The 72,089-nt window shown below is 35.3% G+C and overlaps 1 long non-coding RNA gene and 1 pseudogene across 1 annotated transcript; both read right to left on the bottom strand.

The window, feature by feature from the left end:
* Positions 1–18,418: 18,418 nt before the first annotated feature.
* LOC125364980 lies at positions 18,419–29,761 on the bottom strand. The gene is made up of 3 exons (XR_007213609.1): positions 29,446–29,761; positions 18,616–18,617; positions 18,419–18,429 (listed from the first exon to the last, which is right to left on the bottom strand). It is a non-coding gene; the product is annotated as an uncharacterized LOC125364980 (long non-coding RNA).
* A 25,582-nt stretch (positions 29,762–55,343) lies between these two features.
* Positions 55,344–55,441, bottom strand: LOC125365061 (annotated as a pseudogene).
* Positions 55,442–72,089: the final 16,648 nt, after the last annotated feature.

Genomic DNA, 72,089 nt, shown 5'->3' with positions numbered 1-72,089 from the left:
TATTGGTTACTATAAGAACAAATGTTGAAAAACAAAAATAATGAAGATAAGAAAATCAGACATTTATAATTATAGTAGTTATTTTATCCTATAGCCTAAAACTTTAATTTATCAAATTCTAAGAATATAGTTTAAACTCTTCTATTTTAATTATATTCAATTTGTCAGACTTACATTTCCAATAACTATAAGCAATTTGAAAGTTGACTACAATTTTAATGAATGCAGATTCAAAATGCCTAAAAAAAGTCAACATCATGTTTCTTATTAGATGTTTATAAAAAAAACATAAAATAGCCTAAATTAAAATTAGTATTTTATATCGACTGAAATAATTTAACATAAATATGAAAGTATTGAGAAGCATATATTTTCTATTAATATTATTGCAAAGACAAATTCCTAAACTTGATGTATGTATGTACATGTGTGTATATATATATACATACATATGTATATTTAATTCATGGAGTATATTTATTTTCACTTGAAACTTTCTGTATAATTTCTAGCTATTTAATCTTAAAATATTTTCTATGTATTAAGAGATATTGTTATCATATTGGTCATTTTAAAGCCTAATTAGGCAAAAATATCAGGTATAATAATCCTCTATTCTAGTATGATCAGATGTATTAATTTGAAGGATGATACTTTTACATTTTATTTCTTTCTGATACTAACAATATAACAATAAAGTATACATAATTTTACAAAAAAAAGGGTTGTTTTGCTGAGGTCCAAGTCAAGGGGTTGCAAGAAGCTGCTTAAAGAAAAGAGTGACTCATTTAGTGAGTCACTAATTAAATGCTCATGTAATGAACATTTATTCCACCTTTATTAAATCTTTTGTAGACAGTATTTCTAGATTATGTACTCTATATTTTTCTAGATTATGTTCCAAACATTTGTCTTTATATGTCTTAAATATTTGACTATAAAATCATGTATAGATGTAAATAAAGGTGAGTAGTGGAAAATAATTTTTCACATTGTAGAAACAGAAATCTGACTGTAAAACTGGTCAAAATTCAGTAAATGTGACTTTATTTTTTATTTTTATTAAATTTTATTGACAAGGTGATGTACAGAGGGGGTACAGTTACATAATATGGTAGTGAGTACATTTCTTGTCATATTTGTTATACCCTCCCTTATTTTTCTTTCCCTTCCATAGTTCAGGTAAGCATATATACAATGTCTAGTGTACCAAAATCATATACAATAACCACGTGGGATACGCCAAACAAAATTCACCTAGTACATTAAACATAATGAAAACAGTAAAATCGTCCATGTTTCCTTCTCTTGGAGTTCATTTTGCTTAGCCTTATCTTATATAATCATATGTACCTAGCTCTTGAGCTATTGTGATCCTCTGATAGGGCTGTCCTAGACCTTTTTATGTTTGTTTAGTAGTTGTTTGGTTTTAGATACATAATGTAAAGTCGCTGATGCAAACATGTGGAAATACCATTTGAAAAGAAGTTTGTTATTTTGCAGACCTGGTCTCTACTGTTCTCCCCTTGCCCCCACAACAATCATATATCAAGAAGACTATGTGCCTTTGTTCTCTGTGTTCTATGCTTGTCTCGCTCAACATTATTTGTTCAAGGTCTGACCATTTCCCTATGAAAACCATTATTTTACCATTTCTAATTGCTATGTAGTATTCCATTGTGTACAAGTACCACATTTTTTGGATCTATTCATCTGTAGAGGGGCATCTGGGTTGTTTCCACATTTTGGCTATTGTGAATTGTGCAGTGATAAACAAAGATGTGCAGATGTCTTTATGGTATCCTGGGACCTGTTGTTTAGGATAGATGCCTAGGAGTGGTATGGCTGGGTCATAGTGTATGTCTATGATGAGTTTTGTTTTGTTTTTTTCTCAAATTTTTATTATCAAACTGACGTACAGAGAGGTTACAGTATCATACGTTGGGCATTGGATACATTTCTTGTACTGTTTGTTGCCTTGTCCCTCATGCCCCCCTCCCTCCCCCCCTTTCCCTCCTCCCCCCTGGTGTTCAGTTCACTTACACCAAACAGTTTTGCAAGTATTGCTTTTGTAGTTATTTCTCTTTTTTTACCCTGTGTCTCTCGAATTTGGTATTCCCTTTGAATTTCCTACTTCCAATACCAGTAAACACGGTTTCCAATATACTCAGATAAGATTACAGAGATAGTGTAGGTACAAACATAGGAAGGTGATACAAAACATTTATGATGAGTTTTTTAAGAAACCTCCATACTGTTCTCCAAAGTGGTTTTACTAGTTTGCACTCCCACCAACAGTGGAGGGGGTTCCTCTTTCTCTGCATCCCCTCCAACATTTGTTGTTGCCTGAGTTCCAATAATAGGTCATTCTAACTGGAGTGACGTGGTATCTCAGGGTTGCTTTTATTTGCATTTCCTTTACTGCCAGGGATGTTGAACATTTCCTCATATGATTCTTTGCCATTTTTATTTCTTCCCCTGTGAAATGTCTCTTTAGCTAGTTTGCCCATTTAACAATTGGTTTACTGAGTTTGGAGGGGGTTATTTACTTGAATTCTCTGTAGATGATGAATATTAGGGCTTTGTCTGTAGCTGTGCTGGTGAAGATCCTTTCCCATATGGTTGGCTCTCTTTCTAGTTTAGTGGCTGTGTCTTTAGCTCTGCAGAACCTTTTTTATTTTGTAGTAGTCCCATTTGTCAAGTCTCTCCCTTATCTATTGTGCCCATGGGACTCTGTTCAGGAAGTTCCTGCCTATTCTTGTATGTGCTAGTATCTTTCCTACTCTATCCTTCAGTAGTTTTAAGGATTCAGGTCTGATTTTGAGGTCCTTAATCCATTTTGAGTTGATCTTGGTGCATGGTGATAGGCAAGGATCCACTTTGAGTTTTCTACATGTGGCTTCCCAGTTTTCCCAGCACCAGTACTTGAAGAGGCTATGTTTTTTTCCATTGTATGTCTTTAGGTCCTCTGTCAAATATCAGCGACTGTAAGAATGTGAATTTATTTCTGGGTCTCTATTCTATTCCATTGATCTTCAGGTCTTTTTTTTATGCCAGTACCAGGCTGTTTTTGTTATGATGGCTCTATAACAGTGCTTGAAGTCTGGTATTGTGATACCTCCTGCTCTGCTTCTTTTGCCTAGAATTGCTTGGGGTATTCTAGGTCTTATGTTGTTCCATAGGATTTTATGGGTTGCTTTCTCTATTTCAGTGAAGAATGTAGTTGGCATTCGATAGGTATTGCATTGAATTTGTATAACATTTTGGGCAATATGGCCATTTTCACTATATTGATTCTGTCTATCCATGAGCATTGGAGGTATTTCTATCTCCTGGTGCCCTCTTTGATTTCCCTTTTTACATTTTTATAGTTCTCATTAAATAGGTCATTCACGTCTTTAGTTAGGTTAATCCCTATGTAGTTTATTCTTTTTTTTAGCTATTTCAAATGGTATTGTTTCTATAATTTGCTTTTCTCTTTGTACATTGCTGATGTACAGAAACGCTGCTGATTTTTGTGGACTGATTTTGTAACCTGCTAATTTGCCAAAATGTTTAATAGTTCTAGAAGCTTGGGGACTGAGCTTTTTGGGTCCTTCAGGTAAAAGATCATGTCATCTGTGAGTAGGGATTGTTTGATTTCTTGTTTTCCAATGTGGATCACTTTAATGCCCTCTTCTTGCCTTGTTGCTATGGCTAGGGATTCAAGCACAATGTTGAATAGAAGTGGGAAGAGTGGGCATCTTTGTCTTGTTCCTGATTTTTAGGGGAAATGCTTTTTGTTTCTCTCCTTTTAACATGATATTATCAGTTGGTTTATTGTATACGGCTTCTATTGTTTTAAAAAATATTCCTTCTATTCTTATTCTCTACAGGACTCTTAACATGTATGAGTGTTGTATTTTTTCAAAGGCTTTTTGGGCATCGACTGAGAAGATGATGTGGTTCTTGGTCTTAGCTCTGTTAATGTGGTGAATTACATTTATTGATTTGCAAATGTTAAACCAGCCTTGCATCTGTGGGATGAAGCCTACTTGATTGTGACATATAAGTTTCTTGATCAGTTTCTGGGTCCTGTTAGCTAATATTTTGTTGAGGAGCTTTGTATCTGTGTTCATAAGTGATATTGGTCTGTAAGTCTCTTTTTTTGTTGGGTCTTTGCCTGGTTTGGGGATGAGTATGATATTAGTTTCATAGAATGAGTTTGGGATTTCTCGCTGTTTCTATTTCGTGGAAGATTTTGAGGAGTATTGATATTAGCTCCTCACCGAAGGTTTTTATAGAATTCATTGGTGAATCCATCTGGGCCTGGGCTTTTCTTTACTGGAAGGATCTTGATTACTTCCTGTATCTCGTTGTAGGTTACTGCTTTATTTAATTGTTTTATTTCTTCTTGATTCAGTTTGGGCAGTTTATACTTCTCTAAGAATTCTTCCATCTCTGTAAAATTTTTGTTCTTAAATGAGTAAAGGTTCTGGAAATCGTTCTTATAATTGATTGAATATCCTGTGTACTTGTTGTAATTTTTCCAGTGGAGTCCCTGACCTTACGGATATGAGTCTCTTTTCTTTTCTTTGTAAGTTTTGCAAGTTATTCACCTGATCTGACTCCATTTTCTTAATGTGTGAGTTGAGGGCAATGATCTTGCCCCTCGGCACTGCTTTTGCTGTATGCCATAAGTTTCTCCGTGATGTATTTTCATTGTCATTGTGGTTTATGAACTCATTAATTTTATCCTTTATGAACTCATTAATTTCATTGCTCTGTGACCCAAATACTAGACAGTAGTGAGGACCTTAGCCTCCAAGTATTTGTGTAGTTTCTGCAGTATATCTTGATATTGAGGGCTATCTTGATTCCACTGTGATCAGATAGAGTACATCATAATGTCAATACTCTTGTATTTGCTGAGATTCTTTGTGTGGACTATGATATGATTTATTTTGGAGTATGTTCCATGGGCTGCTGAGAAGAATGTGTATTGAATCTCTGTAGGGTGAAATACTCTGTACAGGTCTGTCAGATCCATGTGGTATGTGGTGTTAGTTAGGTCTTCTGCTCCCTTGCTAATCCTCTGTGTGTTGGATCTGTCTCTTTCAGAGAGTGGAGTATCTCTTTCAGAGAGTGGGAGTATCTCCCACTATGATTGTATTTTGGTCTATCTTGTTCTGTAGTTCTGAAAGAACTTGTTTGACATATTTAGGTGCTTCATCATTTGGTGCATAAATGTTGACTATTGTCATATTTTCTTCCTGATTTCTTCCCTGTATTAATATGTAGTGACCTTCTTTATCTTTTTGAACTGATTTTAAGGAGAATTCTAGCTTGTCTGAAATCAGAATGACTACCCCTGCCATTTGGGTAGGTGCATTTGCTTGGAAGATCTTACTCCATCCTTTCACGCAGACTTTTTGTCCTTTGCTGATGGGTCTCTTGAAGACAACAGATAGATGGGTCTTGTTTTTGGATTCACTCTGCCAATCTCTTTCTTTTTATCAGAGAGTTAAGTCTATTGATGTTTATGGTTACTATGAATAGGTGTGGATTTTTCTCTTCCCTTGTCCTATTAACCTGTGTTTTGCTTCTTTCCTTTCTTTCTTGTGTTTATTAAGATGTTTTCTTATTGGGTTCTGGCTATTGGGAATTCTTGGTATTGTCTCTTTTCTGTTGGGTAATGTTCTCCTCTTAGAATTCTCTGTAGGGCTGGCTTTTTGTTCATATATTCCTTTAATTTTTCTTTGCTGTGGAAGGTTTTGGTTCCTCGATCGAAAGTAAATTCTAATTTTGCTGGCTATAGAAGTCTGGGTTGGCAGTTGTTGGCCTTCAGGAATTGATGGCGCTCTTCCAGGCTCTTCGTGCATTTTAAGTTTGTGTGGAGAGGTCTGTCATGATCCTGATCTTTGTTTCCATTGTAGTATAGTTCTTTCTTTGTTTTGACTGCATTCATGATATGTTCCTTGTTGTTAAGAGTTGAGGCCTTGGGCTGGGGATATGGCCTAGTGGCAAGAGAGCTTGCCTCGTATACATGAGGCCCTGGGTTCAATTCCCCAGCACCACATATACAGAAAATGGCCAGAAGTGGCGCTGTGGCTCAAGTGGCAGAGTGCTAGCCTTGAGCAAAAAGAAGCCAGGGACAGTGCTCAGACCCTGAGTCCAAGCCCCAGGACTGGCAAAAAAAAAAAAAAAAAAAAAAAAAAAAAGAGTTGAGGCCTTGACTATGATGTATCTGGGGGTGTTTCTTCTAGGGTCTGGTCAGCTAGGTGTTCTATGTGCTTCTGTTATTTGGGCAGGGTTTTCCCATTTGCGATTGAGGAAATTCTCTGTAATAATTCTATTGAATATGTGTTCTATACTTCTGCTCTGATACTCCACACCTCCATCTATTCTGATTATATGCAGATTATATCTCTTCTCTTTATCCACTATCTCCTGGATTAGTCTGTCATGAATATTGACCATTTCTTGGAGTGTGATAATCTTCTGGTCTTTATCAGCTGAGTTGTCTTCCAGAATTGACACCTTAGATTCCACATGATCAATCCTTTGAGACATAGCTTCCAGAGTAGTTTGCATAGAGTCTAGTGAGCTGTTTATGGTTGCTAGATCAGCTCTCAGTGTGGTAATTTCTTCTTTTAATGAGTTGCATTTTGATTCTATTTTTTCACACATTTCTGTTCTCAGGATGTTAAGGTCTTCTTTAAATGAGGAGTGGACTGTAACTGTTTTTACTTCCATTTCTTTCTTGACTTCCTGAAGTTCCTTCAAGAATTCCTTTCTGAATTCCTGAAATTGCTTTTGGAATTTTTTCCTAATGCTTTTGGTCATTTCTGATATCATAGCCTGAAGTGTTTGTTTTTTATTCTACATTTCCTCTTCAGTGGCACTGGTTTTTGGAGCTGGCAAGTTGGCTTGACCTTTCATACAATTTGTAATATTACTTTATGATTTACCCATTGGTCCTGGAGTCTGCATGGGTAAGGTGGTGGTGGCTGGCCTCTACTCTCTGCTTCTGAGGTGCCCAGTTCCCTTCCTGCTGTCTGGTCCTGGATCTTTCAGTCTGTTCTGCATTCTGTGCCTCCTCGGTCTGGCTTGGTCCAGTCTGAGAGCTGTCTGCATCCTGTGGAGCTCTTGCTGTCTGGTCTCCGCACACTCAGTGGGACTTTTCTGCTGTAGAGTCTGCACTGGCTCTCCTGTCTGCTGTGGGGCTGCCACTTTTAATGCCTGCCTCTGGCTATGGTGGGCATCAGCAGGGTGAGCACCTCTGGCTTTGTTTACCTGGCTGAATGCCTCTTGCCCTGGGAAAGTTCATCCCACCTGAGTGGGTATACCTTCTCCTCGACAGAGCTGTCTGTGTGGTTCACTTTACTTTGCTGGCTGGAGTTGGGTACCCTCTGTAATAGCGACATTGATCACTACCAGGAACCGTTGCCTCGCCCATCTGTTTGTCCTGAGGTGCCAGTAGCTGCCGTTTGCAAGGAATTTTTCTCAATGTTCACCCTCCATAATGAATGCGCAACTACAGCCATTATGGTCATTCCCTCAGATTCACATTTGGCCTCCAGCATGCATCAGAGATGAGGAGAAAAATCTGCCAAATGGGCAGCAGAGAGTCCCAGTCCACCAGCAGATCATGAAACGTCCGAAGTACCAGAGAAAGAATGAGTACTCCACAAAAGACAGCCTCACTCGAGTTTGCACCCACAGAACACCACTTGGAAAGTAGCCCTTCCCTCATCCACCATCTAAATGTAACTTTAAGTATGGGAAATAAAATGTGATTTTTTTTTTTTTTGCCACATTACATTCATTTCCTTTGAGTAAAAACTAAGAAGTAAGATTGGTGGATCAGATGGTAATACTGATTTTTATTGTTTTGAGGAAGATATAGATTGCACATATAATTATGAATGCAGTTGCTTTTCCTTCAAAAGATATTACATTGTGAAATGACTAAATAAAACCTTAAGAGAAAATTACATTTCTATAACCCACTTTGAAATGAGGCAATCAAATTTAGCAAGCTGAGTTTATAAAAACTTTAAAAAAAATTATGAGATCTTTCTATTTATCCCCATTTTGAGGATCAATTTAAGGAGGACAAGGTTGGTGACACTTCATACAGGCCTAGACTCATCTTGAGCATAAAGAACTGTGTATTTATCTGACATTCCTGGTTAGATCTTCAAACAGAGAAAAAAAGCTGTATCACCTTGATAAACTAATAAAAAATATTAGAGTCAGAAAAGAAGTGACTATCATTATTTGTTATCATTTTTGAAAACTAAAATATATATTGTTTATTCGCTTGAGTGGTTAAGCTTTCTATATCTCTTTCTCTCTCTCTCTCTCTCTCTGTCACACACACACACACAAACACAAACACACACACACACACACCACAACTTTTTGCTCCAAGATCAATGCTTGTTTTAAGGTGCAACTAACCTGGAATTGATCCATTTAAAATTACCTTATATATAAAGCTGATTTCATAACTATATAAAGGAGAACTCGATTACATTTTAGAACATAGCAGAAGGCTGGCCATATACATGGACATATTTATGACGTATTTTATGTGGAGATGATTTTAATTTGTCAGAAAAATATGGCTTTGAGACATTATTTTCAATTTTTCTAAAATATATCATGTTTTACTGAAGAAAAAGATCTCCAAATACTAGAATAATGTAAGGGTTATGTAATGTAAAGGTGATGATGGTATAAAACAGATAAGAAACGTCTCTTCCTTTCAACAAAATGGCCTGTCATTTGGGCATATATATGCAGTCACATTAGCAAAAAATGCTTAAATATTATGGAACTTGTATTTTCAAGGGTTTTAGAGGTGATTTACTACATATATGGGGAGAAAGTGCCTTGCTTTTTAGTATCTATAAATCATTTGCCACAGTTTTCTTTCTGCTTTTGCTGCTATGTTACTTTTAAGAAAATAAATTGCATAGTTCCATATCAAACTGCCTTACTTATGAAATTGTAACCCCTCTGTACATCACTTTACAATAAGGAAATGAAAAATAATGCATTAAAAATTTTGAATCCCTGTACATAAGGAACATATCCCTGCTTTGTGCATGCACTGAATATGTATACATGTATGTGTAGATAGATAGATAGATACGTGTATAGATCTGTCTGTGAGTCTATCTATCTATCTGTCTGTTTGTCTGTCTGCTCACCTATCTATCATCTATCTATCTATCTATCTATCTATCTATCTATCTATCTATCTATCTAACATCAGCATCAAGTTGTTGAGAATTCAAACCATCCAAGAAAGAAATTAAGCTCTGCGATGTGAACCCATCATGAGGCATATCTACTTCTTTGAGTTATTCCCATTTCAAAAGCAGAAATGAAAAGGCATCAGTGGTACTCACTAGGCAATGGAACATGAACTGTATATACCACTTGTGAATGGGAACAGTTGGGAAAAGTAGAGAGAGGGAGAGAAGTGGTGAAGTTGTCCAAAAAGAAATGTATTCATTATTTATGTATCTGTAACTTCTCTGTACATCACCTTCCTTTTTTCTTCCTTCCTTCCTTTCTCCTTCCTTCCTTCCTTTCTTTCTTTTCTTTCTTTCTTTCTTTCTTTCTTTTCTTTCCTTCCTTCCTTTCTTTCTTTTGTTCTTTTCTTCCTTCCTTCCTTTCTTTCTTTTCTTTCTTTCTTTCTTTCTTTCTTTCTTTCTTTCTTTCTTTCTTTTCTTTCCTTCCTTCCTTTCTTTCTTTCTTTCTTTCTCCTTCCTTCCTTCCTTCCTTCCTTCCTTCCTTTCTTCTTCTTTCTTTCTTTCTTTCTTTCTTTCTTTCTTTCTTTTCTTTCTTTCTTTCTTTCTTTCTTTCTTTCTTTCTTTCTTTCTTTCTTTCTTTCTTTCTTCCTTCCTTCCTTCCTTGCTTTTCCTTTCCTTTTGTTGCCAGTACTGGGGGGCTTAGACTCAAGGCCTGAGCACTGTCCCTGGTTTCTTTTTGCTCAAGGCTTGCACTCTACTAGAGCAACACTTCAGCCTTTTTCTGTTTATGTGGTGGCTCAGGAATCGAACCCAGGGCTTCATGCATGCTAGGCAAGCACTCTACCCCTAAGCCACATTGTCAGCCCCTGTACATCACCTTTCTACTAACAATAAAAAAATACCAGAAAAGAAAAAAAAAGTATTTATTTATATTGTTGTTGGTGGTGGCTGTGAGGCTTGAACTCAAGGTATGGGAGCTGTCCCTGAGATTTTTTTGTTCAAGGCAAGTGCTTGACCACAGTTAGCCACAGCTGCACTTCTGGTTTTCTGGCAGCTAATGGAGATAAGAGTCTCGAAGACTTTCCTACCCAGGCTGGCTTTGAATTGCCATCCTCAGATTTCAGCCTTCTGAGTAGTTAGGTTACAGGCATGAGCCATGGGTACCCTGCAATAGCGCTTTTAAAAACCTAAAACTGATATGTTCCCCCTTCTGATAAGAAATAAGGAGCTACTAACTAGGATGAACAAGATTTCAAATTACTCAGTAGCAAATATTTAAACATTTGGATTTAGAAAAGTAGACAGGATACCTTCAATTGCAAGTTTATCCCTCTTCCTTACAGATTTGGAGCTCTGGCTCTTCCAATCTGGGCATCTCAGGAGAAAGTACTTGTCTCTTTCAAGTAAGTAGTTCAAAAGAAAGAAAGAAAGAAAGAAAGAAAGAAAGAAAGAAAGAAAGAAAGAAAGAAAGAAAGAAAGAAAGAAAGAAAGAAAGGAAGGAAGGAAGGAAGGAAGGAAGGAAGGAAGGAAGGAAGGAAGGAAGGAAGGAAGGAAGGAAGGAAGGAAGGAAAGAAAAGAAAGAGGAAAGAAAGGAAAGGAAAGTGGAGCAAGTGCTTTAGAGAAAGGATGCTGAAGACATCATTCAAATAGATGCTACTTCCTCTGGAGTGATTCATTGAATTGCTAATGATGCAGCCTCCTGTTTCTGACATAAATGTTTTGAACTTTGCTTCCTGTTTCTGCAGTACCCTCTGTTATCAGTGCAAGAGAAAAGTTGTGAAAAGTTGTGAAATTGTGGCCCTTGGGCTACCTGCTAGGCCTTTTTTTTTCAGAAAACAGATTACTGTTGAAAATGATAAGAAGGAAATGGGAAGAAACTAAATTGGGTAGTCTCTCCCTCCCTCCTGCCACCTTCTTATTTCTTTAGCAACTTTAAGTGATTACTTACAAGCCATTACAAATTTTCACATTTATTCATAGACCCCCAAGTGAAAATTCCATACTCTCTTAATATGACCTTTTCATCATTCTCATAGGTGTTTTATGAAAGTAGAAAATCCTATTCAGGAACTTAAGTAATTATTATTGAATATATGAGTGTTGTACTTCCAAAATTTGATCTCTTCTAGGCTTCTAAATTCAGTTTGTAAATCTTAGTAGACTTTGTATAGTGTATTTTAATAAATGTTGCTATTGCATAATTTTACTCTCATCTACAAAGCAACATTAGTATTCTGAATAGAATTTATACATTATTTATTTGTGAACATTCAATATTATATCCTACATACATAATATGAATAAATATACTTAAGTGAATACAAAATCTCCATCAATATTTCTGAGATTATTCTGCCATGTACATAATCTCAGAAAATTTAAAATTTGCAATTAAATATTATTTTGAACTACTTTCATGTGGGCACTGAAATTAAAACTTGGGCCTTGCATTCTTGCATGGCTTTTTTGCTGAAGACTGGTGCTGTTCTACTTGAGCCATGCCTTCAATTTCCAGCATTATAGTGGTTACTTAATTGGATATAAGAGTCTCATGGGCTTTTGTGTCCAGTCTGGCTTTGAACCAAGATTTACAGATTTAACCTTCCTGAGTAGTTAGGATTACAGGGATGAACCACCAGTGCCCAGATAAAATATTATTTTAATATTATCTTCTTCTTCATCATTCTCATAGAATAAAAAGCAAGCTTTTACTTCTTTGATTATAATTTAATGTCACTAGTCCATTCTTATCCATATAGTAAGTTATCCTGTTTTCCATGTACTATGAATATATCATATGGAAAAATCCAGAAATAAAAATTAACAACTACAAATTATATGCTCTTCGGAGTAACAAAATATACCATACTACTCTGACCTGCCTGGGAAATAGCTCAGTTTTTAGTGAATCAATTGTATCTGCATCTGTCTCTTAGGGAGTTACTTACTTCCATGTTTAGCAGATCCACTGTGGAAGTGGCAGAATGCTCATAATTTAAGAGCCCTTTTCTCATTGTAAAGACTAATAATATTTGTGATCTGAAGATATTCAAAGAGAATCTGGAACCTGTTTCTATTATGTATTATTTCTCATCGTCACAATAAAAATAAATATACATACAGGACATTTTGAGAGACTATAATCATATGATTTGTATCACTGTGATTATTTTAGTCATTGGTTTTATTATCTTGCTCTGTCTAAATTATTAAATACTACCAAATGCATGTATGTATATAGAAAAAAAGCAATATATATGCATATATATTATCTGCAATAAAGAAATCTGTATTTCAGGGTGAAGTAGAAATAGCTACCAACTTAGTGAAGACATTCTTTTGAGAATGGACATTTACAAGAAGTTCATAAATCAGGGGCTGGGAATATGGCCTAGTGGCAAGAATGCTTGCCTTGTATACTTGAAGCCCTGGGTTTGATTCCCCAGCACCACATATATAGAAAAGACCAGAGGTGGCGCTGTGGCTCAAGTGGCAGAGTGCTAGCCTTGAGCAAAATAAAAAATAAAAAAATAAAAAAAAAAGAAGAAGCCAGGGACAGTGCTCAGGCCCTGAGTTCAAGCCCCAGGACTAGCAAAAAAAAAAAAAAAAAGAAGAAGTTCATAAATCAGCATATGACATGACATGTTTTTGACATGTGACACTTATACTTCCACTATGCAAAGCATGTCACAGAGCCAAGTCTAAAAATCAATGAATGACATACCACAAACCATATGAAGTTAAGGGAAGGCATATTAACCAAGTAAATGTAAAAAAAAAATCAAATAAGATAAATTATACTCTTAAATTTCATAGAAATAAACCTCCATACTTAGCCATCTGTGCTTGAGCTTTTAACAAGTAAAATCCCACTTGAACTAAAAAATAATTTTAATGAAGTTTAATTTCATGGAAGTATATTTAGAGTATACTTAAAGTATATTTAAACTCAAAACTTCAAAATTAAGTAAAATACTCCAAATATGTAAGAAAAATTCACAAAAGCTAATAATTTGAATTACTGTATCCATAGTCAGAAACAAAGAATATTTTATTGTTTTCTTCTCTATTGGCATGTATAAATTTTGCAAATTAATTAATTCCATTGTAGTATTTTTATACATATATAATGTAATTAAATCACACTCAGTTACAGTTTTTGTCCCCCACCCCTTCTCTTCTATAACAACTTTTACATTCATATGTTTTCTGAAATTGTATATGCAACATATAAAATATACCTGTGATATTTTTCTTTATAACTCTAACATCTTTCATTCAATATGATGATTTTAAATTCCATTTTCTTACAGATGATATAATTTCATTCTTCTACATGTGTACATATGTATGATATGCACACATGATATCTCCTTTATTTGTTTGACTGTTAATGGGATGTTGTTTGTTTTCTTGAGGATAGTCATTCTGACTAGGGAAAGATAGAAAAGCTCTAAAACTAGTTTTTATTTACACCACCTTAATGTTGAAACTTTTCATACATTTGTTGCCCTTTGTAGTTCTTTTTCTAAGAACCTTGCATCAAATACATTTTCTTAATTATATTTTGGATTACTTGGGGTTTTTGGTAGTTTGTTATCTTGCTTATTTGTGTGTTTGTGTAAGTCTTTGAGTTTTTATATATTCTTGTTATTAATCTCCTGTTGAAAGAGTAACTGGAAACATTTCCCTTCCACTCCAAAATCTCTCTTTTCCTCAGGTAATTTTTCCCTTTGCTTTGCATAGGTTTTCATTTCAATACAGTACTGTTTGATGGTAATATTATTTTCTGAAATAGTTTTGTCTAAGTCAGAAAGTCATCACCTACATTTTGAAGTGTTTGCCATACTTTACCTGTAGAGGTCTCAGGGCTTTAAGTCTTGCATGAAAGTGTTTGATCCATTTTTTATTATTAATTTTGTAAATTTTATTGTCAAATTGATGTACAGAGAGGTTACAGTTTTATACATTAGGCCTTGGGTACATTTCTTGCTTTTTGTACATGAAGAGAGACGTGGATTCCATTTCAGACTACATGTGGATTTTCAGCTATCCTTCCCATAACTTGTTGAGGAGGTTCTCTTTTTGTCAGTGTTTTATAAATGAAGCATGTGTTTCTGAGTGCTCTAGTCCACTTTATAATGTGTATATTTCACACCAGCATCAGTTATCCACTTAGATATGGGATTGTGTTTTAATGCTTTTAGTGAGAGGCAATTTTATGTGTCTAATCTTCAGCATAATAATTTACCTCATTAACATGAAGAAAAATGTGTGTTAAGTATACTTAATATATGTATACATTATTGTACATATATGATTGTATATATATAATATTTATTTCATATTGTCGAATAATGAAATATATGATCTCCTTCTAGCCAGTAGTAAACCTATTGTAAGGATTAAACTGTGTTATGTAATCTACTTTGACAGTGTTGTACTTTAAGGTTCTTTAAATACAAAACTCAAAGCTAGAAATTCTATCAGAAAATGTTAAGAAGTTTCTGGATTCTGAACTACAAAATCAAACAATGTGACATCTAGTAGTCAGAGGTTCAAGTAGAAAGAAGTGGAGACAGTCAGGTATTGATTTCAGACCATTGTCATATCTCTCAACCAGTAAAATGGTTATCCCAAGTTGTTAAGAATTTCAGTCTACAGAAATTACAAAGAAACCATTCTTATACTGATGTGTAAGAAGAGTAAAGCTTGCTTTTTTTTTTCTTAAAAGCTGTAAGAAACATTACAAATCTAAAGGATTAATATCCCACCCAGATAAAAGGTTGCATTTTTATGTTTAAATATTCTGGTGTGTTTAAAATTAACATCTTATCAAGTTTTGTAAAACATGTTTAATGAATAGAATTAAAAGATAAAAAAATTGTTTGCAAGCATAAATCACAATGTTAGTCAAATTCCATTAAAAATGTGTGAAATTAAATGTACACAGTAATCAAATAAAATAGTTTCCAATAAGATCAATTCACATTTTGCCAAGTCATTGGCCAAGGATTGCCAGGCACTGTTCATAAACTTCTCAGCATTTTCTGTTTCTCAGCTGTTCCTTCTCTCATCCTAGTAGTCATTCAATTCTTTTACCCCAAAATAATAATATATGTTTTAAAGATAGTTAAAACAGGTAACTAACCTGAATCCTGAAGGTATCAGGAAGGTGACAATGCATTGTCATGCATAATGTTATTTTTTATCACCTATCATGATTTTATTGTGTGATATTCTTATGATCATATTCAAGAGAGATGGGTATGCAACCAAATTTGATACCTTACAAAAATGAGGGAAGGTATTATATTGATTGAATCTATAAATTTACTGGGGAAGAACTTACAGTTGCAAGCAACATTTAAAAGATAAATCAAGAAATTATCTCCCTGAAACAATCCTCTCTAATTCTTTTTATCTTTACGCCAGGGCAAAAAGGCAGTTCTCTCCTGGGGCTGTAATCATAGGTTTTATCTATCACTTAGTAATAAGGTAGTTTCTATAATTGGTTTCTTACAAATATGTATTTATGAGGGCAGAAATGGCTGTATTAAATTTCCTGTGCCTAGTAGACATCATTCAGTATCTTTTGAATGAGTTGTCAAAGACATTTTTGCTAATTATTCTTAGCCACAAAAGTATAGTACAATCACTTTCTTTGAAATATCTTTTTGTTTCAAATTTTTATTATCAAACTGATGTACAGAAAGTTTACAGTTTCATACGTTAGGCATTGGATACATTACTTGTACTGTTTGTTATCTCATCCCTCATACCCCCCCCTTCCTCCTCCCCTTTTCCCTTTCCCCCCATGAGGTGTTAAGTTCAGTTACACCAAACAGTTTTGCACGAATTGCTTTTGTGGTTGTTTTTCTTTTTTTATCCTGTGTCTCTAAATTTTGGTATTCCCTTTCAATTTCCTAGTTCTAATACCAGTATACATGGTTTCCAATATACTCAGATAAGATTACAGAGATAGTGTATGTACAATCACAGGAAGGTGACACAAGAGCACCATCAATAATAGCAGCTACAGATACACATGGGACATTGAAAGTAGTTACAACTGTGATATAACAATCGTTTCCACATGGAGTTCATTTCACTTAGCATCATCTTATGTGTTCATAAGGGTATAGCTATTGGGCTCTTGTGGTCCTCTGCTGTGACTTGCCTAAACCTGTACTAATTATTCCCAATAAGGGAGACCATAGAGTCCATGTTTCTTTGGGTCTGACTCACTTCACTTAGTATAATTTTTTTTCCAAGTCCTTCCATTTCTTTACAAATGGGGCAATGTCATTCTTTCTGATAGAGGCATAAAATTCCATTGTGTATATGTACCACATTTTCCTGATCCATTCGTCTACTGAGGGGCATCTGGGTTGGTTCCAGATTCTAGCTATGACAAATTGTGCTGCCATGAACATTGTTGTGCTGGTGGCTTTACTGTGATTTTGTTTGTGTTCTTTTGGATAGATACCCAAGAATGGAGCTGCTGGGTCATAGGGGAGTTCTATATTTAGCCTTCTGAGGACTCTCCATACTGCTTGCCAGAGTGGCTGAACCAGTTTACATTCCCACCAACAATGAAGTAGGGTTCCCTTTAGGCCAAATCCCCTCCAACAATTGTTATTGTTGGTTTTCTTGATATATGACATTCTTACTGGGGTGAGATGGAATCTCAATGTTGTTTTGATTTGCATTTCTTTTATGGCCAGGGATGTAGAGCACTTTTACATATGTTTCTTGGCCATTCTCATTTCCTCATCAGAGAAGTCTCTTTGTAAGTCTTTAGCCCACTTGATGAGGGGTCCATAGAAGGCCGGCAAAGATCTTCTCCACATCTGTGGGCTTTCTGTTTATCTTGTGAGCTATGTCCTTTGCCGTGCAGAAGCTCTGCAGTTTGATGCAGTCCCATTTGTCCAACCTTTATTTGATTTGTAGCCTTTCTCGGTCTTTGTTAAGGAAGTCTCCTACTCCTTCCTTTAGTGTTTTCAGGGTGTCTGTTTTGATTTTGAGGTCTTTAATCCATTTGGAATTGATTTTGGTGCAGGGTGATATATAAGGGTCTAGTTTTAGTTTGTTGCATGTGTTGAACCAGTTTTGCCAGCTCCATTTGTTAAAGAGGCTATCTTTCTTCCAAACTATTGTTTTAGCTCCTTTATCAAAGATTAAGTAGGTATAGTTCTGTGGGTTCATTTCTGGGTCTTCAATTCTGTTCCATTGGTCTTCAGGTCTGTTCCGGTGCCAATACCAAGCCGTTTTTATTACTATAGCTTTATAATACAGCTTGAAGTTGGGTATTGTAATTCCTCCAGCACTGTTCTTTCTGCTTAGGATTGTTTTTGCTATTCTAGGTCTTTTATTGTTTCATATGAATTTCTGGATTGCTTCCTCTATTTCATTAAAAAATGGTGTTGGGATATTAATGGGTATTGCATTGAATTTGTAGATAGCCTTTGGCAGTATTGCCATTTTTATTATATTAATCCTCCCAATCCAGGAGCATGGGGTTTTTTTCCATTTCCTTAGTTCTGACATATACAGAAAATGGCCAGAAGTGGCGCTGTGGCTCAAGTGGCAGAGTGCTAGCCTTGAGCAAAGAGAAGCCAGGGACAGTGCTCAGGCCCTGAGTCCAAGCCCCAGGACTTGCAAAAAAAAAAGATGTCGCTTTGCTCTGGCGGTTGGGGGAGGGTCTGCTCTTTGGGCACAAGTGAGACTGTCTTTCGTGCGAGTACTCACCCTGTCTCTGCGATTTCAGCCTGTCCATGCTCAGCCTGCAGTCTGTATGTAAGCTGCTGTCTGGAGAATTTCTCCCTGGTCTCCGTTGAGCTGCACAGGGTGCGCAGCATGGTGCTGGCACCTGCACTTGCATGGCGTTGGGACTCTGCCCGGAGCTCAAATCTGTGTTTTCAGACAAGTTAAGTTGATTTTTCCTTCCTGGCCGGAATCCCTGTACTGTTGTTAGAACTTATTTGAGCTGTCTCTCTGGCGGTAAAAGTTTCTCTGGGGTGGGAAAACTGCCCTGTTGGAGGAAGCTCGGCTATGGTGCTGTTGCTCCCCTGCCATCTTCTCCCGATCTCCCTCTTTGAAATATCTTGAAGACTATTAAGTATGCACAGTAAACAGTCCTTAGCAAGAAGAACAATGCTGGAGGAATAGCAATACCAAACTTCAAATTCTATTACAAAGTGATAGTAATAAAAACAGATTAGTATTGGCACAAAAACAGGCCGGAGATTCAATTGAAGAGAACTGAAGACCCGGAAATGAACCCACAGACCTCTGGTCATCTAATCTTTGATAAGTGAACCAAGAAAAAAATGGATGGAAGAAAGACAATCTCATCAATAAACACTGCTGGCAAAATTGGTTCAACACCTGTGAAAAGGAAAAAAAAAAAGGAAGAAACAAACAACAACAACAACAAAACACACACACACACAAACAAACAAACAAACAAAAAAACTGAAGCTAAACCTTCCATATCCGCCTGCACCAGAATCAATTCCAAATGGTTCAAGGACCTCGACATAAAAGCAGATACCCTGAAAACATTGAAGGAAGGGATAGGAGAAACACTTGGTCTCCATGGCACAGGACGAAACTTTCTTAATAAAGACCCAGAAACCCAACCAATATAAAAAAGGTTGGACAAATGGGATTGCATGAAACTTCAGAGCTTTTGCATGGCAAAGGACACAGCTTGCAAGATAAATAGAAAGCCCTCAGGTTGGAAGATCTTTACTGGCCACACAACATACAATGACCTCATATCTAAAAATATACATAGAATTCAAAAAAATTACAGTCCCCCAAAACAAATCCTCAAAGAAACAACTGCCCCATTAATAAGTGGGCTAAAGACTTAAACAGATACTTCTTTAAAGAGGAAATGAAAATGGCCAAGAGATATATGAAAAAGTGTTCAACATCCCTGGCAATAAAAGAAATGCAAGTCAAAACAACATACAGATTCCACCTCACCCCAGTAAGAATGTCCATTATCAAGAAAACCAATAACAACAGATCCTGATGAGGAAATGGCCAAAAGGGAACCCTATTACACTGTTGCTGGGAGTGTAACCTTGTTCAACCATTCTGGAAAGCAGTGTGGAGGTTCTTCAAAAGGCTAAACATAGAGCTCTCCTATGACCCAGAAATCCCACTTCTGGGAATTTGCCCAAAGTATTACAAGCAAGACCACACTAAAGCTACCTGCACAACTATGTTCATTGCAACATTATTTACCATAGCTAAAATATGGAACCAATCCAGATGCCCTTCAGGAGATGAATAGATCAAGAAATTGTGCTACATATATCTAATGGAATTGTATGGTTCTACCCAAATATAACATTGAGCCATTTGTAAGAAAATGGAATAACATAGATACAAATCATACTAAGTGAAGTGAGCCAGACCCAAAGAAACATAAATTCTATGGTCTATTGGTAATAATTAATATATGTTTAGGCTAGTCCTAGCAGATGATCATAGTAATTGAATAGCTATGTACATGTGATCACATAAGATGACACTTAGAAAAATGATCAACAATATATAGAAACAAGTGTTTTATCATTGATTTTTATTATTTTCAACGTACTATAAGAAGATTTTTTTTCTTTTTTCTTCTGTTCACCTTCTGTATGATTGAGCCCTGTTGTCACTATATTTGATACAAGTAGCATGGGTATTTTATATATGTCTGAAGTGGGGAAGGGTAAGGGAACATTAAAATGGTGATAAAAGGGGTAAAAGTCAAACCAATAGAACAGCTATACTTAAAAGAAAATATATTGTAAATAACTGTACAACTTGGGGTGGGGAGGTTGGTAATGAGGGAGATAAAGGAGTGAGGGGGTGACAAATTGGACAAGAAATGGACTCATTACCTAACATATATAACTGTAAGCCCTCTGTACTTCACCTTGACAATAAAAATTTTAAAATATATGCTAAGTAGTAATTCTTATGGTTCATTCAAAATAATATTATGATTATGAAAATCAAATATTCAATAGAGTTTTCCCAAGTTTTAGTCTAGGCTAGGGCATTTAATATATTCGGTTACTTCTGAATATATCATGAGAGATAACATGCCATTTTTTTCCATGTACCCAACAACTAGGTAATGTGTAATCCATAGGCATTTGAAGGAATATTAAGAATATTTACATTTCATTTGTTATTGTTAGGAATTATAGCAGTTCTTGTTGTAAAATAATGACCCTAGATAAATCAAATGTCTAACTGTATTCTATACGTGTGCATATTTGGGAACATGGAACAAAAAAGTGTAGTGACCATTCTCAATTGAAATTGATGTTTACTACCTGCAATACATATTGTTCTTGATCCTGGATTTATTGCCTTTTTGATACTCAAATGAGTAGTCGGCACTTCTAGCAAAAGGTGCCTTCCGTTTGACGTTTGACACTGCATCTCATTCATTCATAAATATATAATGTATATATGTAGCTGAGTGTGTGCATATATGCATGTATATGTATATATGTACACACACATATATATATTCCTTTTCCTTCCTTCTTCGCACTACTTGGTTTGAAATTGGGACTTCAGACTTTATATTTTATCTTCTATTTTGGTATTATTATTGCCATTATTTTGAAGCAGAGAGATTTGTTCCATGTTAATATGATTACCACAGAGCTAGTATCAAGCAAAGATGTGACATTTGATTTGTCAAATAACATGAAAATTTATGGTTACCTGAAACTCTATATTAACTCACTGTGATTATTTCTTTCAGCAATGGAATATTGGAAGTCAGTTTTTAATTATTTTTTCCCGAGTATTAGCATTTCTTTTGTTTTGCTTGTGTGTTTGCTTGCTTTTGATCTTGGGGATCAAACTCAGGGCCTGGGTGTTGTCCCTGAGCTTTTTCACTCATGGCTAGCATTCTGCCACTTTGAGACCCATTGTCACTTCTGTTTTTTTTGCTGTTTAATTGGTGGTAAGAATCTCATGGACATTCTTCCCTTGGCCACAGTCCTCAGAACTTACCCTCTTAAGTACCTAAAATTGCAGGTGTGAGCCATGCACTCGTGCCTTACACATCAGAGTTTATTTTTATTTCATGATAATATTAACCAGACAATCAGTAAGAATTATGATACAATACCTACCAAACTGTTCAATTTACAGTACACACACACACACACACACACACACACATACACACACAGAAATGTATTTTCTTTCTTCTAATCTACCTTTGTTTTTCTGCTTTTGAAGCTGATATTGTGCAGTACTTGAGTCTGAACCCAGATCCGTGTATATGTTTTAGGAATTATTCTACCACTGGATCATAATATCACTTTTTGGTTTTGAATATTGACAGGACTGCGAAGATATACACTTCTAAAATTCCCTTTTCTTGAACATACATACAACTTAGAACTTTCCTGGATCTAGCAAAACATGGGGAAGGCTTTAGGATTGTGCACATAAATATAATTAATTTTCTAAACAGCTTATTGGGTAAATAAAGGTAGATTATTCTGGGTGGATTTAATGAGATGAGCCTTTTTAAAGAAGTTAGAAGACTCCCTGAAGTCATGATGGTAAATCTGTAAAAATTTGTAAACACAAATTACTATAAATATGGCTGAGCAGTTATCTTTTGTGTAGCCGAATTTACATTTCTTTGGACATATGCTCAAAAATGAAATAGCAGAAACATGTGGAAGCTCTATTTTTAGTTTTTTGCATGACTTCCATACTGATTTTCAAAATGATTGTAGTCATTTACATTCCTACCAACCATATATGATTCTTCCTTTTCTGTTCATTCTTGCTTTGTTTTCTTAACAATTTTCATTCTGACTGATGAAGTTGAATCAATATTGTTTTGCCTGTCTTCTTTAATAGAGAATATGGGACATTTCTTCAAGTATTCAATGCTCATTTATACTTTCTTGAGGAATATTTACAATAACTGAAATATATAGCATGTTTATGTACCCAATGATAAAGAAAAGGTAGAATACACATACCACTGAGAATTTTTTCAGTTGTAACAAAATATGAAATTATGTTTCTTTGCATAAGAAAACTAAACTAAAAACTTATTAATTGAGATGAGACTAACTCAGGAACACAACTGTTACATATGTTCAATTACAAAAAATACATAGACTGGTAGATTAAAGGGAGAATTCAAGTAGTGCAATTGCTTAGAAAGGGAATGTTTTTGCAAAATAAAACACCAGGTAGAGGGTACTCAGAAGGGATAGGGTGGAGTCATAGAGAAAGTAATGGACAAATGAAGAAAAGAAGATGGGGAAAATGCAGTCGAAAATCCAAGGTATATCCTAAAAAATTAAGAAGAAAGAAGGGATGGGTGGGGAAAGATGGCCTACAAATGTTCACAGGGGTGATATTGACCAATACGTATTGTATTCAAAACTGTTTTGTTAAATAGAAACACATTTCTACAACTACTAAAAGATAATTTTTTAAAAAGTAAAATAATAAACATGATTATAAAAGGGAGACAGTTTGTATTCCAGGGATAGCAAATGAAAAGAGAGAGAAAAGGCTGGGGATATGGCCTAGTGGCAAGAGTGCTTGCCTCATATACATGAGGCCCTGGGTTCGATTCCCCAGCACCACATATACAGAAAACGGCCAGAAGTGGCGCTGTGGCTCAAGTGGCAGAGTGCTAGCCTTGAGCAAAAGCAAGCCAGGGACAGTGCTCAGGCCCTGAGTTCAAGGCCCAGGACTGGCCAAAAAAAAAAAAAAAAAAAAAATTCAAAAAAAAAAAAAAAAAGAAAAGAGAGAGAAAAGAAAAAGTGTAAAGGATTGATATTATACAAATACTTTATGCATGTGTAAAACTAGTAAAACACCAAGAATGGTAAAAATTGGAGGAAGCAAAACAGGAGTTAAGGGTGAATTTGACCAAAATATATTAACCTCATGTTTATTTAGAACAATGATATCCATTTGTACAATGAATTTTTTTGCTTATAAAAGCCTTTACAAAAGCAAGTTTCCATGATTTCTAAACTATAGGGAACTCTAAGTACTTTGAAAGAAAATATTTTCTTAATTCATTCTCTAGATGAAAACATACCCTGGATAGTATCTTCATTTGATCATATGAAAACAATAAGCAGAAAAAAAATAGTTAAGTTCTGCCTAATCTATGTCCTACAAAACCTGACAAAAATAAATTCTGTTTGAATCTATTAATTTGTGGTATTTATTTTATGGAAATTAGATAACTACTACAGATTAAGCTGATATTTCCATAAATACCATACATAAGACTGATTTCCATCCCTGTTTTAAAAAACAATGGACTAGTACTGTTAAATGTAAAATTATAGAAACAAAAACATGTTAAATAACCGTAATTATGACCTTAGTACACTGAAATTAACCAATGTTATCAGTAAATAAAAAGTTTACTGGAACATTGATTGCAAAATTTGGCAAAATTATTTCACAAAAGTTTTGATCCATATTTCTCCTGAGGTTAAAATATAATTAAAGTTAAAGTTATTAATAAATCTTGAGGATTGACCCATAAGGTGTAAGGTTTTTTTATTGGTGATATTTTACCCCTATGGTTTAACCTAGGAATGACTGTTTTGATTAAAAAAATTCTCTCCACGTAATGTTAAATGACAAGCATATCAAAGACAAATAATTATTTCTAACATGTCTTTTTACAAAGTCAAAGAAAAACTCTTGTAATCGTCCAAGTCCCTGCTGAAAATCTAAAAGACAGTGTTTCAGTTCAAATGATATAATAATTTTTCCCCCTCTTTATTCTCTTCCTTTAAAAGATTAGACTCTAATTTTAGAAAAGCTATAAAATATTATAAAAGTAGATTTGATACATAAATAAAAATTTTAGGTAAGTAAAACACAATATTTGTTTATTTAATTAAAAATGTAAATATCAGTGTGTGCTATATACTCTGTGCTAAAAATTTTAGGACTAGACAAATAAGAAATCTTTGTTCAGTGTATGTTCTAGTGAAACACAGAATTTATGCTATACAAAGATGTTAAAGTGAAAGAAAACAATAAATAATCAATTATTGACTTTTTATTAATCAAAAAAAAAAGGAAAATCAGGTAGCTTAACAAGAGTTTACAGAAATGAACAATCGAAATTTTAGTAGTACAAGATCAGGATGGGGAAAGGGGTGCTATGAAAGGAAGAGAAGGTATAGAAAATAATACTAGGAAAGAACACTGCATAGTGATTACACTATAGGAATAGAGAAGAAAGGATAATTTGAGAAAGGGAGAAAGAAAAGTAGAAGGAAATAATAGGCAGAAGAAAAACTATCTTGTTTCTCACAGATGAGAAATTTCATACCAACAATCCCCCTCCATGCCCAGCATCCTCTTCAAACTTTGGCTCACAGGGCTCCACTTTGACTGTCTATTGCAGTTTGTGTTGTGTCCTCCTGATTGGTTCTTTGCAGTACTTCGGTCGATCACTGCAGCACGAACATAAATCACCAGTAGTTCTTAGAAGGATACCCTTTTCATGGGCTGGAAATTCCTACCACCACTTCAGGAATGATTGTTTTGATTGCAACTCTTATAGCAATAATTTTGGTTTTGCATGAAGGCATGGAGGATACAGACTCTGAAGGTTGCTATAACAACAACTTGCCAGGCTAATTATCTTCAAAAAGTGAATTCTCTAACTGACAAGACTTCGTGTGTGGGGATTGCCCAGCTTCAACATTGGGAAAGATGGGGCCTCTTTTTGAGAATCCAGATGGGAGCTGGCTGTACTGCCTACAGTCATGGGACTGTCCTCATTGTGGTCACCTCAGACTACGTCAATATAACACCCCACCTATTATATGCTCAGGAATGTTTCTCCTTTGCCTGAAGTTTGCTAATGGGTCATGCTCACACCTTATCCTGTATTTCTGTAGTTCAGTGTCTGTGAAAAATCTAAATCTCCACCCATTTGGTGTGTCCACACTAGTTCTTAATCCATCTCTGACTCACCAAATCCCTATACCACCCTTAAGACGTATAGAAGTACGAATTTATTCTACAACTGGTAATGAGGGCTTAACGTGAAAGATCTTAGCCTTGCTTTGTGTTTAGGAACTCAGTTTTCTCAGACAGATTGGTTTGAACTTGAAGTTTTATGCATTTTCATTTCTGATGTCTATGATTCTCCTGAAACCTTTCTTCGTTTTTATCTCCCGTCTTCAGAATATAGTTTGTCACCACATTTCTAATGTTTCTGTTCAGAGTCAAAACAATGGATGTTTTATTCCATTCTCTTGCCCTGAACTGACAAATACTCATATCCTGTACACACACACAAACACGTGTTTTTGTGTGTATCTATCTGTATAAATGTAAGATGTAACTTAGATCATTTTATGAAAACAATAAGCTGCTATGATAGAAGTACTCAAATAAACTACCATAGTTAGAAAAAATGAGTTTTCTAAGGAGGAATGCAAAATAAAGGTGTATGATTTTGAGCAGGTCTTTGAACGGTACATACAGATTAAGAGATCATTAATATATTACAGCTAGTTCAGACTTTGAAAGTACAAATGTAGAAAGAAAGACTATGAAACTTTAGTCAGCTCAGATAATTTTAAACCATACTATGATGAACTGGCCACATTTGAAATAATACAACAAAGTAATTTTAGCTTTGTTTATATGCTTTTACAAAAGATTGTATCATAGTATGTTTGCTTTATGGAAATGGACCTACAAAAAGAAAGATTATATATATATATATATATATATATACATATATATATATGCATCTCCCAAAGCAAGCAAATAAATAGACATCAAAGACAGCATAAAATATTGTGGCTTCTTTATCGGGCTCATTATTTATGACATAAATCTAATTAAAGATTAAATATATTCTAAAGGCATATTACAAGAGCAAATGCCTACAGTTAACTGGAATGCTTTAAAGTGATTTGATATTATAGGAAGTAAATGCTTTAATGCTAAAATATAATGAAATTCCTAGAGGGTAGCTGATGTGTTATTAATGAGTAAAAATAATCACAGGAATATAAACAGTTTTCATTTTTATTAAAGCCAGTTTCAGAGAAGAAATAGTAAAATGTTAAATGTCTGCTGAAATGTTATGCTAAAAACATCTAATTATGTTTATCCAGATGGGTTAGAATTAGATCTAAAGCACTAAATAGTTTGATTATAACACCACCTTAATCAAATGAACGTACAAAACTTGTGATTGATACTGAATATGTCAATAATGGTATTCAAAAATTTACATCATTTCTTAATGCTCCAAATTATCTGTTTGCATCAGTGATTTTTAAAGTAACTTTTACTAGTAATCACCTTTGATTTACTACAAAAAATATACAGAAACTCAAAACCATTATGAAATGTCAAGTCTTAGTCATGTTCCTTGGCAATCCTTTAAATAAATGAACGAATAAACAAAATAAATAAGTTCTATCTATGCTATGTCAAAACAAAAATAAGTGGAGTCGATATAACCTGGAAAAACCTCAAGTAGGAATTGAAACTAGTCATTAATGGTTTAAAATACTATTTTCAATAAAATTCATTTAACCAATTTACAGCATTTTTTGCAAATTTGTAAATTCAAATGAAAATGATGATTTGTATTTATTAATTCAGCTATAGAGAGGAATCATTGCAATTGGCTCTGTGACTTTACAGACAAATACAAAATGGGAAGTTTGCTTTCCTATTTATTATGTTGCAGAACTAAAAATACTGTACATACCAAAGCTTACACATGTGAGCATAAAATATAATCATGTTTTGATTAATTTTTGAGATGAGTTCTTGCTATGTTACAAAAGCTGGAATCAGGGCTGGGAATATGGCCTAGTGGAAAGAGTGCTCGCCTTGTACACATGAAGCCCTGGGTTCGATTCCCCAGTACCACATATACAGAAAATGTCCAGAAGTGGCACTAAGGCTCAAGTGGTAGAGTGCTAGCCTTGTGCAAAAAGAAGTCAGGGACAGTGCTCAGGCCCTGAGTTCAAGCCCCAGGACTGACCAAAAAAAAAAAAAAATGTATAAAAGCTGGGATCAACAATCCACCTAGCTGAGAGTCTGAGGTATCGGGACTATACGTACCCTTGCTTTGCCTGATCAAAAAGTTTTCAATAGATTCATTTATTTTTCCTTTTTTTGACCATTAAGAGACATGCACATTTGGCTTATTTCCCTTAATAATTAGAAGAATGTTTATTCAAAGAGAGTACATAAATATCTAACATCACTTGACATTCCTGATGCATGTTTAAGGTTTCAAGAACAGGAAAAAGGACATCTCTTATTTTATATGATAAATAGAAAGCCATGCACACTTTGAGAAAATTAATAAAAATATATATGAGTCTAAATCTATAACATAATTTAATTTAAATGTCTAGCATAAACATGAAAGCCAGATTTAAAATGTATACACACATACTGATGTTGTTTAAAATGTTTTATATTAAGACATAAAATTAGGAAAGAGAAGGTAATGAATCAAATCAATTGAGAAGAAATACAATTATTTCTAAATGTTATAGATTAGACTCTGGGGTATATACCCAATAGGACAAAAATAAAGACTCACTAAGGCTACCCGTACAACCATGTTCATTGTAGTATTGTTTACAATAGCCAAAATATGAAATCAACCCAGATGCCTCTCAGTGGAGGAATGAATAAAGAAGATACACAATGAAATCCTGCTCATCCATCAAAAAGAATGATATTGTACCATTCGTAAGGAAATGAGAAGACTTAAAAAAGTATATTAAGTGAAGTAAGCCAGAACCAGAGAAAGAAAAGCTGCATGATTTCTCTCATTTGTGGTAACTAGAATGTGCCTATAAACCCACAAGTAAACACATTGGACACTGGAAGATAAAAGAAATATAGATATACTTGGAGATGGTAAACTCTAGAGGTATCTAGGTATTCACAGTGAGACCAAACAAGGAGATTCTTAGGAGAGGATCATATAGACACCATAGCTATATGTATTTGGCCATATAAGGTAATACTCATTGAAACGAAAGAAATGAGAGGTTTCTTTTTTCCTTTATTGTTCTTTCTGTTTTCATTTCCTTCTGTCTTATTTGTTCACTTGTGCATTGGCCAGGAAGAGTCCTTAACCACCTTCTTTTTTGGGGAAGATGGAAGATGCCCCGGTGAAGAAAAGAAACCTCCCAGGTGTAGGTGTGTATGTCTGAGCTTGTTCAACCAATCTGTTTCTGTGTCTGTGTCTGTAAAGGCCATCTATGGGCCCAACTAAGTGGGCCCGTCTGTAAGAGTGCGCTGGAAAGTGCACTGTCTGGAAAGGCCATCTGTGGAGCCACCTGAGTGGGCCCACCTAAAGGTGCACTGGAAAGTGCACCATCTGTAAAGGCTGTCTGTAGGGCTGCTTGAGTGAGCCCGTCTGTAAGAGTGCACTGGAAAGTGCACTGTCTGGGGACCTACTGGGTAGGCCCATCTGCAAAAGTGCTAGGGAAAGCACTGAGTGGACCTCTGTGAATCTGAAAGGTGCACCATCTGTAGGCCTGAGATAGAGAGAAGCCGGATGCAGCAAAGCTCTCGAAGGCCAGGCTGTCAAGGGATGCCCTTGACCTCTTCTGAATGTCCTCATAGTGGAGGGAGGTGTTTGTTGTGATCTAACTTACTTTACAGGAAGATATGGGACAAGCGGCCTCTGCCGGTATCAAGTTACAAACAGGTTCCCCAGGTCCCCTAGGATCAGGAGGACCATGGGGAAGAGAGATCAGCTTCAAGGAACCATTTTCTTCCAACTGAAGGTATTTAAAGGTCAATTTATCTGTAAAATGCTCTAGTCAAAATTGGGCAGAGACTAGAGTCAAGTACTAGGTGGGCTGAGCCTTAGCCCAGGGAACCCCCTTCCAGCTATCTTCAGCAGAAAAGTATTTAGTCTGCTAAAATGTCTTGCTAAAACTAACAAGCCCTGGTAAATGAAGCTGGAGAATATTAAGTCATTTGTTAAAAGTTTTGTCTTAAATCTTGGCTGGTTATTGCAAGAGTAAGATTGGCATAAATACCTCTTGCCACTGGATGATGTAAAAATGGGTAAGTTTAAACTCAAAGGTCATTAAGTTTGGACTTGTACTTAAAGGATTAGTGCATTGTTCTAAAGAGGAACTATAGTTGATTTGCAGTTGAAAAGATTCCTTATCTTAATGCTGAAGGCTGTTTACATTGTCATCAAGTTATCTGATTTAGCAAAAGGCATTGGGAACTTGAAATTTATTTTCCTCCACTGTTAAAATTTGGGGCTAAATGTCAGAAATTTGAGTGTAAAGGTTTATCACCGTTAAAGAATTGCTTGGGTTTCTCATTCAAAGATGAAGAGAAAAGGACAGGCAACCTTAGGACAGGCCTATGTGCCTATCCTCAGGAGTGAGGGGTGATCTGGCAAAGGTGCAGCTTAGCAGGTCCATGTGGTAGGACAGGCCCTGGGGGGGAGTCCACTCATGGTGGGACAGGCCATAGGGGAAGTCCATTCATGGTGGAAGAGGGAAAGCTGGCAACAAGGCAGTTCATCAAGCTCTAAAAAGTCAGATGGGTATAGGGCCATTCTGTAGGACAGGCCAATGGAGGCCTTTCTTCTCCCTGTCTCTTTTCCCATGAACACTGGAAACCTGATGGTAAAATGAATGAGTTGATTGGTATTTCTAAAACTGCCCCTTGAGGTACTAGGAATTGGAAAAGTTTTTAAAAATAAATGGTCAAAATTTTATTTATATGATATAATTTGATTTCTGTGCTATTTTGCAATTTGGATGTATTGAAAGAGCAAAGATGCTAAGTCTGAATTCTTGTGTTTGTAATTCTAATACTTGTAATACTTGCATTAAGTTAAAATTGTCATTTGAGTTCAAAGGTCTTCATGCAGTAACTGGGACTGAAGAAAAAAAAATGCTCTTTTAAAACAGGCAGCCTAGAGGCAAAGGCAGTACCTGGTTTCAGAATGCCCCTAAGCTTCAGAGTTTTTCCAGTGCAGGTAAAAGCTAAGGTGTAAGTGTTAAAGCATCACTTTTAATACTTTTAGTGGTTGAACCTGGAATGTTCCCTATGGTGCACATATTAAAAGCATGTCCTTGGATTTGCAATATTTGAATTTGGTCTTCTGAGAGTTGTGGCCTTGTAAAATGTGTGTGGGTTGAGAAATTGCTCTCAGAGAAAGTAGTAGGATTATGGCCTCTTCTGGATTTCTGGATGACGAACTGAACATTTCCTTCTGCCACATGATCCGTAAGGTAACATTTCACTACCCGTCTAAAAGCAATAGACCAAGAGATCAAGAACCAAATTCTTCAAAACTGAGTCAAGATAAAGCTTTCCTGTTTCTGAGCTGGTTATTCTTAACTCATGGTGGTAACAGAAAACTGTAACTACGTTATATTATAAAATACAGAGGACAAATCTATTTTAATAATTTTATTTGATGTATAAATTAGAACATTCTTTCAATTAACAATATGACAATAAATATATTTTTTATAAAAGTACAAATTTCATGCCTCACATTTCTGCTTATGGTAATTTCTGTTTATGGTCCTATAGATGTTCAGGTTTGAAGAAGTGTGATAAAGGAACTGGGAATGTTACTCAAGTAGTAAGCACCTGTGGAGTCAGCAAAAGGTCCCAAGTTCAAACCACAGCACCTAAAATATATGAAAATCTTACTCAAGGCAAAACTGTATGTATTAGGTAAATACTGAAAGAAAATGTTTTTCAGACAGTTACCAAAATAATTAATAGGAAATTCATATCATAAAATGACATACAGTGAACTAAAAGTAAATTAGCTTCTTGTCCTGATAAGGAATGGCAAACGAAATACAAATTTTGAAGAAATAACCTAAGTGGAAAGCATACTTGTATTTTCATAAAGATGTATTTAATACATGAACATCTGTCCCTAGACAAGTTCCATTTTCAGCTGTAATTTAGAGTCCTTGTTTCCAGCAAGTAAAACTCACTGTTTCTTATTGTATATTCTTCTTTCATTTGTTTTAAACAGCTACCCTCTTCCAATGATCACTTATACCCATGATGTAAGAATAAATGCTCTCCTTTAAGATGGTGATAATGTTAATTCAGGCTAATACAACATAAGCCTCACAGTGTAGGTAGGGTAAGCCTGGAGAAAGATTGGTATAAAACACTTTTCTCATTTATGCCTCTATTCATTTTGATGCTTAAAGTATGAATTTAGACCATTGTTCTTTCCACAGAGTCTACATCCAATGAAGGATGAATTTTTTGAAAAGATCTTATCTGTGGTGCAACTCTTCACAACTGCAAGGCAATTACAGCTCCAAAGCACTTTGCATAGCCATGACACACATAATGGCATCACCTTATTTTCATGTATCTTTTGCACAGGTCCTAATAGTAATCTCTAACAAGTTCATCACACAATAATATTTACCTACAAGTTGTTTCCAGAACATGCTGTCAAACTAGTAACTTGCCAAATATCATCAACTAATTGAAGAAAAAGATCTGAGTTTCTAAATGTCATAGAATAACTGAGAGAATAAAATCAAAACTGTTTTACCACTTTTATTGTGAATATTCTTCATGTAGATACAATATGATCCTAAAACAGTTAATCACTTACTAGGCTTTTTCACAGACAGTCTATCATTTTAAACGTAGGTGAACTCGCTATCGAGAATATAGGAATTTTTCAGTATGAATTCTCATTTAATTTTCCTTTATATCCCTTCACAAGTTTATTTTTGTTATATATATATGTATATATACGTATATACATATACATATATATATGTATATGTATAAACAAGAAGTTTTTTTGTTTTCGCAGACCTGGTCTCTACTGTCCCCCCCCACCCTAAAAGTCATATATCAAGGAGATCATGCCCCTTTGTTTTCTGTGTTCTAGGCTTGTCTCGCTCAACATTATTTGTTCAAGTTCTGACCATTTCCCTGCGAATACCAGTATTTCATCATTTCTAATCGCTATGTAGTATTCCATTGTGTATAGGTTCCACATTTTTTGGATCCATTCATCTGTAGAGGGGCATCTGGGTTGTTTCCATATTTTGGCTATTGTGAATTGTGCAGCGATAAACATGGATGTGCAGATGTCTTTTGCTATCCCGAGACCTGTTGTTCAGGATAGATGCCTAGGAGTGGTAGGGCTGGGTCATAGGGTAGGTCTGTGTTGAGCTTTTTGAGGAACCTCCATACTGTTCTCCAAAGTGGTTGCACTAATTTGCACTCCCACCAACAATGGAGAAGGGTTCCTCTTTCCCTGCATCCCCTCCAGCATTGGTTGTTGGCTGAGTTCAGAGTATAGGCCATTCTAACTGGATTGAGGTGGTATCTCAGGGTTGTTTTTATTTGCATTTCCTTTACTGCCAGGGATGTTGAACATTTCCTCTTATGTTTCTCTGCCATTTTTTTCCTTCCCACATTTTTGAGACTGAGTAATCATTGCAATATTGTTTGATTAAACAAATTGGAATTTTTAATTGAGTTATTTTTATGATGATAAATCTGTAACATGTGTTCAAACAAGAAAACATGTGAAAATGTTTCTGAATGTATCTGAATATAAGTATACATTTGTGTGTATATGAGTGTTTATATATATACATATATACACACATATATACATATATGTATATAAATCATACATATGTGTCTAAGTGTATTGATATTATTTTTGCTTTGTAATTGGAACTTATTCATTTTAATGGCAAAGAAATTAAAATTTATTCTTTCAAGGCTTAAGCAAGTACTGTAATTTTTTTTTACATCAATACTCTTTTTTAAGACATTACTTCTTTAAGTCAAACAATATAATTATTTTCTGGATGGAGGAATATAATGGTGGTATTTTAATATTCTTTTTAGTATGTTTAAGCATTAATTTTACCTGTGTTTAAATAAAAAAGGAACTATCTAACTTTATCTCCAGCACAAGTTGCAACTGAGTATAATAAGAACACAAAGAGATATATATTTTGTCTGAAAGCTGTATCATTGCATAGTTTATGTCACTGAAATTGATTAATACAATTGAGTTAGAAGTAGTTTTAACTATGTTTTTGTGGATAGCAATGTAACAACAAGTGTCCGAATGCATTAAATTCAGTGACTTCACTTTCTTCATAATACTTTCTGCAAAGTAAAACAGAAAACCAATTTGCATAAACAATTTTGAGAGAAAAAAACTTTTTTCTCTTTGTTTCCTGACTAACTCCTATATAATTAGCAATTCTAATCACATTAACATAAGAACTATTCTGTATACATTTTTCTTTCTTTTTTTAATTTAATTAAATGAACCTGGGCTTCTGAGTCTAATTCAGGGAATCAGTGTGTGTCATTATGTTGTAGTCCAGACTATTAAGTGTTCATTATTGCCCAATTATTTCATTTCCTTTTTCCCCTTTCTCTAAAGAAAAGGAAAATAAGAATTTTCACATTTTGAGTTTATTACTGCAAATATTTACTGGTATATGAATAAACATTTTTCACTTGTGCTCATAAAACCAGAGAATTTGAATCTGTCACCAAACCACTTAGCATCTGAATTATGCCAAATAGGCATATATCTACACTGTTCAAAAGTAGAATATTTGCATTTCAAATGATAGAATTGCAAGTACATGTATCCTAACAGAAATAATCAAGACTAGAATTAAAAGTGTTGTTAAAATGAAAAATTTCAGTATTGTTTTTTGTTTCATACTCAAATACATATGACCTTATTCCACTGTCATTATAACTGATGTGGCTTCATCCCACCTGCACAGCTGTTTTTAAGAACTAAAAGGAGATGAATTGAGTGTAATTCACTTAGCATGCATCTCCTACCAGTTGAATTGACAAGACATTTAAAAAATTATGTTGTGGTCATACATAACACAAAAATTTAATGATGAAAATTAATTAGAGTTTCTATGAAACACAGAAAAATATCTCTGTACCATCTGCTACATTTTATTTAGGAAATAAAAAATAAATGAGAGATAAGAGAAAAATTATTTAAAAGCTATGATAGATTATAGTTAGGAAAACATTAGGACATATTTACAAGGGTACATATATATTTAAATTTCATTGTTTAATTAGTAAAAAAAAAACTCAGTGGTGAAGCATTTAAGTTTTAAATATTTATATGATTACTTAAGTATATGGCCGAAGTTTCAATATATGTGCCTTCACTAACTTTGTTTTAAAAGCTTGCAAAACCTATTTTTTACAGTGTGGTATATACACAAAAATGAAAAAAAACATACTTTTAATGTATGTGCACTATTTCGTTATCTCACAAGCATATTTTCTTATACTAAGAGAGTTATTTTTGCTTTGGCTAATTCTTGTCCATTCATGAAACCACCAGAAGATTCTTAAATGCAAATATGCTGGAATAGTCCACTTTCACTCCTCATCTAATGTTCATCCTCATAGTACATATTGGCTCTGATTACTGTCACTCTGTAAGATTCGGTAAATTAGATGTAGGTGAAAGTGAAGGTTTTCATCTGTAAAAACTTGGTACAATACAGATATTATTTTGCAGTTTTAAAATTCAGAATGTGAGCATGTCCTTTGCAACGTTTGAGTTAAAACATGTACTTTGTCAAAGTTTATTGACTCAGAATTTGGCAGTTAGTTCTGAAATATATGAAAAAGTAGGACAATATTTTTCTTTCTCTAAATCTGTATTTCACAAGTTTCAAGATGTTCTCTTTACATTGCTGACAGGTAGGTAAATATGGGATCAAATCCAAATGTAACATGTCTACCCTGAGAAACTTGAGGGAAGTATGCTAGTTAGCCAACTTGCTTACAGAAGCTCCTAGGCTTTATAATTGTATGATTTCTCATTTCTTTTCATTGACAAGACTTCATATTCAATCATGAGAAAATGATCAATCAGAATAGTTCGTCAAGATTTCTTTTTTTTTTTTTTTTGTTTGGCCAGTCCTGGGGCTTGGACTCAGGGCCTGAGCACTGTCCCTGGCTTCTTTTTGCTCAAGGCTCGCACTCTGCCACTTGAGCAACAGTGCCACTTCTGGCCATTTTCTGTATATGTGGTGCTGGGGAATCGAACCCAGGGCCTCATGTATATGAGGCAGGCACTCTTGCCACTAGGCCATATCCCCAGCCCAAGATTTCTTATAAATAATACTTATGTATTTTTTTCCAGCTTTTCCCCTTTCTTATATAACCTGAAAGTCTTGTCAATCCCTCCAAACAGTCTCGAGTTCTGTTTCCTCCATATGGACGCATTGAGAATAAATTATTTTCCTGAATTTACCAACACTTTGTCCTGTATTGGTTGGGCTTGACAGGAGAAATCTAATCTATTTGGAATCCCCAGAATGAGGGCTCTGTGGCTGTATACTCCTGAAACACTATCAACTGGAGACCAAACCAGTAATGGTGAGGTTTAGTGGAGTTTTACGAACCTATTCATAAGAACTACTAGGTAAAGAAGATAATAAAATAATAAAACTTCTGAGAGTTTTATTTGTAAAAGAAAGAGTTGCCTAACAACAAACTCCATTACACATATTGTGAATATGAAAATTCAGCACATTTAAAATAGAGAGGTCAACAATAACAACATTAATTGATCTTAGGAAACATTTAAAAAGACCACACATTTATTAAATAACTATGGTGTGATTTATTTACTCTGGAAATGGAATGGCTCTGTAGTGAAGAAATATTTAATAAAGTAAACATATTTGACAGGAACATGGAAATGATCCTCAAAGAAGTTACGTTTACACCTCAATATTAATGCACAAAAATGTATTTATTGCAGCATAATCTAAGTAGCAATCACATGAAAACTTGCCTCAAAAACAAAGTGAAAAAATGATCTTTGTTCTTATTATACAACAGAAATTGTTCTGATAACAAAGAGAATAATGACTTCATGAATCCACAAGACATATGTATTAACTACTTACAACAGAAAAAATAACTAAAGATATATATGTGTGTATGAGATCAACATGTGACTGACTGATCACAATCATTACTTTACACCTTTAATCCATACATTGATGTGTTCCATGATTCTTTTCCAATGATATTTCATGCATACATTATTTATATTTCCTTTTTCGAAAGAAATTCTGTCAATGTAGATTTGATATGTATGTAATAGATGTTTAGTTTTCAGAAAAATTTAGGGAAAATGATCAAATATATAGAGAGTAATAAATTGCTAAGACATGGAATAAGCCTACCTCTTTTGATGTCTAGAAACTTATGTTTCTGTGTATATTTAGAAAGCCTAATGGGAGAATAACAAGAAAGACATAAAACATTATTATCAGTTTAGTTATTGGCTAGAGTATTTATTAAATTCTATTTCTATCTTTTCACAATTTTCCTACCACTTGTAATTATGTTACTTTATTTTAGTTGCTTATTAATGTGTATTCTTCTCATAACTAATATAGGTACACCTTTTCTATTTAATGAAGCACTTTTTCGGTAGCCATCAAATAAATCAACGCTAACAGCAAATAAAAGCGAGGTGTTAATGAACTGCAAACATCACTTCTATGCTTCCACAAATTGTTTAACACTATCACAATCCCTATTGCCTATTACCCTATTGCCTGAGGAAAGTTCACACTAATACTGTCAGAAGTCTTAGAATTGCCATGAGTTTTCTAGGTTTTAATATAATCACTTCCAGATGATGTTTTTAAGAGACAGTGGTCAGAGAAGTTAAGATTTAAACTCCATTTTGTGTTTGTAAAGGTGTTTGAGTATTACCTCACGTTGATGAAAAGCTTAATGCTCACTTTGCTCTACTTTCCCAACCTGAGCAACCGAACTTTCTTTTATATATGAACAGTTGGCCCTGCCCTCAGATAATTCAATGCTTTTAGACAGCGCTTATGACCAGAGGCTCTAGATCTTATGACCTGCACGCTGAGGTATGCTCCGGAACACAGCTGGACTTGAGAAATGGAGGTTCCAGGCATGCTTCGCAAACTCAGTCTCAAAGATGATCCCAGAAACAGATTAACTCCAGTGGGTCATACCATTGCCAGACAAAGCCCGGAGCCTAGCTTGCTACCCTCATCTAGTCATCAGACTAACATCTGCAGACCTACTTCCAGACTGTCTGCGAGGTAAAAGCTCCTGACTACCCAGTATCCAGCTTCCTTAGTTCTGCTTTCGAAGTTTCTCTAACTTCTCCCATGAAGACCTAAGTTGCAGGTCCACAGTAATAGTTCTCAGTTATGAGATTGTCCTCAGGTTTTCTACTAAAGAGTACAAGCTTCTAGACCAACACTCATAATCTAGTTTCTAGACCAGCATATTCATATTTAGCTGCTAGGATTTCTCAACAGACACAGGTTTTAGACTTACTTGCAAAGCTCCAGATACCAAGGAAGTATCTGTGATGAGAGCCACTAGACCGTTCCCTGCGTACCCAGCTTCTTCAACTGTTCCAGACACAAGTCAGCTCTGGGTTCTTAGTCTTTGTGGGCTCAGGCTTCTGTGAATCAGAGGTGAATAGCCAAACAAGGAAATGTCAATGCTGGATAGCCACCATCAAGCTGGGACTTCACAGTTACTTCTGAAGACCTTGGGTTCAGGACAGTCACTTTGGACTCAAAACATAGGCCCATTCCTACAGATTCAAGTTTTTGTTCAACATGCATCTCAGGGCGGCAGGTTTGGATGGATTAAGATATTAGCCACAGTTCATTAGATTAAGGTGCTAGACCCATTCCAGTGTCTCTGCAGTTCTTGTAATATCTGGATGTAAATTCATGGGAGGGGCAAGACTGCAATCATAAAAGCAAGACTCAAGTAAGCACCCGGGTATAGAGCTACAGGCTCACACATTCTTATGAATGTAGGCACTAGGCATGATCTTTTTTTCTTTATTGTCAATGTGAAGTACAGAGGGGTTTCAGTTTCATATATAACACAGTTGAGTATATTTCTTATCCAACTTGTTACGTCCTCCCTCATTCCCTCCTCCCCCTCCCCTTTTTCCTTCCCTCCACCCTGAATTGTACAGTTGTACAGTTATGCCATATAGTATTGCTATTATATTGTTTTGTCTTTTTATCCTTTGTCTCTTGATTTTGGTATTCCCTTTCACTTCCTTAGTTCCAGTACACTTATATACATACCCTGGGTACTAAAAACAGTTACATGCAAAACCACTTGGTATAAACCAACTGAACAACTCATGGGGGTGGGGAGGGAAAAAGGGAAGGGGGCGTAGGGAGAAGGTAACAAATAGTACAAGAAATGTGCCCACGGCCTTACATATGAAACTGTAACCCCTCTGTACATCACCTTGACAATAAATATGTAGTTATTAAAAAAATAAAATCAGTTACAATGATATCAGGGTTTTAAAACCACTGGAAGGGAGTATGAAAAAAAGAAGAAAAAGGCATGATTTCACATGGCATTTTGACAATAACCAGAACAGTGATATACCATTTGTTTCCATAACTTGAAGTTCATTTCGCTTAGCATCATCTTATGTGATCATACAGGCACAGCTCTTGAGCTATTGTGGTCTTCTGCTAGGACTATCCTAGACATGTATTCCCTATGAGGGGAACCATAGACTCCATATTTCTTTGTGTCTGGCTCACTTCACTTAGTATGATTTTTATCCAAGTCCTTACATTTCTTTACAAATGGGGCAGTGTTATTCATTCTGATAGAGGCATAGAATTCCATTGTGAATATGTACCACAATTTCCTGATCTACTCTCCTACTGAGGGAATTTGGGTTGGTTCCATATTTTAGCTGCGATGAACATAGTTGCGCTGGTGGCTTTAGTGTGCTTTTGCTTGTAATCATTTAGGTAGATGCCAAAGAGTGGGGCTGCTGTTTCTTGGGGAGCGCTATAGTTAGTCTTTTTAGGAACCTCCATACTGCTTTCCAGAGTGATTGAAAAATTTTACACTCCCACCAACTGTGTACTAGGGTTCCCCTTTTGTCCACATCCCCTTCAGCATTTTTCTTATTAGTTTTCCTGATAATGGACATTCTTACTGGGGTGAGGTGGAATCTCAGTGTTGTTTTTATTTGCATTTTTTTATGGCCAGTGCTGTATTGCACTTCTTCATATGTCTCTTAGCCATTCTCATTTCCTCTTCAAAGAAGTCTCTTCTTAGTTCTTTAGCCCATTTTTTTGAGGAGGCTGTTCTTTAAGGATTTGTTTTGGAGAATTAATTTTTTTGATTTCTATGTATATTTTAGAAATGGGCTTTTGTTGGTTGTATGGCAGGTAAAGATGTTCTCCCAATTTGTGGGCTTTCTATTTATCTTGTGAGCTATGTCCTTTGCCATGCAGAAGCTCTGTAGTTTGATGCAGTCTCATTTGTCCAGCCTTTCTTTGATCTGTTGCTTTTCTGGACCTTTTTAAAGAAAGTTTGTCCTGTGCCAAGGAGCCCAAGGGTTTCTACTATTCCTTTTTGCACTACTTTCAGGGCATCTGTTTTTACTGCATGGTCTTGGATCCGTTTGGAATTGATCTTCGGGCAGGGTGATATATAAGGATCTGGTTTTAAAATCCTAAGTAGAAAGTACAGTGCTGGAGGAATTACAAACCAAACTTCAAGCTGTATTACAAAGCTATAGTAATAAAATAAAAAAAAAAAAACAAACCAACAGCTTGGTATTGGCACAAGAACAGGCCTGAGGACCAATGGAACTGAAAGGAAGACTCACATATGAACATATGAACCTGTAGAATTAAGCCTACTTTGTCTTCAATAAAGGAACTAAAATTTAGGATGGAAGAAAGATAGCCTCTTTAACAAATGGTACTGGTAAAACAGGTTCAACACCTGCAACAAATTAAAGCTAGATCCTTATATATCACCCTGCACAAAAATCAATTCCAAATGGGTCAAAGACCTTGAAATAAAAACAGATACCCTGAAAACACTATAAGGAGTAGGAGAAACACTTGGGCTCCTTGGCACAGGACGAAACTTCCTTAATAAAGGCCCAGAAACACAACAAATCAAAGAAAGGTTGGACAAATGGGACTGCATCAAACTGCAGCGCTTCTGCAGGGCAAAGGACATAGCTTGCAATATACATGGAAAGCCCACAGACAGGGAGAAGATCTCTACTGGTCATACAATGGACAAAGGCATCATATCTAAAATATATGGAGAACTAAAAAAATTAAATTCCTCCAAACCAAACCTCAAAGAACCAACAGCCCTACAACAAGTGGACCAAAGACATAAAAAGAGACTTCTCTGAAGAGGAAAAGAGAATGGCCAAGAGACACACAAAGAAGTGCTCTACATCACTGGTCATAAAAAAATGAAAATCAAAACAACAGTGAGATTTCACCTCATCCCATTATGAATGTCCATTATAAGGAAAATTAACAATAACAAATCCTGGTGCAGATGTGGCCAAAAGGCCACCTACTACATTGTTGGTGGGAATGTAAAATTGTTCATCCACTCTGGAAAGTGGTATGGAGATTCCTTAGAAGGCTAAACATAGAGCTCCCCTATGACCCAGCAGCCCCACTCTTGGGCATCTACCCAAAAGATTATAAACATGAACACACTAAAGCCACACCAGGACAACAATGTTGATCGCGGCACAATTTGTCATAGCTAAAATATGGAATGGAACCAAGCCAGATGCCCCTCAGTAGACAAATGGATCAGGAAAGTGTGGTACATATGCACAATGGAATTTTATGCCTCTACAAGAAAGAAAAAGAATGGCATTCCCCCATTCATAAGGAAATTGAATGACTTGGAAAGAATTATACTAAGTGAAGTGAGCTAGATCCAAAGAAACATGCACTCGATGGTTTTCCTCACAGGGAATAATTAGTACAGGTTTAGGCTAGACATAGCAGAGGATCACAAGAGCCCAGTAGCTATGCCTTTATGAACACATTAGATGATTTCAAGTGAAATAAACTCCATGTTATGGAAACGAGTGTTATATCACTGTTGTACTTTCTTTCAACATGCCATGTGAAACCAGAGCTTTTGTTTGTTGTTGATGATTCTCTTGTATCCTCTTCCTGTGCTTGTCCCTCACTATCACTGTATCTCATCTGAGTACCCTGGATATTGTATATACTGGTATTAGAAACAGGGAAGGGAAAGGGACTATCAAAATCGAGAGACAAAGGATAAAAAGACAAACGACTCCAAAAGCAATACTGACAAAACCTTTTGGTGTAAACCAACTGAACAACTCGTGGGGGGAGAGGAAAAAGAGAGGGGGAGTGGGAGAATGAGGGAAGAGGTAATAAACAGTACAAGAAATGTACCCACTGCCTTATGTATGAAACTGTAACCTCTCTGTACATCACTTTGACAATAAATAAGTAATTACTCAGAAAAAGAAGGATCTAGTTTTAGTTTGTTACAGGTGTTGATACAATTTTGCCAGTACCATTTGTTGAGAAGGCTGTCTTTCTTCCATTCCATTCTTTGGCTCCTTTATCAAATATTAAGTAGTCATAGGTCTGCAGTTTCATTTCTGGCTATTCAGTTCTATTCCATTGGTCCTCAGGCCTGTTCTTATGCCAATACCTAGCTGTTTTTTTATTACTATAGTTTTGTAATACAGCTTGAAGTTTGGTATTGAAATTCCTCCAGAATTGCTGTTTCTGCTTGGGATTGTTTGCAATTCGGGGTCTTTTATTTTTTCCTATGAATTTCTGGATTGCTTCTATTTCATTGAAGAATAGTTTTGGGATATTGATGTGTTGCATTGAATTTGTAGAGAGCTTTTGGCAATATTAATAATATTGTCCAGGTCTACTCTTATAAACCAAAACAGTGAAGGCTAGCCAGTGTATCCCATGAATACTTTTGATCTTGTTAACTTACTTGCCAATCTTTCAGGGTCCCAACAGCAAGTTAACCTAAAATCCTGAAAAATGTCCTCCATTAAAATGCTTCATAAATTAACTGGTGAAAATATGTCCCAGACAAAATCAATTTACAAAAACCTTTACTGTATAGAAAACTACGTATGGCCACAGGATAAATCTACATATTTATTCTAAATTTATTTTTGACAGAAGTGTTTAGAGAACAAATTGGTGTAAAGATAGACCTTTCAGTAAATGGTGATACAAACATTCAATGTCCACAAATTAAATAATGACATTAGTCCTTTGCTATATTGAAAAAAAATATAACATAAAATAAAATATATTATAAATATTTCAACTCTGAAAACTGCTAGAGGAAAACATCAGAGGAAAGAGTTTTGATACCATTCCAACAATATTTTGTTTTGTTTTTTACACATCGTCAGCAGAAAAAAAGAAGAGCATATTAAAGTAAAAGTGCTTTTGTATAGGATAGGAGACAATTAGAGAATGAAGAGAGATTAATATAATGAGGTAAAATACTTGCTAAAATACTTTATATATAAAGTAAATCTGAAATACATAAATAGTACAAACACAGCATTAAACACAGAATGTGATATAAAATTGAACAATTGACCTTAGTAAATACATGTCATAAAAATGTGTAACACATATATAAAGATGCTCATTTCCTTTTTCTGGACCTGGGGCTTAAAGTCAGGGCCTGGGTGCTTTTCCTAAGCCCTTCTGTGCTCAAGGCTAGTGCTTTAACACTTGAGTCACAGTGCTACTTTCAGCTGTTTCTGTTTATGTGGTACTAAAGAATCAAACCCAGGGTTTCATGCATGCTAGGCATGCACTCCACCACTAAGCTACACTCCCACTGTCCTTATAAAGAAAATTAATCCATAGTGAATTACCACTTCATACTTGTTAAAATGAAATACCTATATAAAATAAAATATAAAACATGTTCTACAAAATGGAGAGGAAAAAGAACCCTAGCATACTGTTGATGGGGATGTAAATTTGTAGAGCTTTTGTGTAAAGGTTATGGATACATTTCAAAAAATTGAAAATAGACCAACCATGACAACTCCACCATTGAGTATATATCAAGAGTAAATGAAATCAATATGTTGAAGAGACTTCTGTAACTCCAAAGGCCATCACAACATTATTCATGGTAGCAAATATAGGGAATGCTTTGTATTTATCAAGGGATGAATGGATAAAAGTAATATGGTCTACCTAGTTGGTAGAGGCTTAAAAAGACAAGAAATGTTGTCTTTTCTTAAAACATGGATTAACTTGTGGGACATATTAAGTGAAATAATTCAGGCATGGAAAGTAAATCACTGCATGGCAGCAGTTGCATGTGGAATGGTAAATAACTGCGTTCACAGCATCAAAGATTAAAATTCTGGTTACTGAAATGAGGAGAAAAGAGTAGTTGGAAGAAATTAATCAATGAACATTTTCATATATTAGCAACATTTTTTTAGATCAACCTCCATTGTCAGAAAAGCGACCAATTTTCTTTTAATTGTTAAGGTATAATTTATGTAAGGTATCACATGATAATTAGCTTAACTTATTTGTTAAATGAATATGTATACCTGTAACACATACATCTTTATTCAAAACATTGTGTCACATATAATAAATATATAGAAATAATATACAGGTTTAACATTTGCACCTAAAGTATGAAATCTACTGAAATAGGGTCATATGTATATATATATATAGAGAGAGAGAGAGAGAGAGATAGAGAGAGAGAGAGTAATTTTAGATTATGATTGCAGAAGAACAATTCTTTTAGATTGTCATATTGTAAAATAAATGTATGCCAAAATAGAGTTCTATTAGAAATTTTATTCATTTCCTTTTATACTATATTTCCATGCATACATTGGAAAATAAAATGTAGACAGAATATAAAAGCTACACAATGATAATGACTTCCTAGTATTAAGAAAAAAAAAATTCTGTAGATATTAGTGAGGGCATTGAAAGGGAAAGATGGCTCTGGATTATCTACATGGTTTATTATTTACATGGTTTAATCACAAGTTGTCGGGATCTGATCGATCCCTTTCTCCCCAATCTCCCGGGGAGAATGCTTGAACCCTAAAATCTATGAAAGAGCACTCGCCTTGCCGTCCGCAGGCAGAAGGCCAAGGCGTACTCTCGTGGACTTGCGCTAAGTTGAGGAAAGGTTGCTGAAGCCTCCCCTCCCCCCCAGTCCCCTCACATGTTACCAGGAGCGGGGGTGGAAAGAAGGCATCAGGGACATGCTGCGATGGTGGGATGCGTCTCAGCCCTCCGAGGGCGGGCCAGAGAAATTTATTATGATGACAAAGGTGGAAGGGGAAGGACTTGGGGTGACTGCCTGATTGGCTGACTGTGCTGCCACTCAAGTGATCCTGGAACTTCCTTTCTGGGCTGGGCAACTATCATGGTGGCATGCACGTGTTCGCCTCCCAAGGGGCGGGGCTTCTTTTCCGGTTGAGGCTGAAAGGTGGGAGGGGCTCCCTCCCCCATTGTCCCAGGACTGGGGGAAGGGCAGTGTCTCCCTCTTGGCACCCTTCTTCCACCAAGGCCAAAACAGTCCCCAACAACAAGTCTTAAAAGGCACATTTTCATGATTTCAGGGAGAGAACAAAATGAACACAGAAGAAAGAACAGATGTAACATAGATGAATTTGAAGGAGAGAGAATGCAAGCTAATACATGAGAATCTCTTATGTTTGGACAAGGAAGAGGAACAAGGCATTCTCTATTGGCTCCTGGAATGAACATGAGCCTACAGACACTTTCATTTGGCCAAGAGAACTTCTACTAGACTACTTCAGACCTATAGAACTGCAACATAGTATATATGTCCTTTAAAAATTGTCATACTGTTTGTTAAGTGCAGCAGATAATAATAGTCCACTGTCTTTAAAAAATAAAATTTGAAGTATTGTTATGACCGTATCAAAATTGATATTGATTAATTTGATAATGATAATAGCAGTGATGATAAGAATACCTAGCACAGCTTTAAATGAATGATCAGAATGGTAGCTATACTTGAAAGTACGAAAGGGAAGGTTCAGATTTGCTCATAGAAAAAACTAATATTTAAGCAGGAGATTTGTGGGGGCTGGGAATATGGCCTCGTGGCAAGAGTGCTTGCCTCCTACACATGAAGCTTTTGATTTGATTCCCCAGCACCACATATATGGAAAACGGCTAGAAGAGGCACTGTGGCTCAGGTGGCAGAGTGCTAGCCTTGAGTGGGAAGAAGCCAGGGACAGTGCTCAGGCCCTGAGTCCAAGGCCCAGGACTGGCCAAAAAAAAAAAAAAAAAAAAAAAAGCAGGAGATTTATGGAAGGCATGTAGAGTATAGCTGACAACATTTTTAATGTATGAACAGCTTACATAGAGAATGGAACTACAAGAAACAATTGTTAACTCAGTTAATGGCATCTGAGCATAGAAACAATCAATGAAAGGTGGTTGGTTACCTTGAGAAATAAATCTTAGGGGACTTTCGGTAGTATCCAGAAAGACTGTATGTGAATTTCAATATGAATAAAACATCCAGAAACCAAAAAAAATGAACCACATCTATGATACTATTGTAAGAAATGTACTTATAAAATGAATGAATGGAGATGTTACAGAAGGAAATGTGAATCAAAATATTTTCATTGCATTTTCTTTTATTTCTTAGTAAATGGTTAAGTAAAAATGCTCCTAGCCAAAAAAAAAGCATAAATAAAATGAAATAAGAAGCTTGTAGTATCAGTGAGAGAATATTTGAGAAGAGAGTTCTCAAGAATATAAAACTGTAGAAACATTTGTGGACAGGTTGGCTTCTGAGAGAAAAGGAAAATTTCTTCCCCTCGAGCAGTAAAAAACAACTTATTAATAGTATAGATGCAGGATGGCTTGATGGGAAATGTATTTCCCAGGTCAGGTCCTGCAAGGAGCGCAAAGCAGAAGATTGCAGCAAGGAAGTGATTGTTGTGGAAATGTGAAATGCAATACAGATGTACCAAAAGGATGGAGGTTGATGGTTGGAGCAATTGGAACAACCCATGAGAGAAATCCATCAGATCAGGATATGAAGGAGTTCACAGACTTTTCCTCTATTTACAAAAAATAAAATGTTACTGCAAACTCATAATGACATGCCACTTTAGAAAACTGCATTTTTAAATGTTTTCTTTTAAGCTTCTTCCATTGTGAAAGATTAATATGAAAATGGAACCAAATAAATTTATTTTTCATAACCATTAGCAAGAGTAAACATACACTAATGTTTCAGAATCAGCTTAAAATGAGAGCGTTATGATAGTGATTTGAAAAGGAAACACTTTTTACAGTAAGAAACTCTTCAGTGAGGCTTTAATTAACCTTAAAGTTATCTATAAGAAATTCATAAGCACAGAAAAGGTGGGGCAGAGTAGGTGAACTAATTTGGCAGTGATACTCACTAGATACTACATTGGAAATTAATTTTGGGGTAAGAGGGGTGGGAGGTAACAAACTGGGAGAAAATGAGGGATGGGGCGACACTGTTCAAAAATGTACTTGTTACCTGATTTATGCACCTGTATCCCCTGTAACCTTTATGATAAGAAAAATTTTTAAAAATCATTAGAAATAATTCGTATTCCATTAAAACTCAACTCAGAAGGAAAATACTTAGATTCATTAGATAGTATGTTATTCAAGTTGTGAATTCTTGAATTAGGAGGCTAATATGATCATTGTAGAATACAACTATTTATAATATTTGTCTATTAATACTGAATATTTGACAGTATAATATAAACTACAAGTTTTCTTGTTCTTGTCAGTGATTCTACAAACTATACATTTTACCAAACTATACACTTTGTAACATATACTGGAATGTGAAAGACACCTAGCAAAAATGATAATTATCTATTAGACCAAAATATCTTATATTATTTTTCTGAGTATTATAAGGATGTCTAATATAATGAGCTCAGACTTCTCCAATTATATATTGAAGTTCACATAACACATTTCATAATATTCAGGTTGATGTCTTTAAAGGTAATTTGGTCATGAGGATAGAATAATCAAGACTGTGAGTTGAGCTCTTATTATGACATGGAAACTGAGTACCATTGTTTCACATCTGTAATCCTAACTCATCAGGAAGTCAAGGTCTGTGGGATTATGGTTTGATTTCAGCCTGGGTAAAATCTTTGTGAGATGAAATTTCAATTAATAGTAAAGTGTGGGAGCATGTTCCTACCATACAACTTTTTAAAACACTATAAAGAGTCCTCTATTTCTAAGCCACCTAAAGCAAAAAAATGTGCCTGCCATCTGAACTATAGTAGGAAGTTTAAAATAGGAGGATTGTGGTCCAGATCAGTATTAAGGGCTCTAAATATTTTTTGTAAAAGGTTCTCTAAAAGTCTTTAAATTTGAAACTGTTATAGTTTTTCTTCTCAACTGCTGTGAAATTAACCAGGTAGATCAATAATTGTGACAACCCTAATTTTCTGAAATGAGTGAAGTTGTTCACTTGTGGGTAACATGGTAATGTAAATGAGTAGTAGATATTTGAGTCCAGGGACCCTTGTGTTACAAAAACAAAGCATCAGAATTAAATAAAGTCATTCTCACCAAAAGATTCTTTTTTATACCATTAATACTGTTTTTTAGTCTGTTTGAACATAATTCCCAAACTTCCACTGATTTCTCTACCTATATATTAAAATGCCAACCTTGATTTCAGGCAAGCTTTGAAGTAATTAGATGTAAGCAGACTTGCATTAGGTAGGTGATTGAATAATAGCATTAGAAAAGTGTTGGTGAGATTTGAAAAGGTCTAATGAATATCATGAAGTGGAAACTTCATGTTAAATCTGAAATCATTAAAAGGTTGCCTAAGGCTCTGTGCCTAGCTTCACAGTTTGAAACAAAAGTTAGTGCTAGTTAAATTGTCGTAAAAATCTGTAAAAAATTATTTTTAATATAATGATGGTGGGAATGTTAATATGAGAAACTAGGGTGTCAAAAGTTGCAGAATTAGCTGTTCCTACTTAAATTCAAAGTATATTACAGAGTATCACCTGTTAACACCACAGGTCATTGTGCTATTGGATATTACTCCAACCCCTTTACTAGGTAGGTAGATAGATAGATAGATAGATAGATAGATAGATAGATAGATAGATCCATATATGTACAAACATATATATTTCATGTATAACATATGTATTTCAAACACACTCGCATACTATCATATATATACATATATGTATGGAGAGAGAAAGATAGATATTCTAAACACATTACTGTCTGTCTGTCTGTCTGTCTATGTATGTATGTGTCTGTCTTTCTGTCTGTCTGTTTAGGCAAACAGCCAGTGTATCTTCTCAAAATACAATGTTACTATCTGAATAATCACATAATCCTCATAAGAATGGGAAGAAAGGTTTGACAGCTTTACAGCAAATAAAGAATCAATACCCAAAATATACAAAAATCTCAAAAAATGATGCACTAAAACACAAATACTCCAGTTATAAACATATATAAATAAATTGAAATAAGTGTTTGTAGAAGATGGGTTACAACTGACAACACATTTATAAAGGAATCTTCAACATCATTAACCACAAAGAATGGAAACCAAAACCACACTCGATTCCATTACGCCCCAGTTAGAAAGATTTCCTCTTTTTCCCACTGAATTGGAAGGTGCAGACAAGCAGGTCTCCCAGTCCAATTTTCCTTATACAAGTCTGCATAATTGGAAAATCATAAAGACTTTTAGTATAATAACTATGAAATAGTTCTGAAAGTCAAATATGTAATTCTTATAGTGAAAGGCTAATTTTAACCAGGCACCAATGTCATTCTAGAAACTTGGAAGACATAGAACAGAAGGATTAAGGTTCATTGCCAGCCTGGGTAGAAAGTTAACAAAAGTATTTTCAACACATAGGTTGGGACAGTAACACTTTCCTTTGTTGCCAAACTACATAGGAGGCTAAGATTAGAATATTGTGCTGACAATATGCCTGTATTGAAAAGACTGTATGTTTCCATATCATCAGGACTGAGCACACTGGTATCTGTAACCTGAGTGATTTCAGTGACATTAGAAAAACTGTACTGGATAGATTTCAGTTGAGATGCACACCAAGGAAGAAAGCTGGATATTACCATCAAAATAACCATGTGCAATACTTAGTACTGCACATGCATGCACACACACGTGTGTGCGTGCGCTCACACACACACATTAACATTGACAAGAAAATTTCTCACCCATTAATATTGCCAGGAAAATTTCCAAGGACATTGTAAATCTATATTGTTTTATGTGACCTCAGGTTTTATTATTGATCCATCTATTTATTTGTCTCTATGTGATTGTTTTTATTTGATTGTTTTGCTTTATTCCCTATTTGTAAAAGGAAAACTTTACTGTATATACACAATGGGCTTTCATCAGAATCATGTTTGTCATTCTCCATTCCTTCCTCCCCTTCTCAAACCAGTCTCTTCAAGCTTTGTTTTTCTGTTTACCCCCCTGACACACACACAAATAAAGTATTTAACCATATTTACCCTATTTTATGCCAGCTGCCACTCCTCTCATCTCACACTTGTGTCAATATCCCATACAGTAAGTTTCAACTTTCTAATACTTGTTTTGGGGAAAATATATATTAATTATTCAAAAGGGCTTCACATGGTGCCCTACAGAAACATAGAGTGAATTGCAATTGAATTGATTATATGATCCTGTGTGGGCTTACTTGTACATGCATATTAAGTAGAGTATTCATACATGAGAGAAAACTGGTAATTTCTGTCCTTATGAGACTGACTTTGTTTATTACACTTGGTTAGTCAGACCGATTATGTAATGCCATAATTTCAATTTTCTTCATTGATGAATCATACTCATGTGTGTGTATATGTGCATGTGCACATGCACACATGGGTGTACACACACATATATCCTAGAGTAGCTTTATTGATATTTAATTTTCAAAAGCAAGTGATCACATTTTTAAAACTCATCATAAATTGACAAAGACAAATAATTTTGTTAGACGTAAGGAACGAGCTTCCCATATTCCATAGGCTACCATATTTTTTCACTAAAAACTGAAGATATACCAATGTTCTGGGAGGAATATAAAATTTTACCTAGTTCTCATGAATTAGTTAATGCTGTATTTTAACATTATATTCAGAATCTCTTCTACCCATATATAGGCTTCATCTATTTTCTGACTTTTCAAATTGAGTAAAAGTAGTTTTTGGCTATTCTCAGGTCCTTCATGCATAAACCTAACATATCAGGTCTGATGTTGAGGTCCTTGATCCATTTTGAGTTGATCTTGGTGCATGGTGTTAGGCTAGGTTCTACTTTGAGTGTTCTACATATGGCTGCCAAGTTTTCCCAGCACCAGTAGTTGAAGAGGCTATGTTTTTTCCATTGTATGTCTTTAGTTCCTTTGTTTAATATCAGGTGATTGTAAGATTGTGGCTTTATTTCTGGGTCTTCTATTCTATTCCATTGGTCTTCAGGTCTGTTTTTATACCAATACCAGGCTGTTTTTGTTATGATGGCTCTATAACAGAGCTTGAAATCTGGTATTGTGATACCTCCTGCACTGCTTTTTTTCGCCTAGAATTGCTTTGGCTATTCTAGGTTTTTTGCTGTTCCATATGAATTTATGGGTTGCTTTCTCTATTTCAGTGAAGAATGTAGCTGGGATCTTGATGGGGATTGCATTGAATTTGTATAACATTTTGGGCAATATGGCCATTTTCACTATATTGGTTCTGCCTACCCATGAGCGTGGGAGGTCTTTTCGTCTCCTTGTGTCCTCTTTGATTTTCCTTTTTAGATTTTTATCGTTCTCATTAAATAGGTCATTCATGTCTTTAGTTAGGTTTATACCTAGGTAATTTATTCTTTTTTGGCCATAATTTCCTTTTCTGCTTGTACATTGCTGGTGTACAGAAAAGCTGCTGACTTTTGTGGGTTGATTTTGTATTCTGCTACTTTGCCAAAATGGTTTATTAGGGGGGAGTTTGGGGACTGAGTTTTTTGGGTCCTTCAGATATAAGATCATGTCATCTGTGAATAGGGATAGTTTGATTTCTTCTTTGCCAATGTGCATCCCTTTGATACTCTCCTCTTGCCTTATTGCTATGGCTAGGGATTCCAACACTATGTTGAAAAGAAGTGTGGAGAGTGGGCATCCTTGTCTTGTTCCTGAATCTTTGAAAGTACTGAGGACAGAGTAGGAAAGACACTATAACTTATAGGCACAGGAAGGAACTTCCTGAATAGAGTCCCAGGGGTACAACAGATAAGGGAGAGTTTTGACAAATGGGACTACTATAAAATAAAAAGTTTCTGTACAGCTAAAGACATAACCACCAAACTAGAAAGACAGCCAACAATACGGGAAAGAATCTTCACCAGTACAGTAACAGACAAAGGCCTAATATCTGTCATCTATACAGAACTAAAAAAAATAACCCCCTCCAAGCCCAGTAAACCAATTATTAAATAGGAAAAGGAGCTAAAGAGAGACTTCACAGGAGAAGAAATACAAATGGCAAAGAAACATATGAGGAAATGTTCAACATCCCTGGCAGTAAAGGAAATACAAAGAAAAACAATCATAAGATACCATCTCACTCCAGTTAGAATGGCCTTTACTCTGAACTCAGGCAAAAACAAATGCTGGAGGGGATGCAGGGAAAGAGGAACCCTTCTCCATTGTTGGTGGGAGTGCAAATTAGTGCAACCACTTTGGAGAACAGTATGGAGGTTCTTCAAAAAGCTCAACATAGACCTACCCTATGACCCAGCCATACCACTCCTAGCCATCTATCCTGAACAACAGGTCTCAAGATATCAAAAGACATCTGCACATCCATGTTTATCGCTGCACAATTCACAATAGCCAAAATATGGAAACAACCCAGATGCCCCTCTACAGATGAATGGATCCAAAAAATGTGGTACCTATACACAATGGAATACTACATAGCGATTAGAAATGATGAAATACTGGTATTCGCAGGGAAATGGTCAGAACTTGAACAAATAATGTTGAGCAAGACAAGCCTAGAACACAGAAAACAAAGGGGCATGATCTCCTTGATATATGACTTTTAGGGTGTGTGTGTTGGGGGGGAACAGTAGAGACCAGGTCTGTGAAACAAAAAACTTCTTGTCAAATGGTATTTCTGTCAGGTTTGGGTCAGCGACTTTACATTATGTAACTAAAACCAAACAACTACTAAACATAGAAAGGTCTAAAATAGACCTCTCAGTAGATCACAATAGCTCAAAAGCTATATAAGTATGATCATATAAGACAAGGATAAGCAAACTCTATTTTTGATGTTATATTTAGAGTTCTAGGTGAATTTCCTTTGGCGTATGCCACGTGGCTACTGTATATGTTTTTGGTATATTGGGTATTGTATACATGCCTACCTGATCTAGGGAAGAGAAAGAATATCGAGGGTGTAAGATATCACAAGAAATGTACACACTGCCCTATTATGTAACTGTACCCCTTTTACACAACACCTTGTCAACAAAATTTAATTAATAAATTAAAAAAAATCCTAACATATCAAGTTCACAAGCCACCAGCATATCCACCATGAAGCCCAGAGAAGATGAAGAATTTAGTTGCTGCAATCAGAAATACTTACATTTAAAACATGGCTGCCCTTGAATCTGTGAATATCATTTAATCCCGAGCAACAATTGCACAATATTAGAAAAGCTGCACATATATTGCCTCTTGGTCTATTACATCCTCACTATTATTTATTGTTTTTTTCACGCTTAAGCCAAATAATATCATGCATTTAAAAATATCTCTACATAGCATTACAGATACTGAATGAAATAAGCTTTCTTCCACAAGTATTATTGTTCACTTTCTTATTATATATTTTTGGCTTACTCTTTCTTAAAAGTAGTTATTTCTAATAATATATATATATATATATATATATATATATATATATATATATGTATGTATCTGCCAATGCGCTATTATCCCTGAGGGAAGGCAATATGTGGAGGTATAAGAGTAAGTTTTAAGAATTGTACACCAAGTAAGCTCGAGAGGATATGTGTATATGGAGGAACAAAATGCCACCCCTCCTTTCCTCATTCCCCGTTATAGATGCCTAGTATAGCCACAGAGGGACCTATTAGTAGAAAGAGGTAGTCTCTGCTTTGAGTTTCTCCCAGTGCCCAATAGTAATGATGCTGAAAGGCTATGAAGTTATTTATTTCCTATAGCCAAATTCTATATTTCTGTCATATCGAATGTTAACATTTTTTGAGGGCCACTCCATGATATTATTTTTTCTCAGTGCATTTTTGTGACTTTGTTTTGCTACAGGGATATCCTGACTGCTCATCACTCCTGAAGATACCCTCTGGGTTTGACATTTGTTCATGTTTATGTGGCATGTACCCTAAGGAGAAATTGAAGCCCATATGTCCTCGCACACTGTTTTCAGTATCAGAAATGCCACCATACAATATAACATCATCCAAAAGAACTGAAATCACAGCTCACTAGTGTAGGTCCTGTGAACTCCAGTGACTTTCTCCTCTCAAAGAGCATTAAGAAGGATGATAATACTTTTTTTCTCTACAATATGGAATCAAAACTAGGGCTTTGTGCATGCAAATTACAAACTGTGGACAGATCTTCCTTCTTGTCTGAAACTCATTAACTGGTTGTCATCCTCAAATTTCTATGAGCAAATCCTATGTCAAAAATATCAAAGTAGGGCTGGGAATGTGGCTTAGTGGTAGAGAGCTTACCTAGTGTTCACAAAGCCCTGAGTTCGATTCCTCAGCACCAAAATCCAGAAAAAGCCGGAAGTGGCACTGTGGCTCAAGTGGTAGAGTGCTACCCTTGAGCAAAAGGAAGACAGAGACAGTGTTCAGGCCCTTAGTTCAAGCCCCAAGACTGGCAAATGATGACAAAAATAATAATAAATTAAAAAAGAAACCTAAAAGTGTCATTATTCTCATTTCAAATTGATTTGAATAATGTAGCACTCAAAGCGAATAATCTTCTTCCTCTTTATACATGCATAGTACATTTTATTTCTTTTATTATGACATTTTATGCAACCAAAATGCATGTATTTAGGCCATGTGGCCTGCTGGCCATTATATTAAACACTTGAAATACTGTGAATGAATAGATTATGCATTTGAAATTCTAGGCAGTGAAATATATAATAGACAACGACAATATATAAATAGCATGATATTTGTTGATATATTTTTTGAAATAAAATAAAGATAAATGTAGTGCAGATACAGCAAGAAACAGCTACATTAAGATAACTACAAATAAAAGGAATGGTTAGATTTCTTATGGAAACAAAAAATATTGCAAATAGAGAGACGAGGAACTAAAGGAATTAGAATGATATTTTTCATGGATGCTTAAGAGAGGCCTTGTAACTTGAGTAGAGGAAGAAGTTGGTCAAATGAAATGACTGTTTTACTACCATCTTGCTTGACAACATCTTGTGAAACATAGCTTTTTAGTCAGAGTAAGTAGGAAGGGCAATTGCAGACCATTGCAGACAGGAATGAAGTGAATTCATTTATTTTATAAACAGATTACATGGTACCAGTGTTGAAAAAAGAGGAGAAATGGACACCAAATGACTGACGATTGCATTCACAAAGGTATTAAATGGTGTTGGTTTGACACATGATGATAGTAGTGAAGGTAGGAAGAGCAGCAAAATTTAGATATAGTCCAAGGCAACCTGCTAAATGGATTATAATTTAAATTTATCATACCAAGAAATATATTGGTGCCAAGGGGTGTTCTTATTTAAAACTTTCATTTCAGGATTTAAAATTCAGTGAAGATAACAGTATTATATTCTCCAAAATGTCCTTAGATAGAAACTATCTCTGCCCATATTTCAGTTGCTTATGCTCTGACCCTTCAGTCTAAGTCAGATACTACTTCCTCTGAAATAGCTTTCCTGATTTCTCAATTTGAAATAGTACTTCCATCATTTTCTTATTTATTTACACTTAATTTACTTTTTTCTCACATCATGATCTACAATGCACACTCTATTTACTTTCACTTCATCAACAGTAAAATTCATTACTACTACAAGTTGATTTCTCTCGTAACAAACTATAGAAATGATCCCTGAAAGTATAGTCTTACAAGTTGATTTCTTTTGTCTGTTTTTTGTTGCTTTTTAAACTAACAATCTCCTGTGATATTGTTTTATCAAGAAAACATGTTTTTGTTTACTTATTTTATTTATTTTTTATTCTCAATGTGATGTACAGAGGGGGTTACTGTTAGATATGTAAGATAGTGAGTACATTTCTTGTCAAACTTATTACCTCCTCCCTCATCTTCCTCCACCTTCCCTCCTCCCCAATTCCTTCTTAGTTGCACTGTTAATTTCCAACATATTGTCTTGTGTCTCTGTTGCATTAGTTTTCCTATATATTTATATACTCTTATACTGAGATGCTTTATTTGGTTTTTCTTTATGCTAGTTAAGAATCTTTTAATATTTATTAAACAAAAATGTTATGTTTTGTTAGTAATGTAAGCCTATAAATGAAATGAGAAAATATAGTTTAGTGAGGTCGTCCTGCTTTCTAAACATTGTTTAACTGAATTAGACAATAAGACTTTTTGTCAGGTCAAAATTATCAGTACAGATGCCTAGTATATTTTGTTTTTGGTGGTTATAGGGCTTGAACTCAGGGCCTGGGTGCTGTCCTGGAGCTCTTTTGCTCAGGGCTAGTGCTCTACCACTTTGAGCAACAGCTCTACTTCCAATTTTTGAGTAGTTAATTGGAGATCACAGTTTCATGGAGACTTTTTTGTCTGGGCTGTTAGTCATGATCCTCAGATCTTAGCCTCCTGAGTAGATAGGATTACAGATATGAACAACCAATGCCAGGCTACAAAATTATTTTTAAATATCCCTAAATCTCTAAGAGAAAATAATTTTAAAATGCTAAACATTTTATAGCTTTAATGAAGTGTAACTATATAGTATACAATCATAGAAAATTAGTTCAATTTGTATAGTACATATCAGTGCTTATGTTTGTTGATCCATAGCCTTATTTGTCCCTACAGAGGTAAATATATGCCATTTAGTGAATTTGTGTTTTATGTTTAATCATGACTAATTCCTCCATAAAATGGTAGGTAGCAAATCCTCTTGTCAAAGAGTTGAAAAATACTGATAATTGTTCTATAATATATAGATCCATATAGTCCTTATTCCTATAAAATGTTCCATGATTGAAAAAAAATGCCTACTGATATAAAGTCTGCATTGAGTATAATACTAGAAACATAGTTTTACTGATCCAAAATGTTATATTGGTGTAGAAAAATCATAGTACTAAACTTAATTGCATTTCTTTTATTTCTTGCTTTAGCCATATCTCATTTTACACTTCAATTCAGAGGTCAGAATAAAATATTCTGAACAACTGTAGAAGTGTTAAAACAATGATCGAAATCATTGACAGTTTAAAATGATCAAATTATATAAAGATATTCACTACTTAGCATTGCAGGGTAGATAAGCCTGACTCTCCTAATGCCTCATGGTGTACTTTTGAACTAGTAACATCGGACCAAACATTTCCATCAAAAATATTAAAATAAATGGAGATATGTAAAAGTCACCTACCTGAAGATTTTAGAAAGTTAGTGAGCTTGTAGTAATGCTTCATGTGTTTCAAGTCAGTGTTTATTAGTGAATACAAAGTGCTTCAAGATAAAAGCAACATAAAATCTATTTTAAGCAAAAGTGAGAAAATGAGATGCATCTTAGTGAATGTTAAGCACCTCAAAAAATATGTTCAGACACTTAAATTATAAAACCTGAGAGGATACATAGGAAATGAATCTCAGCTGGGCACCATTGGCTCAAGCCTGTAATCCTAGCTACTCTGGAGGCTAAGATGTGAGGATCAAGTTTCAAAGCCAGCTCAGGCAGGAAAGTCCATGAGATTCTCATCTCGAATTAACCACCAGAAAACCGGAAGTGGCTCTGTGCCTCCAGTGGTAGAATACTAGCCTTGACCTGAAGCATTCAAGCCCCATGACTGAAAAAATAAATCTAATGTCAAAACCCCAAAATAGAAATGAACAGAACATCACTACTGCAGTATACAAAGAAATTGAAAAGAGAAGTTAATTCATGTGTATTAAGCTCTCTCTGTCTCTCTCTATATATATACCTGTAAGATATCTCCTCTAGAGTATACAGCTGACACTTCAAACTCAACATATTCATAACATGTCCCTATCAATGTATGATTACACTGTCTGGCTTGGCAGGGAATAAATACATGTACATGTATTCATCTCTGATTTCTTCTTGTTTCTGGGCAGCCACATGCCATCTTTCAAAAATCTTGTTAAAATGTAGTTAGCAATTTTGGTAACTACTGTCAGTCACCAAAATCAGAACCTATTCCAATACCACACTACCCTTCTGGAATAACCACCCTAAAAATATATGGGCTCTCAAACTATCATTTCCATTTTTATATATGTAGTAAACAAACAATTTTTATTCTTTTAGTTATAAAGTTTAGTGGTGACCCGAATTTATGTCTTTAATGCAACTTAAATTTTAATTAATCTAAGTCACCAAGCAATTACAATACACTCATTCACTTTTTATTTTTTTTTATAACCCTGTTCATTCCCATCACTGTGCTGTTCACCTGATTGTACTGATACCATTTTTTTTTTTAATGCCTTGAGTTTCTGGGATTCTAGTTCTACAAGGAAGTGAATAATAAATCGGTACCTGAAAGTGTTGTGCCAAGTCGCAAGACCACCCCCAAGAAGACCACCGAGATTCAGACACTCCGAAATGCAAAAGCAAGGCAAGGGTTTATTTAACGAGCTGCCAACTCGGGCCTCATCCTACCCACCGACACAGCGGAGGTTAGGAGGAAGCCCCGAGCTGTGATTACACAGGGCTTATAAAGGCAAAGAACAAGGTTACAACAATCAGCTGTTCAAGCAAGATTAGAACACAGGTACAAATCTGATTGGCTCAGGGTTCGATACTAAAATGGGGTTCACGTGGTGGGGCCTGACTTCAAAGTCTGGCACCTCATTTCCTCCTTTTTCTTTTTGGTACCTTGGGAGCCAATCATGGCTCCATTCTGTCCATTTCAATGGCTTGCATGTCTAGGGGATGATATAGAGGTAAGGCATGGGCCAGTAGGGCCAAAAGTAGTATCCGAAAATAACTCTGGTCCCTCGGTTTTAAAGGGGGGCTGATGGGTGAAGATCATCCATCTTCTGTAATTTCTTCAGGCTGACTCAGGGGCGTTGACCTTACCTAGCCAGGAACCTATAACCTTAGTCTACTTTACCAAGGGACTGCAGGATTCACCTCACTTTGGAGTGAGCTGCCACTAGCCAGGGTAGTAAGGAAAGAAAGCAATAAGAAAATTATAACAATATTCAGTCTAACTTTCTTTTCTTGAGGCGAAGGCAAAGCGGCTGAGTTGGGTGCTTTGAGACCTCCCATGTTCCACCACGGTAGTTGTCATCCAGGGCAAAGGGGTCAGCTGGCCTGGCATGGAAGCAATGAACCCAAGTGGCGATGCCGTCTAGGGTTCCTTCCACCATGGTTCTTAGGATTTCAGTCCCCTGGTCTGAATAAATGGGGGGTAGGGACAGAAGCAAAATCATATCTTTTAGAGTCCAATTCATTTTCTCTACCTGTCCTGCACTCTGGGGTCTATAAGCACAATGCAATTTCCAATCCGTCCCCAGTGCAGTGGCTATTCCCCGACTTACTTTTGAGACGAAAGCCTGTCCGTTGTCTGACCCAATGGTGGATGGGAAGCCATACCTGGGTAGGATTTCTTCCAGGATCTTCTTAGCCACTACATTCGCAGTCTCATGCTTTGTTGGATAGGCTTCAACCCATCCTGAAAAGGTGTCTACAAAAACTAGCAAATATTTGTAATTTCTGTGAAATCTACTTCCCAATACACGTGGCCTATTCCCACAGAGGCGAGCTCCTTTAGTAATCTGTTGATTGGGGGCATTGGCAAGCTGACAGGCCTTTAACAGATCTCAATAAGGACACAATCTCAGGTCTACAAGCTTTCTTTACTAAACAGATGTATGAGCTTAAAATTCTCACTGCCAGTCAGGGCTTTGAGTAAATGCGGGGGGTGAGATTTTAATCTATCCTCATTTGACAAACTTACCCTTACTAACCACTATCACAGATGACTGGCAAATTCCTGCCCAGTAGACAGACATGGGCATTGGAAAGGCATGCTTATGAACTATTCTTCTAGGACTTCCCGGCTTTAACTTTTGAAAGGCCAACAGTAGTGACTCTAGGATCTGACACCATCTCTGCCATCCAAGCAGTGGCTTACTGCCTCTGGATGCTCCATCACTTTTGTCCCAGGAGGAGTGACTTTCAACTTGGACTCAGGGCCTGAGTGCTGTCCCTCAGCTCTCCAGCTCAAGACTAGCACCGTACCACTTTTGAGCTCCACACCACTCTGTTCCCAGCACTCGGCTGGCTGATTAGAGACAAGTCTCTCACAGGGACCTTTCTTTGCCCGGGCTGGCTTTGAACCGCAGATTCAGATCAGTGAGTCTTATAAGGGGCCACTTTACTCCAATTATAAGCAACAAGGTGGTCCACACAGAAGTAGTTTTTAAGCATACTCTCTTACCTGGAACTTATTAAGGGTCAGTATTAGATCTTGACAAACTTGTAGGAATCACCTGTGCTTCTCTGTAGGCCTGCTGGAAACTGTTACAAAAAAACCTACAAAGAAGCTGGAATGGCAATTAAACATTTTGGTAGCCATAATTCTCCTTTTCTCACTTTGCAATAATTATTTAGGACAATTTTACTTCCAAATTTCTTCCAAAAGGCTACAAAAACAAAACAAAAGGAGGAAAACACACAGGCCTAAGAAAAGCTACGAGTTGGAGATCTCCCAAGCTGGCCCACAACCTCCTACAAGGGTGCAGAAGGAATGGACCCGAGTTGGCCCACAACCTCCTGCAAGAAGGAGTGGACCCGAGTTGGCCCACAACCTCCTGCAAGGGTGCAGAAGGAGTGGACCCGAGTACAAGGTGGGCGGGTTGAGTCTCGTTTAGGAGGCCCTCCTGGTCAGTTCCGGCCAAAAACCAAACTGACTCGCGCCCTACAAGTATAAGCAAAAGCAAAACAGACAAACAGACAAATTACAGGACAAGACAAATGAACAGCGCTGTTTTCTTACCTTCGGAGTCTGGGATCTCGGGGTCTCTGGGGCCATCCCAGACGAGCCCCCAAATGTTGTGCCAAGTCGCAAGACCACCCCCAAGAAGACCACCGAGATTCAGACACTCCGAAATGCAAAAGCAAGGCAAGGGTTTATTTAACGAGCTGCCAACTCGGGCCTCGTCCTACCCATCGACACAGCGGAGGTTAGGAGGAAGCCCCGAGCTGTGATTACACAGGGCTTATAAAGGCAAAGAACAAGGTTACAACAATCAGCTGTTCAAGCAAGATTAGAACACAGGTACAAATCTGATTGGCTCAGGGTTCGATACTAAAATGGGGTTCACGTGGTGGGGCCTGACTTCAAAGTCTGGCACCTCAAAAGTACAACTTTTTGCAATTCCTTACATTGATTCCATGGTAAACCTGGACTTTCATTCTACCAGTAGCAAGGATTAGGAGCATGAACCACCATGTTCATATGCTGGTAAACATTTTTTTTTCTTTGTTGTCAAAGTGAAGTACAGAGGGGTTACAGTTTCATATGTAAGGCAATGAGTACATTTCTTTTTTGCCGTTCTTTTCTGAATAATTACTTATTTATTGTCAAAGTGATGTACAGAGGGGTTACAGTTTCATATGTAAGGCAGTGGGTACATTTCTTCTACAATTTCTTTCCTCCTCCCTCATTTATCCCCCTCCCCCCTCTCCTTTTCCCTCTCCCCCCCATGAGTTGTTCTCTTGGTTTACACCCAACGGTTTTGTAAGTATTATTTTTGGGGTCGTTTGTCTTTTTATCCTTTGTCTCTTAATTTTGGTAATCCTTTTCCCTTCCCTAGTTCCTCCACATCTTTGGATGTTCAGTAAGGAAAATTATCATTAGAGTTTGAAATTTTGTATGTAACCAACTATGCATTTTATGGTGTTGCAATAGAAATGGAGAAAAGTCCAATGGAGAAAATTCCAAGCACAGTGTTAATTCCAGGAAACAGTCAAGTTTAAGTTTTATTACAGTAATGTAACAATTCATAGATAAGATGGCTGTATATATTTCATTGCAATTTTATATTGTTTTTCATTCCTTCTAAGTAGGAGAGAACATTCTGTTTAAAATTCTGTTTTTTAAAATTATTTAACATTAATTAAAACACGTGTCTATATAATATATTTTCAGCTCATATTTCACTTTTATAAAGCTCAGTAGATTGATATGTGTTACAAGAACAGAAAAATTACACATTGCAAATACTGAAATTTAACCCTATGAGAATTGTGATCATATATATGTATCTATCTATCTATATAACCAATATTCCACATAGAGCCTAAATTGCCCCATTTCATAATAAATGCAAGAGGTAAGATCTGAACTTACATAATGGTTTCTTAAGAATTTATTCTATAAATCATACAGGTATATAGTCAATTATTTACTTTTTTATCTAGCAAGTGATAATTACATATTTTCATTTAACAATCAATAGTACTAGATCTAAGTAAAAAGGATGAATTTTCACCTTTTATTGGACAAGTCCCATCTTACTAACAAATATAAAACCAGCATTGTATTAGTTTATATCCATTTTACTCCACAAAGCACTCAAATCAAACCATAAAAGATGAATAAAACAAAAAGGACACTTCAAAGATACAACTCATTCAAGGAAGTTTAGCAGATATTCACTGTGACTGTTTTCCAGGTTGCAAAAGTTACTTACATATATTCAGTTATTATAGCTATCAACATGTATGCACATGTGTATAGTATTTAATATTTGCTATACATGCATTTAACATATATGTAGGAACTATAGAAAGATATCAAATATCACAAACATTTTAAATAACATTAGCTTCTGAAATTCTCCCAGCAAAGACTATTCTTCTGGCTTGATAACAGATCATGAATGCATTTATTATTCTATTTTTGAATCGCCCAATCATGTGAGTGCATGCTAGAGGCTGAAACATGGCTCTAGGAATATGATTATAGCTGTAAAAAAATCATTTGATTTATGATGTTAAGATTTTTTGGTAGTGTAATATTTTAGTGGCCTAAAGACATGTCAGAACACATCAGTTTTTAATGATTAATTTGAATTAAGTATGATTGGGTATAGGTGCTTTACAATACATAATATTTTATGTGTCCCCAAAAACATTTTTCATATCATAAAACATTTACTATCCTATCACATGATTCACACATCAGGAGGAAGAGAAAATTGCATAACATTTTAATCACAATGAATTTATCTACCCAATTGCACAGCTTTCTCCCTTAACATTATTTATTCTTTAAACTCACCATGCTGATACTTTCATTTTTAAGAGGATTTTAAAGAGAGACAGGGAAAGATTGAGATAAGTAAACACAGGCTTGCAAAAGAAAAAAAATACTTCTGAGGCACCCACTTATTTTCGCTGAAGGATAGCCTGGTAGCAGACATTCATCTGTCGACCCTTCATAGCAAGCTTTTGTACTGCCTCATTCTGAAATTAGAGCTTTATTTTTTTTTCCAGTTTATGGATCAGTTAAAATAAGGAGAACATATGGCCTCAAATAAACTTTATCCTCTCAAGTTTTCCAGAATAAACTCCTGGGAAATGATTTCTGCTTCACAACCAGTAAATGCTATTTTTACACTTTACCTGGTCTTTAAGCAAAATGGGAGTTCTACCTCAATACTACATGATACTAAGTAATTTATCATTTAATACTATGACTTCTAAAAGGCAAAAATCTTTATTTTCTTTACAGTATTGGACAACTGACATCAAGGCAACTTATTTCAAGGAGTAAATATTTTTACTTGGAATATAAAATTTGCAACAACTTTTGAAATTCACCCATCTGAGTTTTGGGATGACTAACACTTGTAGTACAAGTATGACATTTTCCCCCAAAGAAGTCACAAAGATCTCCACTATTAGAATCTATGAAAGTTTGAAAAGACAAACTCATTTTAGGAAAATGAACTTATTGGTATTGAAGAACACAAGCACAATTCACATTTTTATTTATATACTACTTGTGAATTTCATATTATTTCAAAAAGGTTTAGAAAAGTAGTCAGTGGAAATTTTTCAATTATTTACTCCTAAAATGGCCAACAAAATATGCTATGGGAAAGAGACCTAACAATCAGAGAAACACCTTTTTTTTCTTCTGCTATCTTAGGGAACTTTTCAGTTTTCCATGTATTGTTTTTCTCCTTGTTTACACAACTTTTTTTGATTAAAATTAACCCTTGAGTCTATATTCTGAATTCTGAAGTATTTACTTTCCTCTCTAAAGAGTCATGCTCTATAATTCCAGATAAATTGATACCTGCCATGATTTAATAAAAAGAATAAAGCACTAGAAAGAATTGAAACATATGTAGTATTCATGACTAGGATGTCTAAGACATTGGGAAAAAGAAATAGATTGAGATGACACCTACCATTTAATTACTTTTCTCTCAAACCACTTCTAATTCACAATAAATGAAGCACAGTAAGAAACAGAAGCCTTGAGCTGGAAACAAGAACCATGTACAGCTAGGGAATCAGAAAAGTGAAAGGAAGGAAGTCAAAAAAATGAAACAGAGAGAATAATAAAATAAAATGAACTTAGGAGCTCTGTATATGGGCCTTAAATTTTTTCAGAAGGGAATTTTGTCTGTCATTCTGAATCTGATGTCGTTTGAAGCATGTATTTCTTTTAACTGATAAATCTACCAAGTAACACACTAAAAAGTAATCAAGCAGAAGGTACCTGCTGAAAAACCATGCATATCTTTCAGGACTTTCATGTGATAAGGAGTTTAAAATTAGAACAGATTACATTGAAAATGAGATAAGCCACAAATTGTAGCTAAGATTCATGAAGGCAAACGCTTTTATAAGTTAAATTTAGTTCACTCATGAAGTACTTACCATCTGGTCCATTGATCTTGATTTAAGCCAATTAAATTACTGCAATCCAAATTTTTGCCCAAATATGCATCAAGAATAGAGAAAAATATCATCATTTAGATTTCCTGGTAAGTTTTGGCCCACTGCTAGTCACTTAGTAAGCAATTATTATAAGTATCAAGGGACAAAAAAATCCCAAAACAAATTAAAAGGCAAAGAGAAAACATTCAACAGCCATTCTAGAGTTAATTCATGATCAATTATAAGCATTATAATAATTAGAGCATCTAAGCCCCAAAAATGTATAAAACTATAAATCATAGAATATATCAAAAATACAGAAATGAATATTTGATCCATCAGATTTACTTTTCTACTTTTAATTTGTTGTGTATATTTTGAAATGTTGTTAGTTAAAAACAAATTATTTATTGGTTATGTATGTATAAATAATTGTATTTACTTTTAATTATTTTTACATTGCTATAGTTTTCAAAACATAAGGGAAAACATCACTGAAATATATAAATAATAGAATACAAGGAATACAAAGCAATAGAAAAATGAATGCAATCCAGATTTCTCAGGAGTACTTACAGAGTGATGCTTTGGGAGCAGGATTACAAATAGTCTTAATTTCTTCCATTTTTGCAGCTTTTACCTTGGGGCTGAGTACACTGGTGTTACACATACACCTAAAATAGAAATATCAGTTTTTAAACAAGAAAGCGAAAAACATCTGCAGCCTATTCTCAAAGTAATCGATTTGGGATAAGGGTAAGATAAATTTCAGTAGAAAATATTAGATGTATCTTTTGAGAATATGATCTAATCTATTTCCATGGGAGCTCAGATCAATTGTTTTTCTCCTAATACTTTATATGTCAGACAAATTTGGCAATATCCTGAAGTTTATGAGAATTAACTTGTGGAGCTGGTGATGTACTAATACTCTCTGATGAATGTCATGTATGTTGAATATCCCCTCTCCTTCTCCCTTGCCTCTTTGGCCTGTGGATGGTGAAATATCTTCTGCTTTTAAGGATGCATCCTATATGATTGCATTGAGCTGTCTTATCCAGAATGACATCGTTTTCTTCGACCTAATGTTATTCAATGACATTTGGGATGTCCTTTTTCCTGTATAATACTGATATTTTCAGAGACTCCAGGCATATGAAAAGTAGTGAAAATTAAAATAAGTGGAATAATTGCTAGGTTTGGGCATCAAACAATGCTACATTCTAATCCTAGCTCATTCTTTTATGAACTGTATAAAATAAACTATATTATAACATGCTTCATTAGCCTTGGTCATTAATATCATCTACATGTAAGAATTCAGTTTTACAGTGATTTCAGTTGTATTTTTGCCTCTTTGTCTAAATTATGCAGAAGTATCTAAAACAGCCTACTGTCACTTAGATCACACTGTATGATAAAACATAGCTCTATCAAATCCTTTTACTTGATTTTTTTCTGTTATGAGGCCTGTAAACTTTTTGCCAATAAATTTATGTATTTTTTATATATCCAATTCCCAATCACTTTTTAATATCAACATTTGTTTAAAAACTATAGAAGACTCAGCAAAAATAAGAACTCATTTCAAACAGTACAAATTAGCAATTAAAATGGAAGGGAGCAAAGAACAATAACACATAAACCTGTCAATAGTATGAATATAAGGACATTTTCCTTACAAAATGTTTTTAAAGTTATTTGATGAAGGCAGAAGTGACAAAACTTTTTAATATGACAATGAGTTATTATCTTCAAACAAAACATATAATTAATAAAAGTTCCTGAATTGACAATAAGACATTTTGATAAGTTTATACGAATATATAATATGTTTGAAAATGACTAAACACATTGCAAGATGATCCTTCAAAAGTGAATGTTTAAGAGCAATTTCATACAAAGGTTAGAAAAGACAAAGAAAAATGTAATAATTTGCCTAAAAGAAAATAAGTGGTGAATACGACATTGTAAGTTTAAAGGCAGATATTGGAAATGAATATAAAGATTATAATAGAAAAACACTCAGTGATTCTGCTAATAACAAAGTTAAAATTTAAAGGAAATTAAGATATCATTTTCTTTGAGTCAGATTACCACTTCTATTTTCATATGTTATTTACTGCTGTTAATGCTAGGAACTTGTGCTTGCATACTTCCTTAGAAATGGAGATTATTCCATAAGTTTTGTAAGTAATCTAATAACAAGTACTACATAGACACTGACTGATTATTTTAAATGTGATCAATTCTGTCCCATATAAAAAAATCAGAATATAGCTTTGCACCCAAGAGATCAGCCATTGTGTTTCTCATTGGATTTTATAGTGGAAAAACATAAGTAAAATGAATAATTGTTAGTAAAGGCTATGGTTCAGAAAAATTTAAAGAAAATGTTGAATTTTAAGTAAGTCTTAAAATAATTGTGGAGGTCATTATAGCCATTAAATAATGAAACTAATATGAAGTTTACAATAAAAGAAGGAAAGCAAGCTACAGAGATACAAATTTAAAAATCAATACTGATTTCTTGCCTTTGGTCATAGATGAAATATTTTATATAAACTTAGGCAACATTTTTGTTAAAGTATAAGTACTTAAAAAGCAATTTGTTTCAAACATTTAAAATAAAATGTCATTTGCTTGGTGGTGAGAGAAAGTAACTATATATTTAACACTTCCAAATAACTTTGTTAAGAGTTGGATAAAAACACAACCAATATGTCAAACAAACATTGGTTGGACTAGGGAAAGTCAACATATCAGTGTTGTTGTCTAATTGCTTTACTGATGTGATGGCAAACAGTAGTCAGAAGCTTAAATCTTCAGCTAATAGCTCCAGCTCATCAAAGAAAAGCTGGTTTGTCCTTTGCTCTTGGCTTTTAGAGTTCTCTCAAGTTTTCTAACAACAAAATGTCAGCCCGTAGCAAATAAGTGATAGTTTTGATCTTTACTATTGCTATTTAAATTTTTTTAAAAATCCAGAAGAGCCCAAGAGTGATCTTTAATTTTAAAATTGTATATTAGAATAAGTACTCAAAGTAGAAAAACGATTCTAGATGCCACTGTTCTCATGAATTACACAGAACTGTTAAAGATGAATAAGGTAAATCCCTAAACCAAACTGAAAGAATAAAAAGCAGGATATGGCTTTTCCTAGTGAAGCAGTAAATGAAATTTGGAATAAGGTTACTTTTAAGTTCTATTTGGCTTGCAATCTAATTAAATTGAATTTCAAAAGTGCATTCTTGCCAAAGCTGAAAAAAATATTTATGTAAATTTCATGGGAAATCCTAGCAATACAGAATCACAAGCCTGGAATTTTTGCTTAAGTGGTAAATAATCAAGATATATTTGCTTACTTACAAATATTCATAAAACACTAAAGTTGACTTAAAAATTTAAATGGCTCAAGAATTTGGAAACAGGGGCTGGGGATATAGCCTAGTGGCAAGAGCGCCTGCCTCGGATACACGAGGCCCTAGGTTCGATTCCCCAGCACCACATATACAGAAAAACGGCCAGAAGCGGCGCTGTGGCTCAAGAGGCGGAGTGCTAGCCTTGAGCGGGAAGAAGCCAGGGACAGTGCTCAGGCCCTGAGTCCAAGGCCCAGGACTGGCCAAAAAAAAAAAAAAAAAACCAAAAAAAAAGAATTTGGAAACAGTAAATTGACACATCCATCAAATAAAATATTTATAACCTTAGAAATCATTTCAGGAAAATTGTACATGGATAAAAGTGTGGATGGGTAAAATTCATAAGGTAGGGCAAAATTCAAAAGGATCTTTTATTTAAACTCACACATATATGCTCAGAGCCAGAATAAAAAAACCATTTATGTAAACATGACAGTATTTCATCAGAGGTTTATTTCTTTAAATGTAACATGGTTTTATCTTTTCCAGATAATAATTTGAACTGACGAACATACTACTGGTGAAAATTTAAATTTTATATTTAATTTTTTAATTCAAAATTCCAAAGATAGAATGGCTTTTTTATTTTATTATTCTTCCAGTGGTTTCTCCCAACTGGTGTTTAAAGTGGCTCTATATAGATAGCACTTCCTTGCCTTGATAAGTTTTTATTTTTTCTTTCAGACTCCATTGAAATATACTGAATAATTTCTTTCAGTTTATCTCACATTAAGTGTGAGGTTTTCTTGTGGGATTTAAGAAGCCAGGAAACTTTATAAACATAAGAATTACTTCCACATTAAAGAGCTGTTCACAGCAGGGTAGTACTGAAGGCTCAGGAAATCCACTGAATTGAAATGGAATACTCCCCCAGGTGATTCAGAAAATGTCATAATCTTTTCAATATGATGAACTGAAAAGGCTTACAGAGATCAAGGTAAAAGCCAGTTTGGAGGCTAAAGGTACAATCATCACAATTTGAACTTTTAATCTGAAAGACCTTCAATTTCCTCTCCCATTTGCCTCCACAGCATAGCTTAACTACAGGATTCACCTAATTCCAGCTCAGCTACTATGTGAGTGTCTTAAAAGCATTATAAAGCAGAGAGAGTCATGCAAGAGGCTGAGAGATTTAGGCACTCAAAGTCTGAAAAACTGGCATCACTGATTGTAACTTTACAGTGTCTTCATGCTTCAGATATGAGGAAAGACACCTTAAAATTATTGCCAATAAACACAGGAATATGAAAAACTGTTAGACATTTAAGAGATTGCTGTAATTGATGGGATGTGGAAAAGAATCAGAGAAGATGTATACAATAACAGTGTGCCTTTGTTACGTTCAGTATGACAGTGTGACACTGCTGTAATACTGACTCAGAATCCTTTCATGGGACCCATAAATATTGCAAGCCAAATAAAATCGTGAAAATGGCAGATTTACAGGGACATGGATATTAAATATCATATGCAAGTCCCAGACCCAGTTGCATACAGTGTGCCTACTGACAGCAATGTTCAAGAATGTTAAACATAAATTAAAAAAAAACAACTCGATCTGAAGTGCCAAAGTTGCCTACCTTTTAAAGACATAAAATGATTTCACTTAATTGTCATCAGTGTAATGCCAGGAATTGTGTTGAACTCAGGGTGACTAGAAAAGTATGTCTGGTTAAGATAAAGTTCCATGCTTCATTATTAAATGGTTTTGTAAATCATAGAGGAACTATAGGAAGATGAATCTAGACAAAAAGTATAAAATAATGGAAGTACTGCACATGGTTATTGAGCCTTTGTGAACTACTCATATGTATATACTCTTTGACCTTGGTGTGTGAATGTGTTGTGTCCTGTATAATTGTGTGTGTATGTGTGTGTGTATATGTGTGTGTGAGAGAGAGAGAGAAAGAGAGAGTATGTGTGTTTAAATTTTTTTCTTGTTTAGTCATTAATTTACAGGTACATTGGAAGGGTAAGAGGATGCACACGTGGAACAGGGTGAACCAGTACAACCGTGGTAATCAATAGACATTGTGGAAAATGAACTTCATCCTTAGTGTGGAAGGATAAAACTGGGAGAGAGCAAGGGAAGAGGAACAGTTCAAAAATGATTGTACTCATTACCTGATTCATATAACTGTAACTCCTCTGCATATCAAGTTTACAATAACAATTTAACAAAATGGAAACACTGTCTCAAGCAAAAATATCAGTATTCATTTAATGTTACCCTCAAAGATTCCATGGAAAATAATTTCCTACTTCTAGGCATATTTAGGGATATAGAGAACTCTGATAGAGACTCAATCAACATAGTTCTGTTTATGAACACTTAATGTGGGTGTCTTTCTGAAGATAATAGATAATATTTGCCTCAAAGTTACAGAGATGTAGATTCATATCTAGCACTGTAGAAAACTACCGTAACAACAAAATATCTACCTCAATTCAGTTATTAACTCCCAAATAAGACTCAACACTCATTCACTATATCTTATTGTTTGGAAAAGGCTGTGAAAACAATTGTTTAATCTTCTATAAAAGCTCTATGTAGTAAGTAGCCATAATAATCTCCATCAAGATAACAACAACCGGGCTGGGGATATAGCCTAGTGGCAAGAGTGCCTGCCTCGGATACACGAGGCCCTAGGTTCGATTCCCCAGCACCACATATACAGAAAACGGCCAGAAGCGGCGCTGTGGCTCAAGTGGCAGAGTGCTAGCCTTGAGCGGGAAGAAGCCAGGGACAGTGCTCAGGCCCTGAGTCCAAGGCCCAGGACTGGCCAAAAAAAAAAAAAAAAAAAAAAAAAAAAAAAAAAAAAAGATAACAACAACCCAGTACTGGACATTTTTATATTACTGGTTGATGGGAAAAAAAGTATAATTTTACTACCTACATGCCCAATCTATATGCTAGAACCCTTCTTTTCTGGAGACATTAAAAGGCCAATTTATTCTAACAAAATAATGTCTAACAGTGCCATATTTTGGCTAAAACAGGACCTGCATACTTTATAATTAGAATTATAAATGTCATACTATCAGATATATGTCCATGTCATTCCTTACTTTTTCCTATCTTGTTATCTCCTTCAGATGCGCAATCTCAAAGTGGACTATACAAGAAATACTGGGAGGGCTTAGTAATAAAACTCAGACAGAAAGGAGTTATTGATGATTCTTACCTTCATTTAGTATTACCTTCATTTAGTATTAGCTACTTAGAAGGCTCTCAATGGGAAGGCAGCTTTTGAGGCTGGCCCAAGTAAGAAATTTTAAGTAATAGCTGGGAGTAGTAACATATACCTGTTATCACATCTATACTGTAGACTTAGGGAATCAATGTTAGTTTTTTTTAAAAATAATTTTATTGTCAAACTGATAGAGGTTACAGTTTCATACCTTAGGCAATGGGTACATTTCTTGTACTGTTTCTTACCTCCTCCCTCATTCCTCCCCTCCCCTTTTCCCTTTCCCCCCCACGTTCAGTTGATTTACACCAAATAGTTTTGCAAGTATTGCTTTTGTAGTCGTTTGTGTTTTTACCTTGTGTCTCTCAATTTTGGTATTCCCTTTCATTTTCCTCGTTCTAATACCAGTTTATACGGTTTCCAATGTACTTAGAAAGATACAGAGATAGTGCAAGTACAGGTACAGGAAGGGGATACAAGAGGGTCATCAATAATAGAAGCTACAGTTTCACATCACATGTTGAAAGTAATTACAATAGTGATATAACAGGCGTTTCCATAGTATGGAGTTCATTCCACTTAGCATCATCTTATGTGTTCATAAGGGTATAGCTATTGGGCTCTTGTGATCCTCTGCTGTGACTAGCCTAAACCTGTGCTAATTATTCCCTATAAGGGAGACCAAAGAGTCCATGTTTCTTTGGGTCTAGCTCACTTCACTTAGTATAATTTTTTCCAAGTCCTTTCATTTCCTTATGAATGGGGCAAAGTCATTATTTCTGATAGAGGCATAAAATTCCATTGTGTATATGTACCACATTTTCCTGATCCATTTGTCTACTGAGGGGCATCTGGGTTGGTTCCATATTTTAGCTGTGACAAATTGTGCTGCGATGAACATTGTTGTGCTGGTGACTTTAGTGTGTTCTTGTTTGTGGTCTTTTGGGTAGATGCCCAAATGTGGGGCTGCTGGGTCATAGGGGAGCTCTCTGTTTAGCCTTCTGAGGAATCTCCATACCATTTGCCAGAGTGGCT

The sequence above is a fragment of the Perognathus longimembris genome, chromosome 16, assembly GCF_023159225.1.
Source record: "Perognathus longimembris pacificus isolate PPM17 chromosome 16, ASM2315922v1, whole genome shotgun sequence".
NCBI classification, from domain to species: Eukaryota; Metazoa; Chordata; class Mammalia; order Rodentia; family Heteromyidae; genus Perognathus; species Perognathus longimembris.
The sequence above is the reverse complement of the archived record's forward strand: the minus strand, read 5'-3'. Positions and strand labels throughout refer to the sequence as shown.